At 40.4% G+C, this 72,089-nt stretch overlaps 1 protein-coding gene across 3 annotated transcripts; it reads left to right on the forward strand.

Annotated features, from left to right (window-relative positions):
* The first annotated feature begins 21,668 nt into the window (after nucleotides 1-21,668).
* Nucleotides 21,669-59,378, forward strand: PKP2 (plakophilin 2). Of its 3 annotated transcripts, none has more exons than XM_041487522.1 (13): nucleotides 21,669-21,954; nucleotides 28,943-29,055; nucleotides 31,481-32,172; nucleotides 36,527-36,665; nucleotides 39,236-39,443; nucleotides 43,614-43,791; nucleotides 50,316-50,433; nucleotides 51,964-52,125; nucleotides 52,535-52,708; nucleotides 53,283-53,436; nucleotides 54,943-55,132; nucleotides 56,459-56,546; nucleotides 58,109-59,378. In XM_041487522.1, the coding sequence occupies exons 1-13, from the start codon at nucleotides 21,747-21,749 to the stop codon at nucleotides 58,175-58,177; spliced, it is 2,493 nt and encodes an 830-aa protein (XP_041343456.1). In that variant the 5' UTR covers nucleotides 21,669-21,746; the 3' UTR covers nucleotides 58,178-59,378. The 3 variants fall into 3 exon arrangements, with proteins under 3 accessions (XP_041343456.1, XP_041343457.1, XP_041343458.1); XM_041487523.1 differs by lacking the exon at nucleotides 58,109-59,378 and adding an exon at nucleotides 57,992-58,102; XM_041487524.1 differs by having other exon boundaries at nucleotides 21,905-21,954; nucleotides 28,947-29,055.
* Nucleotides 59,379-72,089: the final 12,711 nt, after the last annotated feature.

Raw genomic sequence — 72,089 nt, forward strand, 5'->3', positions numbered from 1 at the left:
GTAAGCTGTGCTTAATTTAGTTATAAATAAGTTAAATTTTGAAGGCAATCAGGAAAATAAGGCATTTAGACAAAAAGCTGTTATCAAATTTTTTGAGATTAAAATATTTGGGCATTAAACTCTCAGTGAAATCTCAGCAGCATTTCTTGCTGAATTTATCTCCATGGAGCTGAATTTTTTTTATTTGACAAGCTTGGTCTGGAACTCTTACTAAAACTTGCTGCTTTCAAATTTCCTAAGAGAAGGTTAAGCAGATTAGAAAAAACTAACGAAAAAACCAGAGTGATGCAGGAATTTCCGTTTAAGAAGAGCACCATTCAATAGTTAAGAGGCAAAATAACTCAAGAAGAATGTCAGAAAGCTCCCCTGATGGCATCGTCTCTTTATCCTTTTCTGTTTAAAGAAAAGAAATATGTAGACTTTGTGTATTTGAAGATCTGAAAAAATGATTTGCAGATGGATTATGCAGACTTAAGTTATAATTTTCCCTTCTTTTCGGGGAAAGGGACTTTTGTTTAAATAAGGAATATTTCCTAAGTATACACCTAAATAACTATATTAAGGGTTTTTTTAACTTATTATAAAAATTTTATAGATTAAAATGCTTATTCATCATCATCTCTCTCTTAATTTTCTTCTTTTATCCTTACATACTTGAAAAATGCTTGGAGCATTTTTAAGGCAGTAGGACATTCATTGAAGAAAAGGAAATTATGCTGGAATAACACCATTAAATAATGAATTTTAAATACATTTTGCTTTTGGGTTCTTTTTTGGTGCTTTTTAATGAATGGTACACATGTGATATCACTGCTGCATTTCCAGTGCTCCATTTATTAAAGTGCATCACATTTTTACAGAGCCTAGTGTGTTCAGGTTACATAAAATAATCAGAAAATTCAATCAAGGAGAAATACTGTCTGAGTGTTTGATTAGTGTCATTAGAATTTTTTTTATGTGTGTGTTTCAGTTCAGTATTACCTAGGCATCAGAATAAAAAAAAAAAAAAAAAACAAAAACAAAAAAAAAACAACCTACAACCCAACCCAACGAATAAACAAGGTGGCACATCCCTTATATTGTTTCAATTCTTAACAACATATTCCAGCTTACACAAGCAAATTTCTGTGCATTTTATCTTAGATAAATAGGAGCTACCACAATGAAGATAAACAAAACACTCTCAGCAGCAATAGTTTATCAATAATTGTAGACAATGGGTATTTTGGTTACAGAAGGCTTGTAAAGAACTTGTTTAGCAATTTTAAATAAGTAAACTACAGTGGATCTTGCTTCTGAAGGTTAATTGCTTTCATTCTCAGGCCAGTTGCTGCTTCTGAATACGTTGGCTGTGTTCAGGTGTTATTGGTTTATCGGGCAAACACCCCCCAGGATAGTAAGTTCAGTTTCTATTCTCAGTGGCTATGTTCCATTAATTTCATCACTGGTGCACAGTAGGCACTGGCCAATTAATTCTTTATTCTTTGAGAATTACTTCTTAATAAAGTAATCATACTTTATCTTTGCATGTTGCCTCTCAGCCAGAATGAGTAGGAAATGTGCATGGGGGGAGAATGGAGCCTCCACTCCATCCTTCCCCTGAGCTTTGCTGGGCTGCACTCGAGCAGCTCATCCAACACTTCCTTCATTCTTTTCCTTTCTGTTGGAGCCCTGGGTGCCAAGAATTTTAAACTTTCTGTGCTGAAAGGCCCAGACTCGCAAAAGAGCACTGCAATTGACCAGAGGCTGTGGAGAAGACTTCCAAAATTGATTGATAGTGCTGGGATTATAAATTTGTAGTTGGTTAGAAGTGTGTAATATCACAGGGTGGAAAACTTAGAGTTTGGGGTTTTAGAATATAGCAATAAATATGAACCAAGATGGAGGTTTTAGGGCGGAGGCAGGTTGTTCTTCTTTACCTTCTTCTTCATGGGTCTGAGTGATGTTTCATAATTGGACAGAAAAGTCCGCATTGCAGGCTTCCAGGGATCAGTTATTGGGTTAAAAGGGAAAATAATCTAGGTGTCATTTCGTAATTGGATAGTTTAGTCTTAAAAGACCTTGTAACAAGAGATTGTTAGCCATTTTGTGCCTTCTAATGAAAGGCTGCACAACTCATGGTTGTGAGGCTGTTTCACTAATTAGAAATAATAAACACCTAAATCTGAGCATCAACTGCCATTTCAAGTGCCTTCAATCCCAACCACAAGAAATCGATACCTTTCCACCACCACAATTTTATCAAAACACATCTCCATCACTGGGGTGTCAGTCTCATCCTGCAAGTTGAGGCTGATGTGTAAATTAGAAGACTTTCTTATCATTTTTCAGAGCTTTTAATTTCTATTTATCACCATTGATTGTAAGAAAATTTATATTTTATTGAGATAGAAAAATCTTTTTTTGCCTTCCAGATAAAGTGCTGAACCTGCTTCATTTAGGCAAACCACATCTTATTTTTAAACCATTAAGACTTGTCATGAAATATATGCAGTGCATTTAGAAATAGACATAAACAAACTGTTGTATTAGTAGGAGCACACCACTTCCTTGCTTGAAACATGATGAAGCCATCCCCTCTGATTTCAATCTTCTTGCAGTTTCTAAATGTCCTTTTTTTAAACCGAACAGTTATTTCTCTATTTGCCCAGCATAAGCCAGTGGCACACATATATGTTCATAAAATGACTATTCTATTTCTATCCAGAGAAAGGACAGTAACTTAACTAAGTATGTATTTCCAACACAGCAATCTCCTCAGCCTAAATTCCATCTTTCCATGGTAAAGTGGAAAATTATCCCACTCTCAACCAAAATGACTCTTGAAAGTCTCAGTAATCACACATGACATAAGTAATTTCATTTTAGAAACTGCAAGAAGATGAGCATCCACATATTAAAATCTGATACTGCAAAATCAGATACAGCTGTAAAATTAGAACTCAAGTAAATAATCTGCTCAGTGTAGCAATCTGACTGCAAGCATAATTACTCCTCTTGTAATTAATTTTAATTAGATGAGATGAAAATAGGTAGATCAGTTTAGTAAACAAATCTTAATAAACATAATCAAGAATGGCATTGCATCAAAATCTCCTAATAGCACTTTCTTTTCTGCTACTAGTCCTTACAGTCATTTATTTTTCTTAACGTACATATATTTAATCGAGTTTCTGCAAAAATAAGAGTATTTGTAAAATGTGATTTGTGTTACAGACCTAAATTTTTTCAATTACAATTGCAATATGAATTTGCCCATGCCTTAAACAGGTGGATCAGAAATTAAATTACATAGGCTGGTTACCTCTAGAAATTAGACAATATTATTTCAATTCCATTTTGGAGTTTGACCTGGACAGTCTCACAGAACAGTTGAGCTGGGAAGGGATCTTGGGAGCCCATCTAGTCCAAGCCCTTGTTCATGTCAAGGTCAGCCAGGGCAGGTTGCTCACAGGGCTGTGTCAAGCCAGATTTTGTGTATCCCTAAGGATGGATGCCCAACAAGACCTCTGGGCAACCTGTTCCAGTGGATGACCCCCTTTTTCCCCTAAATTAGCCCATGTTCCCTTTCCTTTTCCCTTTAAATTAGGAAAATTAATATCTTATTCATGGAGCAGGTGATTATCTGTGCTCACACAGTAGATCACTCTTGGAAATACAATCCATAGTGAAATGATGGACAGGAGTAGCTCACAAATATGATGAAAGACCATATTCCAGCTGGGTTGGCACAAATCAAAGGCAGTCTTGATAGAAATGGAAGGAAAATGTCTGTCCAGACTGTACTCATTTATGTACAAATGAATACTAAGCCAATTTGGAAGTTGCATTTTTTGAGCCCTAGGGAGCTCTGCTTTTCTTACTCAGGTGAGGATAAATGCATTTGAGAAAATATATCAATCCTGGTATCAGCTTTGAGGCAATGTAAAGCTGGATTTATCTGATCATTGAAATCTTGTGTTTTTCATTTTTCCCAGTACTCATGGCAGTGATGAGAAGTCTGGTTCCAAAGGAAAAAAGTGTAAATAGAACTGCAATGGTTCATTGTATTTTGTGTGTGCTGAGGCTGAAAGTAAAGCTCACTTAAAATGATTTGTGAAAATCGTTCTTCAATTAAAAACTGGCCTCGGCCTCATCTTATCTCACACAAACAGCCCAATACAACAGAGTGATAAATTCCAGTCCATGAGAGTCATCCGGCACTGGGATTTTAACAAGGGCTATAAATTCCTTAAATTGTTGGCCCAGACAGCTTTGGTTTCCCCCTTCTCTTGCCTCATGAAAGTCACCACAGTTTGGAGGACACATGAAATGTCTCCAACTCTTGACTCAGCATCTATAACAGCAAAAATGAAAGTCCTGTCCTCAGCCTTGGCCACCTCCTTGCTTCACCTCAGATATAAGGTGAAACATCTGGGGTGCCCTTTTTGGAAAGTCTATGGTAGTAGAACTGTGACTGACTTCTGAGCCTCAAAAATATCTATATCATCTTTGTTACTATACCCTTGAACAGCAAATTACAATATTTAACTGATCTTAAGCCTTTCATGGAAAAAAGGATTAAAAAGGCTTGCACAGAGGAATCTTGACAACCATCTAACCCCTTCTTCCAGAGTACATTTCGTGTCATGCTCACCGTATAGACCAGTATTGATTAAAAAAGCTGTTTTCCTTTGCTCAGGAGTACAGTGTGTTTGTTTTTTTTGTTTGTTTTTTTTTTTTTTTTTTACTGCAGTTTTGTTAACAACCACAGCACTGCATGTGTTGACCAAATTCTCTGACAGCTAATTGAGATTTTTTTATTAGCATGTTTTGGATTGTATGCTTCAGTTCTTTTTTACTTGAAATGTATGAAGTTAATTAAATAACTCTGAATACAATTAAAAATTCTAACTTGACAACTTATTAATTGAAATTAGCTTGTACATCCCACATAATATTTGCAAAATGTCTAATAATTTTTTATCTGCATGGAAGTTAGAGTACTTTGATGATAGTTTAATAAACTTTGAGCATGAGAAAAATTGCTGTTCAAATCAGTCATATTTTGGTTTGGTTTTTTAAAACAGTGCCATTTATCTTTCTCAACAAAATCTTTCCTGTGTAGGTTTGAAACACAAATCAATTTTAAAAAATAGTATAAAGATGGCTTCAGAAAGATCTAATTGAACATAGGCTATGATATTTAATTACACACAAAAAGTATATGGTAGGAAAAGCCTATTTTTATAAGATACCTGGTTTTCTGCCTTCTCAAGATTCTTTATGCTCATCACTTAGGTATGTGATTCAGCTCTGGGACAAAAAATATTCCCTGCTTTACAAGCATAAAAGTTTTGTCAGAATAAACACCACTGCTCATATTGAATGCAGCTGTAGGTAGGTAGGTAGGTAGGTAGGAAGGAAGGAAGGAAGAATATATGGCTGCAACAGTCCCTTAATTTTCTAATTCATCCCCACCAAGATCTTACCTATGCCTTTACCAGCAAAATTAATCTGAAAGAGAGATAATGTATTACTCTTGTTGTCTTTAAAAGACCACAGGATTCAACTATCATTCAAAACTACAGAGCATTCTATTGGAAGAATGAGAAAACAATCATTTGTTTGATATCAAAAGAAAGCCCTAAGTTATCAATGTTTAAGCACTTTGAATCTTCTGAAATTAAAGAAACCTGCATGTTTTTATGCTGCAAATCAGAACATGAAGGCACAGCTGACAACAGAAGATTGGCTGGAGTTGAGAAGTCTTATTTCAGCTAATATCACAATCCAACCAAAGCAGAACTACGTAGAACAGACAAATTAAAGAGTTATACTAAGAATGCTGATAGAAGGTATTGAGAAAGAATATAGTAGAATGACCTCCTTTTAGCACTGCTCCTAGTAAATGTACATACAATACGGAACACTGGATAGAAATGAACTGCACACTGTATAGAAATGTCTCCTTTAGGGTTTCACACATGTAAGAACACAGAATTGTGTATCCATTTTACATTTCATTCCCAAAACAACGCCTTGAGATTACAAAGAACTACTACAGGTCAGTTTTTACCCATAGGAATAATTTTGTGGTTTATAATTTCTACTTGATGGCCAAGGCACATTCTGAGAAAAGCCCCTTGGGCAATCTGTTACCTCCAGATGACATGGAAAGTATACACAGAATGTTCATACTCAGCATTTTTTGGCAAAGTCATTTAATTCTTCAGTTCCAACTTCTTCATATTGTAGTTTCTTTTTCTTCTTTCTAGTTTTGTTTGGGGAATAAAAATATGCTTGCACGATTAATATCACAGCATTAAAGTCTTATTTCCAAAAGAAGCTGGAGGTTATTGCTAAAATTGGCCTATCCTTTATTGGAGTAATTTTGAAAATTCAGTTTAATGCAGACAGGTTCATATAAAGTTCCTTCAGTGTATTTACTGATCAAAATCCAAAGTTCTTATCATATCAAAAGACATTTAAACAACAGATGACTCATTTTCCATTTGTTTACTGTGACCCTTTCCACTGTAAATTTTCCTGTAATTTATTTATTGCCAGATTTGTGCTGGCCAGGCTAGAACTGTAAATATTCCATGTATGTGTAAACTCTCACAATTATTAACTCAAAATCCTTGAATTCTTAACCTTGGTTTTCTCTTCTTGAGGTTCTCTTAATTAAAGCTGCAAGCTTTAATTTATATTGTGTGTCAGCGGTTTGAGGGCTTTTGTGCCAGGTATACTCATTTCCAGGGAAAGAATACTCATTCCAGACAGTTATATTCATTTCCAGATACTTACCAGTGATGGTAACTATCTTATGTGATAAGATACAGGGATTTCAGGTGCTCTCTCCCTGAAAGATTCACAGAAAAGTCTCTACAGAGGGAGAAGCAAAATCCACTCAGTGTGGTTATTCTTCTGTTGCTTTTCCTTCAGGAGATGGCATCTGCACAGCTGATAAACAGCAACACACGTGCCCAACCAGCCATTCCTCACAGTCCCTGCCACTCTGCTGCTCCCTTGGATGCTTCTCATCCTTGCTGCTCTTCTGTGGTATTCACATTCTCTGAACAGAGAGAGGCATAATTCTCTCTCCCAAGATTTTTCCTGGGGAAGGCAGTGAGAAGCTGAGAGAAAAAGAGAAAAAACAATTCTTATCTCTACTTGCTGTGCCTGCTGTTTGGTACATGTGAAATGTGTTATGGAGATTGTTTACCGAAAGTGATTTGTTAATTGGACACCTGTGAGGGTTGTTTGGATTGATTGACCAGCTGGGTAAAAGCTGTGTTGTGACTGTCTGGAAAGGGTCATGGGTTTTTCTTTAGTATCTTTTTAGTATAGTATCTCTTTAATATAGTATAGTATTAGTGGAATATAACCTAGCTTAATAAAGCAATTGTTCAGCCTTCTGAAATCATGAAGTCAGAGCACATTATTCCCTACATTGGGGTCGTCCTGCATTGATACTCTTCCTTCAACAAAATAAAGCCACTGAAATCACTGCATCCTGACCTCCTGGTTTCATACAGACTTTCAGAGATGGACGAGTCATATGCAAGCTACGTAATATTCTTTTGAACTGCACTGTACACACAAAGAAAACAAATATTCAACAGCCTGTAAGAACTTGCTTTCCTGCATTGCTTTTCTGGGAAGCAGAACATCATCCTGTGGTTGACTTTGTACAGACTGGAGAGGGGTAAAATCTGACAAAAGATAGCTGGTCAACAACTCCCAGGGAAGAAATCTCATTTTTCGTGAAGATCCAACACGGTGGGGAAAATCACTCAGGCACTGTGCAGCAGTACAGGAACAACAAAAAGCAGCAGAGCAGAAGGTCCTGGGGGGCATCTGTGTATACAACACTACTATCCCAGAACTGAAATATTTCTGTGATGGTTTAGCCTGTTTCTTCTTAAATGTGCTTGACAATAATGCAGTAGTTCTCTGGTTTCCAAGACAGGACTCTGAGCAATCAGATCGAGCTGAAGATGTCCCAGTTCATTGCAGGGCACTTGGACTAGGTGATCTTTAAAGTTCATTTCCAACACAAATTATTCAATGATTTTTTTTTTTTTTCAGGATTTATTCAATTATCTGAAATGGGGTCTTCCATATTTTCCATCGATATCCCACAAAAGGCAGCACCTTCCAATCTTGAAAGATATCACTGACTTAGCTTTATTTAGATTGCCTCTACAGGCACAGAACAGGTTATTTCTGTGAACTGAAGCCTCTCTGACAGATGAATGCCCAAAGTGATCCTTTCATTTTTTCTCTGTAGGAGATTTTTGAACTCTTAATGATTATCACATCTCAGATGCATCTCATAGAGGCTAAATTTAAAGCTAAAAGCTCTCCTGATGGTCACAGTAAAAGTTCACACCTTTCAATATATCATTTTGTTTGACATGCAAGAAATGTCTTTATTCAAGCCATGATTTATCATTGCTATTTCAATGTAAAATTTAAAACACCAAAAAACAAAGATGACTTTGTTGCTCAAAATAAGTCTTTCTACCTTCAGTGACCTCTAGGTTGCACAAACAAATTATTTTATAGCCATCATACTTTATCCTTGTTTCTCCTAAAGTGTTGTTCTTGTGCAAATATCCCTTTCTAGAGCTGTAAGGTCCTGGATGGGTTATAATACCCTTGAGTGGAATTGTCTCCTTTAACTTCCATGACATTTCAAAAGGTTACTATATTCTATCTATTTTTCAGACCTCAACCCATAGTGTATCAACAGGTAAACCTGCAATTCCTTATGGACATCATGTCAGTTTGGTCCCAACAGAGAGAATATCTCACAATGTGACCTTCACTTTCTACAGAATATAATATGATGGGTATGAAACATGCAGACTCATTAGTACTTTATGAATCCCCATTTCGGTTTATAGTGTGATAAATCAAACCCACCCTTCCTTCTCTCTTACATAAAATAACTTTCTTAAAACTTTTACTGGCCTGTGTGACTAAAGAGAAATTGTCATTTTTCTTTATTATTTGTCTCACTAAAAAGTTTAGAAAATAAATCATCCAAATTTTTAATGAGACATTTTATGATATCACAACATATTCTGCTTTCAGAAACTTGTTTTACATTTTCAGATATATGGTTATTACAATAATTTAGTATATTTATAGTCTCATTACTATGCTTATTGTACCATGTAACTTGCCTATATTTCCAATCTTTTATTATTTTCTATTAAAAAGACACTAACAATACAGAGACACAATTCAAAGTTCATTAAAATTTGGAGTAGATTGATTCAACTCCAAGTCTAAATACTTTCTTGCTATTATTACTGAATTCATGAAGGCTCTATTCTCAGCGTGAATAAATCTAACACCATTTCCCATCTCTTTTTATTATTCTTTCTTCATCATTTCCTACTTATTTCCTCTTGATGAAAACAGAAAATGTGGCTCTTTCCCCATCTCTGTGCTGGAAGCAAATTTCACCTTGCTCAAGGTAAGCCATAGTCTTTACCTCCTCATCTTTGCTCTTGCCTGCAACACTTCCTGCAAAGTCTGCACTTAAAGAAACCAAAGAGTTCAGTGAGTCTCAGAGAACTTAATTGCAATGTTTTCATGTGACTTTGAAGTCAAGTATTATATAAGCACATTTTCTTATAACTCCTTCAAAATTGTCATTAGCTATATTCCAAGTAACCTTTTACTAAGTTTGAAGAAGTAAAATAAAAAACACTTTAAGCAATTGTAACTTTAATTGCAGATTTGAGGACTAAATCTCTGTGTTTTTTAGTTATTTGTCAATAGGCTACAAGATTACATAATTTCTGAAAAGGAGTAACTGTGTAGGGAAAAGTGGCTGACAAGTGCAGTCACAGTCTTCTTCTATGTACAGTAACCAAGAAACAATGTCAGTAATTAAAAATCAGCTTGTGAAGAACACAGAGAAGACTTTATGTTTGACAAATGTAGTTAAGTTTAAGCAAAACAGCCCATGTTTGATACACAGACTCTTTATTTTTCTTAATCATTTTTATTTCACACTGAAGCCAATAATATATAGTTATGTTTTATAAGATGGAATACAAATATAAAATTTGTCTTTTTGAGTACTTCTCCTTCTGGAAGAGATAAAAATACGGATAGAAGGCTCTTAACTACCTGAACAGCATTATTGCCATTTGATGATTAATACAAGAGAAATGGCTCAAAGGACCATTAAATTCATGCTTAGAACAAACAAATTGCCAGCAGAAGGGTCGAAGTCCTGGACTGGATCTCAGGATTCAAGACCTGTATGACTTTAGGCAAAGTGAAGTAGGAGATCTCCTGGGGGATTCTACTGTCTCCATTTTCCATCTGGCAAGCTTGGATTTGTCATGCAGCCTTTTGCTGCCCTGTCTGTTAGCCTGACTTACTGAGGTTATTTTTTAAAAGATAGATTCAGAGTGCTCCTGAAGCGGACACAGGCTGTGCCATGGACAAATCCCAGCTCATACAAGGATGCAAGGATCACTCTTTTGTTTTGGTTTTTTTTTCACTCCCCCTTGTCACACCTTGGCTTTTAGAGGAAAGAAGTGTGGCTACATGAAGCCAAACATTATATAGTGCAACCATGTTATTTTATTTATATAGCCAAATTCCAGTATTCTTTTATTTTATAAGGCCAAATTCCCATGAATATGATCACGACACAAGGCAGAAGCCCAAGACATTTTTGCCCCCCACTTCTATTGCAGACAGCATGAAAAGATACAATGAGCTCTTTACTGATATGGCTTGGGGAATGTGTTGATGGAAAAGGGTCAAACTTCTACTCTGGTTTGGATGAACCATGCATTCCTTGGTCCCACAAACAACCACTGAATGCACAGACCTCTGCTCTTCATGTTGTAAGTTATTTATTCTTGGATATTTTTGTCCATGTGGAATTGCAACTGATTAAAACTCGACATCCCTACGCAGTCCTCTTTCATAGCTATGAGAGGACAAGAAATCCAGAGTTTCTTCCTCTCCAGTGAACTCCCCTGGATGGAAGAATGATAGCATTAGTCTGTGCTTGTCTGTGCATTCCTCTGTGTGCTCATACACAAAAAATGAAAAGCTACATCACCCATTACTAATAGACTGCCAAACCCCAGAGCAGAGCACAGCCCAGCACTGAACAGGGGTTCAAAAAGCTCACAGCAGCTTTCACAATGAGGAAGGAGAGGAAGCTGAGGGAAAAAAAAGCAATCCTGGAAAGCTGATAGAACACAAAGAGATGTATATTTACAGTATTCAATTTTCTTGATTTGAGCTGTTGCCAGGATGTTTTTTCAGAGCTATGGAATGCAGCATAGAAGACAGAGACTTTCTTCAACCATGTCCCTGTGATGGAGAAAAGAGGAGCTAAATTACTCAGTCCAGGAGGAAATAAACAAACTGATGGCTCCCAGTAGTGAGAGGAAAGCTAATGGAAAGTAGCTCATGCATGTTTTCCAACTGACTGCAATTCCTACAGACACAAATTTTCATCTGCTTTTCCATCTAAAATGCATAAAATTGGATGTATGCATTTTACATGTATGTTTGCCCATATATTTTTGATGAAACAACTTAATTTCCTTTCCATACTGTGGATTTTTTTTTATTTTTGGCATCTTGCAAGAGAGTACAATCTCATCTGGGCCTCTGCACTCTAAGTTATACTGAACTCTTTAGAGAGAGGGAGAAAGGAGAAAAAGGCATAAAGCAGTGACAGGAGAGACCCCCAAGAGAAGTGAGGGGCAGCCTGCAAGAGAGAACAAACCTGTTCAACCTGAGTTGAGCTACTGCCAGAAGATTTGGTGCTGCTCCTTCACCTGCCAACCTCACAGAAAACCAACCCAGTAAAACTGAAATTTCTAGTTTTGCAGCAGCTGCAGCAAAGCAAGCCTGGAATCTCACCCTGTGACAAAGCTGCAGCTACACCCACCACAAAGGAAAGAACAAAAGCATTTAATTGAAGGTGCAAAAAAAAAAGTAGTGGAACTTATCATTTTGGCAGCAAACTATGTGAAAGTTGGCATTGCACAGTACCCTGAGACAGACACCTCCTTAGCAAACCAGAAGTGGCTGTAGGAGCTTCTGCCATGTCCTCTTGATGGGCAAGGGGAAACAAACAGACCTGCAAGGATCAGAGTGGTCAAGAAGGAGATTTATTATAGTTCATCCATTTTAACTGTAAAAATGTCCTAAAACAACTGTGATGCCCTAATTGATTAATTTACATTCTAAATGAAACAGTGTTTTAACAACTGGAGGCCTTTGGTGTTCTTTCCTTGTTAAAAAGCCAGTGTTTTGGGAAGAAATTCTGATCTTTCTCTGCACGTGATTTCAGGTCTAGTGGGGGAAACTTTCAGCAGGGCTTTCAGAGAGGCTGGAAAGGAACCTGTCAGTAACAGAAGATGTCCACAGTGATTTTCCAGTTAAATCACTGGTCACTGTGTATTGTGCAGTCCTTTCTTCCAAATAAGATCTAGACAAAAAAGAAATGTCCTTGTCTGCTTAGACTGCTTTTGGGTTGGATATTCCAGTTTAAATGACCTGTTGAGATAAGGGCTTTTTGCAGCTGTGGGAAATAAATTAGCATCAACAGCATGTCTAGGGATCAATTAATTTTCATCAATGTCAAGAAAAAAGTACAGCTTGAACAAGATCAGCCAGACTGGATTCAGATTGTGGAGAGACTGACAGATTCATATTAAAAAAATCTCAAGTTTGTTGCCAAAACCAAATGAAACAGATTCACTGGAGGCCAAGACAATATTCATCCGTGCTGTATCTGCATTACTGACAGTGGCTTCACATCAGGGATGTATTTGGAAGCTTTACTTCAGATTTTCAGGAAGCACTTTATCCCATTCTCCCATTTGGAATGATTGCCTGGAGTTGCCAAAGGGGAGTGAAATAGAGTGTCTGCTGGCACAGAGAAGGAAATTCCTAGTTACAGTCTTCATGAATCTAAAAATGAAACAGGATACTACAGAGAGCACAATGGGTCTGCACATATTTCTATAATTTATCTAAAAGATTCCACAAACTGGCAAAAAAAAAAAGCAGCAGCATCCAAATCTCCTGCTAATATGAAAATGATAGCTGACTTCAGGAGAAGTAACACATAGCAAGGAACAATTGACTGGCACAGAGAACTTCCACTGTCCAGATTTAACATCTGGATCAACAGATGGCAGGTGCTGTGATACAGGTAAGTGTACACGAATTTATTATGCAACAGGGGAGCAAAGGGGAGGCATGAGAGTGCTCGAGTATATTGATCAAGCCACAGCTAGAGAATGTTTGTAAGAACCCCCACCAAGATTTCATCTCATTTTGCAGATGGCTGGAAGGCCCTTGGTGCCAAATTGTCTGTTTGGGTGATGCTGTCAAGTTTGGTTCATGAAAACACATGAAACATTTTGAAGTCTTTGGAACAAAGCAAGCAATTTAAATTTGGAATTCATCCATTGCTTACTCTCTACAGGTTAGAAATATGTTTCTAACAAATATTTGGTTTACTCCTTTAGACCTTCACAATTTTAAACTGTATTTACACACTTGACCTTCATCATTAAAGCTGATGTGTATTTTAAAGCTCCATGGACAACTTGCAAGACCACCAAAACTACAGCAGTGGTTTGATGTCCAACTGCAAATCTCAAACCTCATACAGATGTGTCAGGCAAAATATTTAAAAGCAACTCTCAAAGCAAAGTCTACACATTAGCACTAATCCAGGTCAAGATCAGGACAGTTAACCACAGCGACAAACTAAGAAAAAAATCCCTTTCAGAGAGTCTGCCAGGACTGGAAATACCATAATAATAGTAGAACTTAATTACTCCTATGTACATTTAAATGTCACTGTGGTATTTTTAGACACTCTACAGGAATGTTTCATGGATAAACTAGTCAGGGAACACAAGGGGGAGCATCTGGTTTTGTCTCTCTTCCCAGTGACATTTTTGGCTCGTATCACGATGTTACTATCAAGGACTATCTCTGTAATAACCAGTAAAATGTGTTTATATTCAACATTCTTCAAGGAATGTGAAGGTCAAAAAAAAAAAATCCTCTGCACTAGTGTTTGACTTCAAAATGTCAGTTTAGAAGCAGCCAAAAATGCTAACTGAACATAAAGGAATTATTAGGTGCAGAATAGAAAGAAAATAGGAAAAGAAAGGAAATAATGACTGTATCACTGTGTAAGTTCAAGGTGTCTTGGCACCTTAAATACTGTGTGCAGTTCTGGCATCCTATCTTAAAAATTGTAGAGTTGAGCAAGAAAAATGAAGGCTGATAAAGGTGACCTACAATCTGAAACCATTTGCATAGAAAGAGAGATGAAAAGGTTAGAGGACTTTTCAGCCTGGAAAACCAATTTCAGAGGAACATAACAGTGAACTGTATAATCAGTAGCACAGACAGGATGAATAAGAAACTCTTATTCCTTTTTTTTTCCTTTCATAATATCAAAAATAGATTACATCAAATGAAATTATCATCCAGCATTTTGGAACAACACAAAAGGGAATGTGTTTTCATACCCTGTAATTAAGCTGTATAACCTATTACAGAGGGGCAATAGTCATGCAAAAAGGCATCATTCAAACGAATGGGGGAAAATCATTAAATACAATTAAACACAAAGGTACTGCCTCTGGCTGGAGATATCCCTGAGCTGCACATTGCTGGAAGCTGCAGAAGGATACTCAGGGAGTACTGTTCCACCTTTGTGCTAGTTTTATACCAGACATCCACCGCTGCTCACCATGACAGCATGGCAGGCTTCCTTAGGGTAGCCATGGTCCTTGTCCACTCTCTAAACCATGCTGGAAATGCCTAGGAAATTAACTTTTTCCTTGTATTATACGCACCACTCATTGTGCTAACAGCAAAACCTAAAAAGAGTTATAAACCTTAAAAAGTTTAGGAAACCAGGCACCTTTTTACTGCAAACCTGTTTGCATTTATTTTGAGCCAGGATCAGATTGGACTGTACTTTTCCTGACCTGACTTACAAAAAATGTGTCTATAAAATGTGGATCAACCTGATTGATCAAAAAAACCCACCCCCAAAAAACCCTTCTTAAACTGTTGGGAAGTCATTGTGTCATGGAGCAGCTCTTGATAGCAGTCCAGATGGATCTGCTGGGCTTACACACAGATTGCTCATAAACTCTTCTGGCAACTGGAGTCTAAGTGAGATTTTCCTCCCCCAAGAACAGAGGCCAGCCAGCTCTGTGACTGCTTTGTGCAGTTAGGAATTCCAAAATGAACAGGCATGTACACTTCAGTTTCCTTCCAGCTTCTTCTCCTGTAAGTTTTAGTGCATTCTGTCATTCTTTCATGGTGACTGGGTAGGATGCATTACCTGGTATTTTGCAGATGAGTGTCTGTTATAACAGATCTTCCATGTGTGCATCCTCAGGCTGTGGATCAACAGAATGATACACAAATAGTCTCCCATCATGCATCAAATATATTAAAAGCAGATTAGGAAGATATCTGTGCTATTTTAGATACAGTTAATCCTGTTTTACAGCAGAAAATGAGTAGATATACTCCTCAAGCCCCTTTAGCAGTGATTTCTATAACTTAGCTAAATATAATAAGAAAATAAATTAGGATATTTTAATGAAAATACGAGTTTTCATTTTGCCTGAAGGACAGCTGTTGACAGTTCTTATTTTTAAAAAAATGTTGTTTTATCTCCAAGTTTTATAATTTTTTGATGGGGGAAATATGACCAATGGAAACTCTTTTACTAACACTAGGAAACAAAAGTGTTTTAAATGTTACTCTAATACCTTCCTCAATAACCCCATCTCATACATTTCAAAATTAGGAGCCAAAAAATAAGAGATGGTTTTCGGTCTCTGGGATACCACATTTCTTAAGGAAAAACATTTAATTTCTCTATCCCTGCCTTGTATATAAAGATGTCATTTGGATGGTGTTGTTTCCTTGTAGCACTAGGCGAAGCCAAAAAACTCTCATACATGCAGCACTCAATGAAAGAGGGCCTTGGTAAAATTCAGAGCCTCTAGGTGCTACTGCATGCAATAACAGCTCAAACAAACACAAATAAACCCGTGTCCTCACTCTCATAATATTTATACCTCCACCTACGTATACAGCACATTATTTTACTACAGTGACCAAAATGTTAATGCCTGGGAAAGCATCCACACCTGAGAAAACAGAATAAGTGTGTTACCCAAAGCAGTGATTGCAGCTTCCTGGAATTAGCCCCACTTCATTCCTTTCATTCCAAGCCCTGCAGACAGTCACACTGCATTGCTGCTCTTTACAGCACAGTATCTGATACCACCATTTGAATGTGTCTTCCCAGATCATTCCTGGCTGTCTTCCCAGCTCCCAGATGACTCAAGAACTGACAGATGCAGGGCATAACCTTTGTTCCAAAAACTGCTTATGTGCATCTCCGAGGCTGAAAAAGGAGAAAGAAAAAGAAAACACACTCTTTTAAAGTATTACACTTGATTGCTAAAGTGAGAGTCTAAAAATGATAGGATGAAACAGAGCGCAGGGATTTGGAATGGAAAGAAATGAGGACAAGAGAACAAGTCTTAGGCACAGGCAATTGCTTGCGTCAGCAGGACAACAGTCCAACACATGGACAGGGCCATGCTGTTACTTTATTGATGCTTAAATGCAGCATTACCAGCTTTGCCCATATTTCCCTGCTGCTCAGTTTTGTTTGCTTTGCCAGCAAGCCTTGAGCCTGCTGTGATAAACTGGGCAAGAAGAGCACAGTCAGGGGAAAGTTATCCACAAGATATTGACTGGCTGGGACAGAAGGGGCTTTGCCACCTTTCCCCAGAACTTGCTGACCACCCCACCTCCAGATCACAGCGTGCGGGTGTTCCTGCCAAACACAAAGGATCAGCTGGGAGACAGAAAATTTAGATTAATGCTATCTCCTCCACTCTTAATCTCTGAAAAATATCTTCCCAATGGAGCTGTGCAGACAGACTGTCCCCTACCCACAGTGCAGAGGAGCCTACTATCAAGTAAAACATTCCCCAGGATATATCTGGGGAAGCTCCACAGGGATTATTCACAGTCAGGCATGTTAAAAACTTTGTCTCAGTTCCCTCTGCTCCTGCTGCCTCCTTCACTGTGACAAAACCCTTTTACAGCACCACAGAGGACAGATGTCACTGTACACAAGGGCAGCCACCCTTTCTCTTGGAGGTTGCTCTGCTGTAGCAGAGCACAATCTAACCCCACAACTTGTTCTGGGCACAGCCTTCAAAAACATCCCTTGGTTGAATGCAGCCCAGCAAAGGTCTCTAGCAGACCTCTGGCAGTACCACCCCATCAGGACTGTCACTGTGTGGCAGTGACACCACACAGAGCTGCTCCTCAGACTGTGGCTCAGGCAGAGGTTTTACCTGAGGGCCGCAGCAGTGGCCAGCACCAGCTGCCCCCTGCTCTAGGTGGGACAGACACTAACACCTCCAGCTGCAGGGAGAAACAAATGAGGTCTGAGTGATCAAATGAATAGGGTTTTGTTAATGAGGGCAGGATGCAGGCAAGTCCTGTCCTACTGCACAATAAAAAAAGAGAAGCCTGAGGAGCCACTGTTATCTGCAGTCCTTGGCTCTCTTGAGACACAAAGCAAAGCTCACGGCCATGCAGCAGGCTTGGTATGACATTGCTCAAGTCACAGCTCTGGGCTATGGCCTGGAATTTCAAAACCAGCAGTTCCACACCCACCTCATGGAATAGAGTGAAGGTTCGTGACGTCTCAATGAGAATAATTTTCATAATGTGTGTGTGACTGTGGTTTTCCTTTCCTCAGGAAATTTGCTGCTCCCTTGAACTCTGTCTAGGTCAGGGAGAGAGTCTCAATCACAGCCCTTACTTCGTTTATTGCAATATCTCTTACAGCCAGAGAACTGCTATCACACTCATTTTACCAATCTAAAAATAACACTTTTCCTCTAGGTGTCTCAGGAAAAAAAAAAAAAAAAAATATATATATATATATATATATTTACTTTACATTATCCTACAGGACCAAATAGATCATCATCTGCTTCTCTGCTTCCAAAAATTATGCTAGAGTGAAAAAAAAAAAAAAAATTCTACTGGAAGAAGACACAAACAAAATTGCAATGCAATAGGGCTCTCGGGTTTGAAAGCCCCCAGTGAACTCCCCCGTGCGTCCCCAAGGCCCGGCGGGCCCGGCCGTGCCGTTCCAGCGAGGGGACACGCGGTGGCACTGTGGCCTCTCGCTCCTCCAAGGGCTCCTCCTGGCCGGGAGGAGTTCGTTCCCTTTCCCTCGGCGGGATCACGCAAATCCAGCCAGAGGGAAGAGGACACGTGCAGAAAAAAAATTCCTGCTCTTCCTGACTAGCCGGCACTTAGACACAACACTTTCAGCCACGGGATCCGAAACAAAAACGGGGGAAAACCAAACCTTGAGTGAATCCGTTTTCTGTGCGGTCCTCGAGATTTACACGCATTGTTTCTGGGCGTATTGAAGATGCTGTTTCACATTTAAATGAACACATCAGTGTTCATATTTACACCCGTTTTTCCTGCAGCTGAAAATCATCTGTTTCCAGGGCACAAACCCGGCTGGATCCATAAGTCCTAATAGAGAGAGAGGGGGACTGGGAAGGAAAGAAAGAGTGAAAAGAACGAATCACCACAACTTTCATATAAATATCACTTGTGGGAACCTCCTGATGGAGAAAGGTTTTGTGGTTTAGGCCAAGCACATCTGGTAAGAATAAGAAATATGTCTTATAAAAAAAAAGTCTGTTTCCTGATCTGCTTGACTGCATCAGACACAGGGCTAAAAGCAAATGTTTTTGTATGGTGTTTCACATTCTTCAATCGGCACTTGCATTGTAATTAACTCTCTTTTTCAAAAATCTAATGAGCAAACATGCATCACAATCTTTTAGGAATAATCCCAGCTATGTTGTTTTCTGCCTGCAAATGACACTGCTAAAGTATTTCGCTATCAAAAGAATTGGGGCTTTTTTTTTTCAATTCAGTTGACATGGGAGATTAATCCAAAATAAATCAACTTCAAGGAATTGCTATTGATGGGGCAATCAGTTACATGATGTTTGTTTATCTTCTTCAGTGAAGAAAAAACCTTAATTCATTTCTATTTCAGATCTTGGCTAAGCATTTTCTGAATTGCTGTGCAGGCAAAATTCTTTCTTTCTCCTCTCTCCCCCTGCCCCCAACTTTCCAGTCAGCACTCCTAGTTACAAGGAGAGAAATCTATCTCAGTAATCTAATTAAAGGTTTTAAAGCCCAGAGCAAACTGCTATTTCTTTTGCCACTGATCTGACAAGCACAAATAAATATGCATACTTGCTAAATAAAGTTAATAACAATTCAACAGAGGCGATGCCACTGTGCCAAGAGCTTGTAAACCTCTCTGTGGTTCAGTGGCATCTGAGGACACCCTCTGCAAGGGTATTTTCTAAATATTAAATCCATTTCAAGTGCATTAGTTTGTGTTAAACCAAATTGGTTTTGACTATAAAAACTATCTAGAATTCGTGTTTGTGCTGGAGTTCAGGAATGGAGAAGAGGGCAGGGAAAAGGAGGAGGGGAGGAAATGTTTCACATTTTTTAGACTATTTCTAATCTCCTCACTCATACTGCCTGAGAATGAAGTATCTATTGTTTACTGGAAATGCTTTTGTGACTGTCTGCATGTCAGCAAAAGGGTCTAACATAGCTTCTGACATAGTTCACATTCCTTTCTAGCTGTGATGTGTCTTCCCCATTGTTTTTCCTACCCTATCCTGTCCATTCTTTCTTTTTTCTACCCTTGCACTTTTCTGTTACAATTATTTCTTGGCCGTCCCAGTTCTGCCCATATTCATCAGGAGTGTAGGATTGAATGATGACATGAACACAGCTTTATTAACAGGTCAGGGTGCAAGTTAGTCCTGTCCTACTGCACAACAAAAAGAGCTGTATGCACGAGGACCCACTGTTATCTGCTGTTCTGCCACATTTCCTCCTCTCCACAAATTCCTGCTCCTCTTTCCCAGCTGGTTCCCCCCTCCACCCCACCATCTCCAAACTTTCTGCTCCAATATATAATTTTTCCCCGTTTATAAGGAAAGGAGTGTATCACCCATTTTCCCTCAACCAGTGAAACTATTCTCATGTATCACTGCCATGACCTCACCTGTGGGTGCCACATTAGAACAAAGGGGAGTGACTTTAATTCAGAAAAGGTCCAGAGCTCCCTCCCCCTTTTTGTGAAAAAACAGAAGAGAGACAAAGAGTAAAAATCAGGAGTAAAAGGATTCTGGACTCGGAAGTGCAGACCCACTTCTTCCTCCCCATCCTGATTTTTGTGAGAAGGTGCCCAGTTTCTTAGGTTGCAGTGTACCCTCAGACAAAGATCACCCCAGCTCCTCCCCAGCCATGTGTACCCCCACTGCTGTCTGAAATTTGGTAAAAATCAAGCTTCAATAGCTCATTTTGAGTCCCAGCATGTCTCTGAAATAGCAATACATGAAGTTGAAAGCCACATTAGTTATCATTTGCTTTTAAGAATCAGCGGGTTTATATACCTACATCTAGTTAGATGAAATTTAGGGGTTTTTTTGTTTTTTGGGGTTGTTTTTTTTTTTTTAATTGTGCAACCCTGGATAGCCTAGTTCTTTTTCTAAAGCCTGCATTTTCCTTTCCCCAAAGCACTGTACGTTCCCTTGTTCCTCCTCCTTTGAACCCACCGTGAGTAGAGTACTTGAACACTAAATCCAAGCTGTGTTCTGAGATCGTATGAGAATATCAGCCTTCCCCCAGCAGTACTTCGGGGGGCAAAACCCACTCATGACAGCAGGGGCAGAGCCAGTCGGGGCTTTTCCAAGCTTTAACTGAGCAATTCCCTCATCACCTCCTTACAACCAAACTGAGAGAAGGCGGCTGTAACTCATCTCTCTGCAATCCCTTAGGGCAGCCTGGAAAAAACCCAGACAGCGGGAAAACCAGCAGCCCTATAACCACTCCCGCCTGAAAGTTTGGTCTTCGCAGCACGGACCACCGCGCTTACAACATCTTCTATTTCCAGGCTGAAACTTACACACAGAATGTGTAAACATAGAATTACCTTATATATACCGTGATGCCAAGCATCTATGAGGGACGGCACATGAGGACAGCGCATATTTATACGTTTAAAATGGGTTCGTGTGCCTGTTCACGGGGGGGTGTGTGTGCCACGGGAACCCCGTGTCCCGGCGGGTGCGACACAAACACAAACAGAAACACACACACAAACACACACATAAACACAGACACACACAAACACACACAAACACACACAAACACACACACAAACGCACGATCGCGGCCCCGGGAGCTCAGCCCCGGCCGCTCCGGGACTGCCCCTGCGGGAGGACGGGGACAGGCGGCGCTTCCCGGAGGCGGCGGTCGCTCCCCGCTGCCGAGGGCTGGGCTGGGCTGGGCTGTGCCGGGCTGTGCCGTGCCGGGCTGTGCCGTGCCGGGCAACCCCGCTGGACCCTTTCCCCCGGCGGGCAGGGCAGGGGAGCGGAATAGCGGCGAGGGGCCGAGCAGGGGAGGGGAGAACCGGTCGGGCGGGGCGGGGCGGGGCGGGGGCCGTGCCTGGCACCTGTGCGGCGGGCGGGGCGCGCTGGGCGCGGCTCGGCCCCGGCGCTGGGGAAGCGGCGGAGCCGCAACAGGTCCGCGGAGTCGAGCTCAGTCCGGCCGTGCCCATGGCCGGCCGCGGGCCCGAGCAGGGCTACATCCGCACCGTGCTGGGCCAGCAGATCCTGGGCGAGCTGGACAGCTCCAGCCTGGCGCTGCCCTCCGAGGACCGGCTGAAGCTGTCGGGAGATCGCGCCGGGGAGGAGAAGGCGCTGCGGATCCACCGGCAGGTCCAGCAGACGCTAGCCAGGAAGAGCCGGGGCTCGCTGTACAATGGTGAGTGCCCGCCCCACGATGCTCTCCGGAGATGGGATGGGAGCCGGGACACGGCTCCGGGAGGGGACCCGGGACATGGCTCTGGGAAGCGACCCCAGCTGGCCACGTGTCCGCGGCTTCCCGGCCCTAGGGCGTGCGGACTGCCCGGGCAGGAAATCTAACTCGTGGCTCTGTCGCCTCTTCTTTTACTGTTTTCCCACCGCCGCGAGTCAGGAGTTTCTCCCTCCCAAGCCCCGCCGTGACTCGGTGTGTGCCCGCTGCCCGAGACGGGAACCGAGCTGAAATTCTCCTAATCCAGCAGCCGCTTTGTGTGCTTATTTAATGCCTTTAGCTTTACCCACTGCTCCTGTTTGCGAAGTAAAATGGGACGAATCGTAGCAAAAGGTTTGCCTTGTTTAACCGTGCAATTAAAAAAAAAAAAAAAAGTTTGGAAAAGTAACTCTAGGAAAGGCATGAATGGGAAGCACAGAACGATAATGCTATCAGACATTATTTACCCAGTTCTTTGACATGCGTGATTGAAATTGACGTCAATCATCCCTCGCTTCCCAGATCTTGTAGCCAGAAGGCCAAACCCTTCAGGAAATCTGCAGCCACACCTTGTGCCCCAAGCAGAGCACGACCACAGCGCCAGGCACCCACAGGGTGACTGCCAGGTGCTGAGGGTTAAAGGCAAAATACTCGAGGGGTTTAGTCTTAACCACTCATGAAAACTTTATGTACCATGGAACTTTAATTTTGTTTTTAAATGGGAAGATATGACTGACCCGCAGGCTCCATGCCCTGTTGCTCCGTTGTCCTTAAAGAAGTTGTCACCTTTCATTTGCTAAAAGCTGTGAGACGAAAGTTTTTATAACCATACTTCACTCATCTGTCTTAAGAGTCAGGCAGACGAATATTTTTGTGTTCATTGTCTGGCCTCTATTTTAAAAAACAGCCCATGGCAAAAATGGACATATTCTGCTCATAGAAATCAGTTGTACAAATCACATAAACAGGTGTGCAATGTGCAGATAAACATGCAAGTCCTTAGTTTGGTCATTTAAATACAGATTCTAAACACTTTTGCGTTGCTTAATTTCTTTTTCTCTCAGCAAAGAGCCTACAAAAAGCTTTTTAAGGATAGTTTATAAATGATACTGTGTCATGAACCTGAGCTCATGTCTCCAAACCATGCATAAAACACTACAAAAACAGAGTTCCCCTGCTCTCAAGGCATCCTGGCTTCTCTGGAGTACATTAACAGACCTGACATATTTGGGGATAGTTATCTTGGTTTGCTTTGTTTTGCTAAAGGTCAAGTATTTGAAGCCCTTGCATTTCTGAGACACCAAAACTTTTAAACTTCGGGATAAGGGGTGGAAAATGGCATGTCTGTAACATGTCTTGTTCGTGCAAAAAATGAACTTTTTTTCTTTCAAACGTATTTTTATGGACAAGTTGCTGTACAATTTTTAGTCCCATTGTAAAACTCAGAAAAAAATAATGAAAACTGAAATGCATTCCATTAATTTATACATGTGTATAATACATGTATATCTGTCTAGATCTTATATATATATAATGTGAATCTTAGCCAGTCTTGCATTTAACCTGTTGACTTTCCTGAAAAATATACATAAACTTGCATGTGTGTCCCAATGTGCTTTCTATATAGACTTGCTCAAAAATGGACCATGCTTTCAGAAACATTAGAATTCTGATGTGTAGGGAACTTTTAAAAAATATGCCCTTTTTTACATGCAAAAGCATCCCTTTCTGTGAATTACAGCCCTTTTCTGGCTACATTCAAGGTTCTGACATTGTTTGCAGTTTCAGAGGAGGATTACAAAGATTTAGAGGAAGCAGGAGCAGTCCCCTGTGACATAACTGTCCTGTCTGTAGGAGTATTTCAGACTCTGCTCAACAAGGTACTTAGTGCATACCGAGCCACAGTGTTCACATGCATGCCTAAAATTAGCCAAGCACATAACCACTGGGTGTGAAAAATCAGTGGTAGGAAAAGTTCTTGCCCAGTGTCATCAGTGCACACCCATTTTCTACTGAAACTATATTTTATTTTATATAGTATTTTCTACTATACTCTGACTATACTATACTCTACTGAAACTTTGAAGCCACAAGAAGCAATTTGTCAGCCAACATAATTTCTCTCTAGAGTTTCAAATTAGAGGTGTCTGCTTAGCCTTCAGCACTACTTTTATATGGATTTTTTTTTCCTCCTACCCCCGTACTGTTTGTTGTTTCATGCCCTTTTCCCCCTTTTGGAAGGTGTGTTTCTTTCTGATAATAGAAATTCAGTAACCTTCAGATTTGAGGATTCCACCTGCTGCCAAAGGAATGAAGTTACATATGTGCTCAACTCTTTTCAAGATGTTGTAAAGCATTGTTAATAGCTTTTCAAGCAGTTCAACAACAGCTGCAGCTTGTCCAGTTTACCCACTGCTGAGCCTTTATAAATTAAAGATTGCGCTGCCCTTAAATGTTTTGAACAACTAAAGCAGTCATATCAAATTTCTGGATGCTATTTAGGAATAGAAATACAAAGGTAGGTAGTTTCACCTTATCAAAGTAAAAGTGGCATTTGGAATCAGAGATTTTAATGACTCGTGTTTTGTTGCACATGCTGTTTTTATTTCATGTACATTTTAGGAATCTTTTAAGCTTCATTCTGTTTATGAGTCCACTTGCCTCTCCTCTTGTTCCTTTTGGATTTTGATTGGCTCTTTAAGGCATCCTTATCAGATCCTGACTGTAAAAAATGAGGGCAGAATTGAGTAATGTATCACACAAAACCAAATGGCCTGATGAACTGCTGTCTGTGTACTGATTCTTTTTCTAACAAGTTTTATAAACACAGTGTGTTTATTAAAAAAAAAACAATCAAACAAAAAGTAAAAGCAGAATTCAATCTTATGTGATTTCCAAATAAACAGCATCAGATATAAGACAATAGAAATCAGAGTATTATTTATTCCTCACATTTAATCATTTCTAAAATTCATAGTATTTTCTTGTTACAATTGTTTTTAGGGACTCAGGGCCCTTTTTTCTCCTTGGCTTTCTATTTGGCAGAATGTTGACTGTTCCATAGTAATTTTCTATGTTTCTGGGATAAGGAAGTAGAAAACATATCTGTGTTGACTTTCAATTTTTGTTGGTGTTGTTACATTCCTCTGCTTTCTGAGCCAGAAGAAATCTTTTTCTTAAATTTGAACCCTTGTGTAAATGTCCTAACCAACACAAAATGTTAGAAAAACTCCTCTGGGACCGGGCACATGATGGCAGAGTGATGAAGGAGCACAATCAAAAGGAAGGCTCTTTGATCTGGAGATGAAGGGATTCAGTGATGGTTTTGATATGCCATTATTAAATGTCATCATCTGAGTCCATCCTGAGTGCTGAAGTATAACAAGGGATGGAAGGGTGCCAGCCCAGGAGTGCTGAGGAGTCCCCGAGGGGGAGGTGACCACCCAGGTGCCCTGAGCAGGAGTGGGCAATGAGCACTGGCCAGGGGGGCACTCCGGGTGTGTGACAGTCCCTCAGGTCCTGTTACACTCATGTGTACAGGTACAGCCACATTGATGACTGCACTGAGAAGTTCAAAGCCAAAATTTAGCTTTCATGGTATCCATTCAAATATGAAAGTGCTGAAGAAGACACATCAGAGAGTTACCCCTGTCCGTGATTTAAGAGGGATTTGACACACCCAGCTCCTTAGTGGAGATAATTGGCTTTTTCATCTCCCAGATATCTTAGAGATGCCTCTTGTCACTGTTGTTTCTGAAAGCAAAGCAAACATTAGGGTGGTCTGTCTGCAGCCATAGGCAGTGATTGCTGGGGAGAAATTTCCAAGGCCTTGGGAGGTGTTGGGCTTGTTACCTCCAGGGGAGCAAAGGGGCCTTGAGAAAAGCCTCTCTGGAGACAGATGGGATTTCTACTCAGTCATCTGTACAGGCTGTTGCCTCCTGACACTGGAATTATTTTTTCCGGTCTCAAAATTTTCTTGTAACTGTTGCAATATCAGGTGACTTCTGCACAGCTCTTATTTTAGGCGTGGAGAAGAGCAGAGGGGCTCGGTTTGCCTCCTCCAGTGACCATATCCAAGGTGTTCCTCGGCTGTTTTAGTTCATACTGACAGCAGAGAGGGAACTGATAAGCAGTTCCACTCAGTTGCCCACACATGGGTGTCTGATGCTGTCTGAGATGCCTGAGTTGTCCAAAATACCCTTATGGGTTGACAGACATGATGCAGGGCCTGCAGCAGACCCATTTTTTCCTGACTGGCTGCTGGAAATCAAGTGTGGTGTCCTATGGCCTCTCAAATAGTGTTTTTCCCCTGTGGATGACTAAGTGGATCGTGTGCTTATTTCCTGAGGAGAGAGTTTTTGTGAGACTTAAAACACTGAGAACCACAGTCAGACAGTATTAGTCCTAACAGTAAATAAGAACATAACGTAGATTTTAAAAATAATAATTCTTGGCTTTTTAAAATCAAACAACAAAACATGGCACTGGGTGTGTAAGGTTTTTGTAGTACAGTGAAAATAGACTGAGGGAAGCCTCACTGGCCAGGCAAATTTTGATGAGGTCATCTATTCTGCATCTATAACTGTTGGAAAGGCACAGCACTTCAGTTCCCACTTTTTCCTTTACCACACAGACTTTTGGCACAAGTAACCAGCACACAGTAAAAACCATGCCTTTTATGTCCGCCTAATAAATCTACAGGTAAAAGGCCAGCAAAGTAATTTACTGATGTGGTAAGAGCAAGCAAGACATAACTGCAAGTGAAATTCCATAGGTTGACAAGTACTGTGTTTGTCTCTGAAAGAGAAAAAATTTTACTGATGGATAATTTCACAAGGTAGAAAAAAGGGAATGACTGAAAGATAACTGCATGGTACAATTTTTGATTTACTGTATTTTGTTTTTCTAAGAGGGAACTGTTAGATATGTAGTTCATCCTCAGCCACTTAATGGACAGCCTTGTTATTTTTAACTTGTCCTCTTTTTTGTATTTTTATTTTTAATAAAGACAAGCTTAGAGTTATCTAAAATATACAAAAGTTATTTGCTGAAAGGGCTTTTATGCCCTAAGGACATAACTGAGAACATTTTCTCACTAAGTACAGTAAACAGGAAAAAAAAATACAAACTGTAAAGAAACAGAAATTTATGGGTAATTATATTTCATTATTTATTGTATGAAAGTCCTTCAATATGCAGCAATGAAGAAAGTGAATCTTTAAAAAGCCAGCACTTAGCTGAGAGGGACTCTTACTGGGCACCTGAAATAGTACATTGCTGTGGGACTTATATGACACAAATGTGACATCCATATCAATCTGTAGATTTGGGATGTTGGTGCACATTTCTGTGAAATATTTGCAGTATAAGAGAACAATTTACTCCTGCCTCTTTCTCATGTGCTCAGGTAACCCTTGGGCTATGGTAACCTTGTAATGTCAGGAAGGAATTATTACAATCCAAATCATGAGTTTGACCAAGCTGCACCATTCCACTCTCATGACACAAAGTAACTGTGAATGTGTCCTAACAAATCACCTCATACATGTTTAAATCTGCCACAATGAGAGAATTGGAAAGTATGATTATACAAGCAAGATAATTGCAACTTATGTTTGAATTAGGCCTCAAATTATCACATTCTGCCATTATATTTTATTGCATTTTACTGTATTATGGGATCCACAAATTTGATCTTCCGCAGTTTGGGCAAGTCAGCATTCTTTAGATTTCTTCTCTGTAGTATCTCAGGTAATATTTGCTGTTTTGAAAATTGATGGCCAGTTAGCTTCTTTATTGACCAGTATTACCTGTTCAGCCTAGTAGGCCCATTTATGACTGATTTGAGGTCTTGCTTTCAACTTCTATTTCACCTCTTTAAACCTGTGTTAGTTACATTCCTATGTGCAGATTCTTATAGTAACATGGGAATCTCATAAATAATTATTTCATTAATATCTGTTGCTTTAAGAAGTTTCATTAATAGAAGCACTCACTCTTTGAAAATGAAAAGAGTGAAAAAAAGGAACAGCCCGAAGGTTTTGTGGGCCTGTTTGGGGTTTTACAGGAAGAAATAATCACAATGTGCTGCTCTATTTTCAGAGCTGGGTCATGGAAAAAAAAGAGAGCACATAACCAAATAAGATGTGGATCTTTGATATTATTTGTAGGATTAGTGTACCTTTCAGGTGCAGATTTGAAGTGCCTGTGCACAACCCAGCTTTACAGTGCCATGAGCCATGGAGTTTGTTCACAGACTCTTTGTGCCGCTTGGGTGGAGCACTGAGAAGAATGAAGCATTATTTGCTCCAATGCACTGCCATTAAATTAGCACCTGAGGGAGAAGAAAAAGCAGCAGCTGAGGCAGACAGCTGTGAAATAAAGAGTGTGTGCTGAAATACTCAGTGTGTGCTGTTTGTTTACAAACAGTTTACAAACTGTTTACATGGTGAAATCTGCATCTCTAGCGTGCAGAGATACGGACACCAACCCGTGTTTCTCAGCTCCAATCTACAGCTGCAATTTTTTCATCTCTTGAGTACTTTGCATGTCATAGTCAACCAGGGTAAACCATGCATTTATATATTTGCATGTACATTCAGAGTGGTTACAGTGAAAAATAAATGTTCTTAGTTCAGTGATACTGTTTCTCAGCACTTAATCAGTTCGTTATCTGGGATATTTAAAATATCAGCTTGCTTTGTTAAAACAATTTTCATAGCGGCAGGAGTCACTGGACTCCTAAAAGCTAAAAATAACTCTTAAGCAAAGTACATAGGGAACTGAAAAAAAAATGGCTTGTACCCTCAGGAAAATACAAATATCCCTCCATTATTTCCCTGTTCAATTTTCAGCTTACATAAATGTCAGTGCTGACTGCTATTACGTATTACGTATCATCCTTTATGAGAATGCCACGTTTTGGTACGACCTTACTAATGTTAATCTTTGGTTCCAGGCAGCCTGCACCGTGCATCCAGTGTACCAGAGCGTGTCTATAACATGGGGATCACTGAGAATGATTTTGCACCAAGGTCTCCCTACAGTTTCTCATACTACCAGGCAAACCAGGTGAGGAAAGCACGACAATGAGTAGAAATGAAAATAGTATCACACACATAGTTTATTCATTTTGTTGCTACAAATAATACCATTTAGATGGTGTTACGAGGTTTGTTTGCTTGTTCATTTTCTTCTTAAAACCTGATTTTTAGAAAATGAGGGTTTTACAATGAAATCTCTGTGTGTTCTCTCTTCCTTCCAATGACTTCAGAGCCCAGTAGCCAAATTCAAGCCAATCATACAGATGGGCTGTTTGCAGTCCTGTTGGGCTTGTGAGAATTGGCATCAGGGTAGAAAAAGAAAAATCATATTTACACTCCACTGAGGCAAAGGCTGTGACAAGTCAGATCTTCATCCCTCCCACCAGACAGCAGCTCAGTCAGCACATCTGTACCTCAGGGTGGCCAGAGGCCAGGCTGCCCAGGCAAACAGAATTAAGCATCCAAAACCAAAGCAAAACTTTAGTTTTTACAATGTAGAGTGGTTCCTTATAATTTCAAATACTCCTGTTGTAACCTGTTTTATCATGATAAGAATTCCAGCAGTACAGTCCTTGCAATACAGTGGTGTTTCTAAACCATCTAATCATAAATTCTCTTGTTATTTTGACCAGCTTTTCTTGGGGTTATGGCCTGAAGGCTGAGATAAATAATTGGTTTTCTGCAGGGTTTTTGACACAGCTCATAATTGGTTTTGGACCTATTTGAAGGACCAACTGGGAAATTAACACAGCTCGATAGCAATGCTCCTGCACAATCAGTTTAGTAAACTGAAAGCATTTTGGCTTGAGTACAGAAACATTTATTTGGTAAATAACTGTGCATGAAGGGGGCAATTCTTTCCTAATTTTAGACTACTCGAGAATGGCGTTTTGTCATTAAAAGTAATAGCCCAGCCTTTGAGCAGTCAATGAAGCAGCTCTAGCTCTGCCTAGGGAGAGACAGAAGCATTTACCTAAACACATTTCATTCTCTGTTCTCCCATCCTCTATACTCAGTGGTCCTGCAGTCCATAATATTTCATCTGAATTCATTCCTTCCAGAAGACAGCAACAAGAGGAAAAGTGGAGGTGACATAGGAATCACAAGAAAATAATACAGTTTACCTTGCAGGGCGTGGGGAGAAAAGAGAAAAAAGTGTAAAAGCTGGGAAAAGCCACAAGGTCTAGTACTTCACAAAAAATGTTAATTATCCCCAAACAACAGGTAAAGATATCCTTGCATAACTTCTGTAGAATAAACAGATATATCCAATGACCTTTGCCTGAGCCTGCTGGTTTCTATAATCTTTACTCCTTTTGTGAGTCAACTATCACCCTCAGGATCTCCTCAACAGTGAAATTAAGGGAATTCAGTCTGGCATCTATCTGCTGAGCACTGTTTCTTCACTTAAAAGCTTGTGTAAACTTCTCCGTTTGCCTTAAAAAATGTCTTTAATATGTCTAAACTTTAACACAATGTGGAGATATGGAGCTTTCTTTTATGGCTGTATGCCCCTATGATTACTGATTTTTTAAGAAATTGCTCCACGACTCCTCTATTTCAAGGCCAGATAGTGTCCCAAGTGGATTTATTTCTGGAAAGTTTTGAATGGAGTATGCAGTCCAATACAGAGTACAAGAAAAAAGTGTAAGAATCAAGAGGCCTCAAACAGAACCTAAAACTAAGAATCTTGAAGATAGATTCTACAAAGAAAGGTTGACTGCAGTGGATTTGTTTGGTTTAGAAAAGAGAAAATTGTAAAGCCAGATTATGATCTAATGCAGTCTCCCCATTAGGTATAGGAAGAAAAAGCAATCTAAAATTGTAACTGTAGAATTGGGGAAGTCATTGAGATGGTGAAATAGTCATTTTCATTTTCTTGGAATGTTATACAGTTTCCTTAATTTTTAAGAGGCTAAATAAACAGAGAAGGGACTATCTCTTTTTACTGGATCCTACCACAAATGAACTCAAGTGCTAAATAACTTTATATTAATAAGGTTATTATCAATATCAAAACACTTCAGTATAAAATTTTTTATACCTGATTAATTTTCTTCTATTAGACAGCCTTGAATTTAGCTTTAGTAGTAGATGTTGGTGCTAATCCCCAAGGAGTTGCAACAGAAGAATCTCCATTATTAATAATTCTGTTCATTACCTGGCTTAATTGACTTATGCAACTGTTTTGAGTTCTGCTCAGCCTTTGTCTCCTGATCTTTAGACTGTACTTCTTTCTGCCTTCATGAGGGAATTACCAAGAAGTGTGGCAGAATCCCATTTGATGCACAATTTTGGCAACGTTCACGTATTTTTTTGTGATTGAGAGCAGACTGTAGAATTTGTGCCTTTACCTTGTTTGGTTTGGTTTCTCTTGGTTTGGTTTCTCTGCTGCTAATCCTAAGCACTGTCACCTTACTGTGGCTCCTGTTGTTTCGTGCCCCCCGGAGCAGGTTGCCTCCCCATCCTCTTACACCAATGGCTGGGGGACAAGGATTGCTTACAGGACGATGGAAGAGAGAGCTCTGAGGCAGCCTCTGAAGAGACTGGAGGTTTCTCCCCAGCGAAATCCGGAAAGGCTGGCGTATGTGTCCAACGATTTTCACTACGACGGAGGGATTTCAGCTGGGTTCTCCATGAGGCACGGAGATGGCCTGAGATCCAGCGGGACTGTGCCGCCGAGATACGCTCGCTCCGAGATCGTTGGGTACACCCTTCGCGACTCCGTGCACAGGGGACGCTCCTTCAAGAGACAGTCGCGCACGGGGGCTGCCAGCGATGCTGTCCTTGATGGTGCCTACCCCAGCCCCGCTGTCCCTCTGTACCACCATCCTGGCAACAGCCGCAGCATGAGCAATCTCCTGGAGAAGGAAAATTACCTGGCCTCGGAGAGCGCCATGGGACAAGTGAGGTCCCCCACCGCATCCCGCTTGTCTCAGAACAGGCAGTCTGTGAGATCCAGCTTCTACCAAACCACCTTCAGAAATACCCAGAGCAGGAGGGAGGTGTCCCAGCCAGCTTCCATAGCCAGTGTCACTGCAGAAACAGATGGGAAGAGGATGCCAGTGACAGCTGCTGTGGCCGCAGCGGGGAGAAATGGTTTCCTGCAGAGCGAGCAAGCGACCCTCAATGGATCTCAGCTGGGGTAAGCACAGTGCAGGACCTGCTTTGGCTCTGGGCTCTCACAGCTGACAAGAACGTGCTTGTTAGAAAGTTAACTGATAGCCTTTGGTTCAGCAGCCAGCACCATGCATGAAATATCAGTGCAGAGAAGGCAGAAAGTAGATTGACTTTTAAAAAGCCACATTCAGTGCAACGGAGGAAAGGGGACAAAAAATGAATGTGTATGTACAGTGCAAGATATATACCTCCTGCTGAAGTTTGGGACCCCATTTTGCCAAGAGTTAACTTTATCAGGAGACATAGAACAGTCACTGAGTAATTCACAACCTAAGTCACAACACACAAAATTGTATTGGCAAATTTTGTGCTCACAAAAGCCCATACCATATCAGCACTGGTTCTCACAGGAACAGGTCAGAAAAGTACCCGTGGGACAGCTTTTGGCAGATTGACAATTTCCAGTTAAAAATCCTCCATGGTTTCAAGGACACCTCTTAGTTTTTATAAACTTCAGGTAAAACACGGGCAGAAATTTTTCTTAGCTCTGTAGCACCATCCCTCCCTAGAACAAATACAAACTGCTCTGAATCCCAAGACCCCAGAGCTTCCCACTACCATGAGATCCTACATGCTGTGAGGGAGTTATCTTAATTTGAAACTCTGTTAGGTACATGCCAAAAAGTCCTAAATCTGCCCCCAGACTTCATGAAAATTGTTTAAAATACTGGAAAGGGTTGTTTGGGGTTTTTTTCCCCAAAATTACTTCCGCCACAAAAATTCCTTTCCAGGCAAGATTTCAGAATGTTTTAAATCTGTTCCATTTTCAAAAGAGAAATTTTATTATTTCTGAATTTCCCCTCAGGCGTGAATATATTTTCATTTTAGAATAATTCTTAGTGTTTCTAGAGCTGTTACTTTTCAGTGGACAGAACAAGCCACTTAGTATACAGGAGAAGGTTGCATGTTTATTCTGGTTTTTGCTGTTGTTTCAGAATTCAAATAAGGATCCTAAAATTTCTGTTTAAGTTAATCGTAGTGTAATTTACAACAGTATTATTAAGAAATTGCTTTTTTCCCATAACTGTGCAGCTGTTAAGTTCATTTTTTCTGAAGACCTATCTTTCTTCTTTTTCTGAATTTCTTGCTTTGTGAGAAAAGGCATCACCTGATATCACTGCTATGTGCAGATCAGGTATTTTTTGTTGTCAACTACATGTTGTGTGTTATGATTATATTTGCAAACATATATGGTATTATGCTCACTTCTGCTCTCAATAGAAATTTTCATCTCTGGGTGATGCAGGAGTTTGGAGATCTGACATTGATTATGTTGACTTATAAGTATACAGACTTATAAGTAGTAATGGAGTAGTAATACTGAAAATAGGTGCTGGGCTTTGTTTTTCAGTAGGGAGGACTTTGTTTTTCAGTAAGACAATTTACAAACATGTATCCCTTTGATTTAATAATCTGCTAAACTTTTCGCACATTCTAGAATGCATTTCTGAGCCACAACCAACAATTTTTATCTTGAATTACATGTAGGAGCAATTTTGGCTTTTCTTTTGCAGGTGCACACACTGGAGTCCGGTTGTCTGTCTGTACAAGCATCAACCAAAATATTTTAATACCTTCAGATGTAAAAATCATCTTGAATCATTGTGGAAGTGGCTTTAATGTGACCATGTTAACTCAGATGGCAGATTTGTGATCTGCTGAAAATCTTTGTGATGGCATAATTCCTTAAGTGCCAGTTTTTAGGTTCAATGTTTGCCAGAAGTTCTCTCAGTTCAAGGAATTTGTAGGCACTGTCAGTTTTCTTGTTATTTCTCATTCTCTTATTTGAAGGTTGCATTTATCTGACATATTGCTACCTTACTTCTTGCTCCCTTAGTAATGTAAAGGGGAGAAAAAAGATAAGCTTGTTTTGGAGTAATATAATTTTTCCAGAAACCTGTGGTTTTTTTTTTAATGCAGGCCACAATTTAAGTCTTTCCAAGTGAATTAAGAGAATGTAAAATGGTTGTGTACGTTTAAAGCTGTGTACAGCATTTGAAACATATCACAAATGCATTTTCAAACTTCCTGTCAAAGAATTAGCTCATGCTATGAAAGCAAAGTAGGAAAAAATCAAAGTACAGAGATGCTATCTCTGTATCTTCTGGTGAAGTGAATCAGTTAAGAGCATCCTAATGATTAAGAGCTTAGAAAAGAGAGAGGCTCAACCTGAAGCTGTCTGAGAAATGGCTGCTTGCAAAATCTGACCTCTAAATGTTCTGAAAGCTACCACAAAATGTATTTGTCTCAAAACTGGTATTCTTCGGCAATTAAGCTGAAGTCAGAATCTGTCAAATCGGTGTTCTGTTGAACAACCTCTGCCTGGCTGGCCATTTGTTTGGTGTCTCTTCATGTGTCAGTCAGCCACAGAGCTAATTAAGTTTGCCTGTAAATACTTCAAGGGTGGGAATGGAATCTTTGCATCAAATTCTATTTATTTTGACAAGAGTTAGGGTGCTGCAGCTTCATGAATACCATCGAGGGTCAGAGATGGTACTGCATCCCTTATTGCTGCCAGATAAAACATTAGGGAATGTTATTTTTATCCAGTGGAGAGCAATCCAAGTATGGCAGTGCACAACAGGAGAGAAATCCTCTGCCTGCTGCATGAAGGGGAAACTGGGACTGGAGAGCTGCTGTCACTCTCAGGGCAGAGCTACACCCCAGCACCTAGAAATGCACTGTCCGCCTGTCCACGTGTCCATCTCAGCCTGGCAGTGGCTCCTGGTGGACTTTTACTCCTCTGGGACACCAAAGGAGGTTGAGTTCCCACATAAATTCTCTGGTGTGCCCTGAGGAATCAGCTCATGCTTGACCTTGGGAAGCCCGTGGTTCTCTTCCCCTTCAGCCGCTGGTCAGTGAAATGCCACGATTTAGTACATGGGGGATGTCTGCTGCTCACAGAAGGTGACTGAATTTGGTCACAACGCTTCAAAATTATTGCTGTGTCCAACAGGTAGGCATGGTCACATGTGCAGGTTTGTAACCTGCTCTCAAAGCTTTTGCTGATTTAAGACATGTAACTAAAACCAAAGTTTGAAAAGGCTGTTTTTCAGTTCCACTACAAAGTAAAAAGAAGGAATATGATCTGGCTAATTTTCCATATTCCACTTTTCTGAGCATTATTAATTATTATTTAATATTTCTGCTTAGTTTAAAGAAAAAAATGTAAAGTTTCAACTTTAGTTAATCTACTTCCCAGGTGCTAATTTTAATGTAAAAAGCAGCTGAGTTAAAATGTCTAACTACAGATTCAATTACTGAGATAATTATCAAGTAAACCATTCTGATTCTGCAGTAGGGAATTATTGCCAATTACTGCTTGTTTCGCTGTGGGTCACAGACTGCCTCTCATCCCTTTCTGGCTGGTGGCACATCTGCTACTACAAAATGACCTGGATTAAAAAACCCGGAATAAAAAAAAAAAAAAAAAAAAAAAAAAGGAACGCTCACATTCTTGTCAACTTTTCTCTCCCCATTTTTTTTATCTGGGTGCAGCATATTTGAAACCAAAAGTAAATAAAAAGTCTGGGGAGCATAACCACCTGTCCTAGAGCTAATGCACCTGATTGAGCCATTAATTGTTTAATGTTCCATTTACTGGGGAAAAAATGTGTTTGGTGACCTCTCTTTCCATTTTTTTTATATGGTTATCTAACACAATCACCATTTAAGCAAACATGTTGGAAGCTGGAAGGGAAGTGGTGGCACATATTTTTGATATTCTCTACCACAGAATCTCTGCATACTCAGTTTAATGAGTGGTATTCTTATTTTTCCCACCTGAAAAATAGCTTTGCCCATCTATTTCAAACAAGAACAACTTTCTTCTTTGAAAAAATGAGGTTCTGAACCCTGCATAGATGTAGTCTGGGAACTAAGACACTGATGAAAGACATAAGGACAAATAAAAAAAACAATCCTCCACTATTGAGGAAAACATCAGAGTATCTTCATGGCCAGTAATAGTCACTCTGACATGGTTATGGCCTTCTTTTGATCCTCATCCACTTCTTCATCCTTCCTTTCACATTCTTCATTCATCCACTGGATGGAAACACTGATACAAACATCTACTGGTATTTCCATTTTGTTATTATAACTTGCTTTCTCCAGAACCACACTTCTATTTCTGACTTTCTCTTCCCCCTGAATGTCAGTATCTCTTAAAGCCATTATGATATTTCTGCTACTGGAAAGGGAAAAAAAAATCCAATAAAAGTTAAAGTTACATGAAAAACACAAAAATCTTAGTTTTACAAGACTGATAATTTTTCTGTAGTCTTTCTTCACTAGATCTCTCTGTGTGTACTTTTAAGGAGCCCAGAAGTGGAGATGACCCTGGAGCGTGCAGTGAACATTCTGAAGAGTGAAAATACACAGTCCACCCCCAGGATCCTTGCTGCAGTGACTTTCATACAGCATGAGTGCTTCCAAAAAGCAGATGCCAGGAAAAAAGTAAGTAATTATTCTTTTGTCAGTTACAATCAGGCAGAGAAAACAAGATTCTATACTTTATAGCACTATGTGCCAACATGAAAAGAAAGAAGGCAGTCTGAGTAATCTTATAGGATACTGATGTTAGATATTTTCTCTAAAATGCATGTGTTTTGCTGCAGGTTGTTTTGAACCCACTCATTGTATACCCACTCAGTTTGCCCTTTTTCAGCTGAACCAACTTAATTCTTTCAGCCTTTACAAATCATGGAGTCTGAACTTTTTGTCAGTATAGTTGCTCCTGTCTCCCATTTTTGACTCGCATGCAAAAATATCCCAAAAAAAAAAATTCTGAGTACAGTGCAAACTTATCCAAGCTTCAGGGTTTGTTAGGACTGTACAAATGCATTAAAAAAGTACATGGATTAGCAAAAATGTTAAGGGCTCATTGGAACTGTGCATATGCATTAGTACATTGTTTAGATTTACCAAATTTTCAAGATTTGAAATTTTCTCTTACAAGAAACTTGTAAGAGTTAAGTCTCTTAGAAGTTTTTTGAAAGGGTCTATTAAAAATATTCTCTTTTCCTTTTCTTTAAATGTCACCACTGAACACAAATATCTGTCTCCTGCTGAACAGTTATGTACAATAAAGTGTAAGGTGATTGTTTATTTTAACCATTAAAAGACATTATTACACCTGCTTTGGTTTGTAATATGCTGAGTAATCCCAGCCTTACTTCCATAATTATGTGCATGCAGTCCACTTCAGTGACAGCCAAATGTCTCTCTGTCCTTTTTACTTGCTTTAGGGTATGTCAGAGTCAGTCTTGGGAGAAAATAATAGTATGGGTGTCAACCTTAACTTCAAACTGAGGACAGAGGTTCAGAACTGATTGTTTGAAAGTGGGTTATTACACAGGCCTCTCTCAGGCATCTTCCCAGAAAAACAGTGGCTGAGCAGTATTCAGGTTGGAGCAGTCAGCCTGAAGCTGCCTTACAATTTCCTGTCCATCCCACATATCCTGTAACAAGCTTTTCTGTTTGGCGCCCGTCAGACTTATTCACGTTGGCATGGTCTTGTGTCCCCTTTTTAGCCTTTCAGCCTGCATTCTTCGTCTATTTTTCCCTGATATTTGAGAGTTTGTGTGTCTAGTGGTTTTTCTGTTTCTGTGAACTTCTCGGTATTTTGGTGAATTTTATCTACTAATGAAAATTTAGAAGGACCAGTCAATAGCTGTTGTAAATTCTCAGCAAATTAGGTTGAAATAGCACTCCTTTTACAAGAGCTATAAATGCCTTAAAATCACTGACAGAAAGTCTGCAGAAATACTTTAAAAAACCAAACTACAGTATTGGTGTCAAAAGGGCAGATCTACTACAATGAAACAGGTTGATGTGCCTTCAGCATGCACCTCTATGCACCACTGCCCTCACCATGCATATTTCCTGTGTTCCACTCAGCTGGCATTTAGGTGATTGCTGAGTGATTGCAGGGCAAATCAGCTCAGCAGAGCAGGATAAAGAAACTGTGCCCTTTGTACAGGTGGATGAGAGGAGAGGCTGCCAGGCTGTGTAGTTTGCTCCATGAAGGACAAAAGGCTTTGTTGCATTCCATTTCTTCGTGTTGCCAACACCTGCTGGTTGTGTTGAATTATTTCTATCATTAAACTCTGGACTGTTTAAGACACTTGTATCGGATTTCTGAGTCTTTCATGTGCTGATGATTCTGCACAAGGGTGAGTTTGTCCACAAAACCATATGGCATTTTGAGATGCTGGAGGAGACTGATGACAATGGTACATTAATGTAAGGTACTTTCCATAGCAAATTCATTCCTGAGTCAGCTCAGGCTTGCTTGTGTCATATCACAGTTTGTATGGGATTCTTCATTCACCACACAAACTATTTGTTTCCATACAGCTACTGTAAAATAACATCTTTTAAGTCCTTCATTCATTTGAGGCCAAAAGCTCATTTTCTGAAGATTTAAACACTGAAAAGCAGTCTGTGCTAAATGTGGGTAGTTCGGTAGATAGCTGGCTAACAATGCTTAATGCTCTACATTTTGATGCTTGCTTTTACTATTCTTCCTCTGTGTGGCATAGTTAAGAAGTATTAATTATAATGTATTGGGTGTTAATACACTTTCAATACATGCATTGGGAAGAACACTGTCTTTTCAGCAGGCTTGTTGCTGAGGAAAAAAAAAATCTGTTTATAAATGTTCCAGAATTAAATCTCAAATATTCATTTCACCAACATGGAAGCTAAAAAGCAGAGTGATTAAATGTCTTGTCAGAGAGTGACAATCTGTGGCAAAGCTGGAAGAGATTTAGTATCATTCTCTGATATTAATTATGAAAACATGTTGCCTCTCCTTGTTGTGGATTTTAAGTATTAGTCATACAAAAGCCCAGAGGTTAATAGTCACGTCCAAATGATTAATGATCTGTGCTTCAAGTCTCTCAAATAGGAGCAAATGAAAGGAGTCCCTATAACTATTTACACGTTTGCTGGGGCAGGGGGAAAGGGGACTTCATCATCTACAGCATCTGACTATTCTCTGCTGTGCTCTGTTTTCCTCACAGGTTTTCTCACTTGGCGGTATCCCCAAACTTTTACAGCTGCTTGAGGTTCAGAATGAGGACATTCAGCGGGCAGCGTGTGGTGCTCTGAGAAACTTGGTGTTTGAGGACAATGACAACAAACTGGAGGTGTCAGAGCAGAAAGGGATCCCACTCCTGCTCCGCCTGCTCCGCCACACCAGGGACATAGAGACTAAGAAGCAAATCACAGGTAGTGTTTTCTCTGCAGTCAAGCTTGAAGTGCTTTAAGTAGCGCAAAAGCTTTCAGGGAGAGGTACATGATTGTTTAGTGACTAAATACAAAAACCTTGTCACCTACTCTAAGCAATTCCCGGAGGGTAAAATTCCGAGGTCCTTACTCAAGACCAGTCTTCCAGTCAATAACAAGAGATGGGGACTGCAACTTCCCCTCTTAAAGCTTCTTCAGAGATGAAGTGAGTGTGCTTGCAGGAAGCTTTAAATCCTTGATATTCCAGAAAAGAAAGTCAGGCTCCCTAGGGGTGCCTGGGACCATAATTAATGCCTGCTTACTTATACAGCAGCTCAGCCTTCATTTTTTGACTCTGTGCTGACAGCACCTACAGGAAGTTCCTTGTTGAAGCCTGTCACCCAGATCTGTCCTGTGTCAAGGACAGAAAAGTGCTTGTTTTATTCCCCACCAAGCCCACTGCCCCAGATTCCTGCTTCACCCCTTCATCCCTGTGGTCCCATGTGTCCATAGTCTCTTGGAATTCCACTGCTTGTGACCCACATTCTTTCTAATTAGCATGCAAAGGAAGAGCAGGCTTATATTTTATAAATGGAAAACATGAATAAATGAATGGGGATTTATTTCAAGTGAGTTTTAAAGACACCAGGAACAAAATCTCTTAAGAGAGCAGTACGTGAAAAGGTACTGAAATTGTCAAGCAGCCCTGTCCTGAAGCAAAGATATGTTGAGACTTTCTGTATTTCTGCATTCTTTAAAGTATTTGAAATACTCTGCTCCCTAAGCTTGAGAACAAAGCTTTGTATTGTTGGCTCTTTTTTAGCTCAGTTCTGCAGCTCTGCAATGTTAAAATGTTTTGAAGTTTTTCACACTCATCCGTTTCAGAATTGGGTCACACGGTAATTTACTGTATAGTGCCTTAACTCAGTGCTGTTACACACCAGTGAGGGAGGCAGTAAAAGTGGTGGCACAGTGGCCAGAAAGCCAATGCTCTTTCCTTGCTAGCAGTTCCACAATTTCTGACAAAATTGTTGAATGTGTGAATAATTCACATGTATATTGTGAGTATTACTGTCTTTCCCTTCACCAATATGGAAATGGATAAAGGAACATCTTCTTTCAGCAATTACTGCTGCCACTGAATGTGAATATTTACTCACAAAACAAAGAAGACACCAAAAAATATTTATGCCAAGCAGGATGATGTAGTTTGTGTAAAGCAAAATATTATTATGTGCTTTCATGCCTATCAGTTGCTAAGGACAGCTTTAAAAATACATCAAGAGAGAAGTGTTTTTTGCTTTGTTCAAGACCAGATGTGCAGCCAGGAGGAAATGCACTAGGTACCTTACTGAAAACTAGGTCATACTTTTTGCCACCGCTTGGACAGTTCTTCCAGCTCCCTAACAAGCTGCAAGGAGCCTACAAGAGCAAAGGGTAGTCTGGATGAATGAATTTCACCTCTTGCATTCCTTTGACTTCATACAGGACTAGTGGAATATCATGTCTATGCATGCAATCTCTCTGAAGTGTGCACTTCCAGGAAAAGGTTAATGTGAAAGATTTGGTTTTACACCAGTCAGCACCAGAAGTCCATTTGTCTTTCCTCATCATACGTATTACTTACCTGCTTTGACTGTAAATTAGGGACTTCCAAATGTATGGCATCATATTCAGCTAAATGTCTTTGCCCATAAAGGATTAGTAAAATCATCTTGGTACCTGATAATACCTCACTGAACTCCTGGCCAAGGATCCTGGCCAAGGATTGAAAGCATGCCATAGATAATAAAGATACCTAAGCTCAGCAGAGGGAAGTTTTTTGTTTCTGCTGCTGTGTGGGAAGCATGGTACCAAAGCACTCCACCTGACAAAAGTAAATGAAATAAGGAAGTTGTAGGAGAGAAGGAAATTAAAACTCTGAGATGGAAGTTTTCTGATACTGTACTTCATTACCTGTCAGAAATACAGTACTAGTGCACTTGAGATAAGTAAATCTCAGCTTTAGAAGCTTATCTTTAAAGGTCACTGGTTTATGAGGACCATCAGTGTTAACATAGACAAGCACTTGCCTAACATTAATCCATATTTTATCATGTTCTCAAAGAATACTTGGATGGCCTGTATTTTCTTCAGGACCCAGGCTTAGGAATACAGAGTGAGCCACTGTGCCTTGTACTGTGCTGTGAAAAGACTGAGAGCAACCGAAGTGTGTGGAGATAAATGCTGATTACAGCATGTGCCTCACAGTCTGTGAACGCACAAAAACCACCAAACCACTGCCCCACCAAAGCAGCTTTGTGCTGATGACAGGGGTTTGAAAGCTGCTGTGGGCCAGCCTGCCTAATGTCCCCCTGCAGAAAAGAGCTGCCCAGTTTCTCTGCAACTTCTGTGCTCATATGATCTCTTCACAGGGGGAGTCAGACCTGCCCAAGATCACTGAATTTGACTGAATTTGGTAGCTTCACAAAAGCATTGGTACAGATAAAGTAAACAGAGGCTCTGTCTTTTCTTTGGCATAAAAGCTACTTAAAAATCTCTTAGGAAAGGAGTGAGGTTCCTCCTGAACTGTAGGAAAGGATTTCATTTGCAGCACCTAAGACAGGACTGGAGTTTTGTAGTATTTGGAGAGCATACTGAGGAACAGAAAATATAATGGCTGTGGCATGAAAGAACCAAAAGATATTAGCTTTTAAAATAAGCCAGATGAGCCTCCAGGAAGTAGCTAACCTCCTGATCTTGTTATCATGCAGCATAAATATAAGAAATGAAAGAAAATTTTTCCTGCGGGTAAGATTACAGCATGAGCAGAACTGTCATTAAAAAAAATGTAAATTTTAAAGCAGACCCCACCCATATTTCCAAATAACCATCTAAGGGAAAACTATGCTCCTAAGAATATAGCATGGGTGCAAGGAAACAATCCACTCCTAAAGACATTTTCTAACGTGCACAAATTCATCCACACCCAGAATACCACTGAGAGAGTCCAGAGAGACAGTGCCTGTGGGTAAAGGTAGGGTTTTTGTTGGGAAATTTACAGTGAGAGCACTATCTCAAATTCCCTTGTGACAATTCTAAGTATCTGCCTGTAATGTCAAATGTGATTTTTTTTTTAAATATATTTTGTCCTTGTACCATTCCTTGCATTTGTACCCTTCTGTCTTAACCTGCTTTGCTTAGCAATGCCCTTTGGACTGCTTGTCTGTTTTCCTGTAAGCCTCACCTATCCTTCAGAAAAGTACATTCTTCCTTTCATCCCCTGATTCAGAAGCTGAAGAGTTGATCCCAGAAGAAGGAATGGGCTGCTTCTGGCTGGCTTTTGTTTTGATTTTACTCTTGCTCACAATAACTGAAATTAAATTCAAAGTGTAAGGAGATACAAAAGAAACATTTTTTGTTGTTCTTGTTGTGACCTGATGAAAGGAACATTCACTAATACTCTGCCAGTGTGTGGAGGAGGAGGTCTGTGAAACTCAGAGCAGCAAGCTGGAGGAACAATGAATGTCTTTGTAGTGAAAAGCAGAAATACGTGTTGTTTTCCAAGGGAAGAGGACCTTAAAAAGAATTGTCTGTTGGACTAGAACATAATGGAACCTGTTAAGTTCAACAAGATTATATTTGAAATTAGTCTTGGAGATTGTGAGTAGCCAAGGTTTGTAGCATTACTTAATGATTTGTTTAGTGACTAATGTCTGGACAGTAGCAGCCAACCAGTGTTAACAGCTTTCCCTCTTATGAGAAATTTTGCTATCAAGTGTTAGAGAAACTTGGTAATGGGCATTTCCTGTCTTCCAGCAGATCTCCTGTAAACTCTCTGCACCTCCCACCTATCCCTTTTGTAAGTTTGTTTTCCCTTGGCTTGTGCTGCTTTGCTAATGGAGAAGGTGATGGACAATGCAGAGCCATGGAAAGCTGCACTTCTTGGCTGGGCATTGGACTCACTGTGTAGAGATTTTACTTTATTCACATGGATAACTGTGCCCCCTTTTTTGCCCTATTCCATGTCCCTGGGTCAGAGTTGGTAAGCATTTACCAATCCTTTCTGCTTCTCTTCAGATTATCAGTGCCAGGCAGGCTCTTCACTCATTAACATCAAGGGCTGTGAGATTAAAAGTGCAGAGGAGTCTTTTTAACACAATCTCCTCTCTGATTTTCTTGTGGCTGTTGCAGGTTTGCTGTGGAATCTGTCCTCCAATGACCAGCTGAAGCACCTCTTGGTTAGAGAAGCCCTGCAGACACTGACTGAAGCTGTCCTCATCCCCTACTCAGGCTGGCCAGACAGAGATTACCCAAAATCAAGTGTTCTACCTGACCCTGATATCTTCTACAATGCCACAGGATGCCTGAGGTGAGCACTATGTCTGCAACTACCCAAAGCAACAGTGATGACAGGTCTGCTCAGTTATTTTTGGATAAATACACAGAGTCCATCTCACATCATTTCTCATGTAAACAGATGACTTAGAAAGGGGACATGGTACCTACAAGCACATAAACATATTTTGTTTCCAGCTGCTACCAAAGATGCTTATTTGAAGATATCATAATCTGTGCCTAAACTGATTAGAAAGTGATTCAACTTAAATTATGGGACAGCCATTTTTTAAACCAGAGTAAGCCCTGTCCAGTCTTTTGCACAAGTTCAAACAAGTTGCAGCCATGGGGTGGAGGAATAGATTTATAGTTGTGTATTTAGTACTGCAATCTGTTAATGGACTTGTGGACACAGTAGCAGTTACTATAGACAAACACCCAAGGCCTCAGTGAACACAACCCTAAGTGGCTGAAGTATAAAACTCCCATCTTCAATAAAAACACCTTAAACAGTCTATAAATTGGGGGCCCTTTGTGAGTTCAAAGTCATTGCACATTAAGTTTACACGTTTAAAAATGCACAAAAGGATGCAGTTTGAACTGCCTAAGGAGTAATGTACAACTGCAAAGGCATGATCTGAGGTTTAAACTCCTTCTAGTAGAGTACTAGGAATTAAGTTTGGAATTTGGAGGCTGGAAAGGTGCCCATTGTCCCTCAGACATACCTGCTATGCTGACATGTCCTATAGCAGAGCAGCTGGATGCATCTGTATCACACAGATACAGATATCTATGTGTGTCACAGGTATCTATGCGATACAGAGTCGCTCTCTCACAGGCATTGATTTTTCCTGTGCAACAGCTCTGTATCTGACTCTGTGGTTTCAGAAGACAAATGAATTGTAAGCTACACAAAATACTCAACAACAATACACCTTTTTCTGCAGGAACTCCTGTCAGCCCACTAACTACTAATTAACTTCATCTCTAAGTAATTATTACCTTTTATTTACTCTGACGACTCAAAAACAAATACAAAGAAACGTTAACCACCCATAATAAAACCTCTCTAGCTAACGCTTAGTGCTGTTTCTAGGAAATTAAGGAGGTTGTCTTTTTTCATATTAATTAGCCCAAGCTGCATTTGTGCAGAAACCAGTCTGGCTGCTCCTCTCTTGGTGCTTGGACTCTGGAATTGTCTCTTCCCTACGAGGCAGCTGATGGGGGCACAGATCATTCTCAGGTTTAGCTTGGTGTTGCTCTTCCCGAGCTTGTTTCAGCAGATTGACAGAACTTGTCATGTGACAAATAAGGTACCTGAGTACCTTAGTTATTTTAAATGAAAGTGGATTCCTGGGTTAATCTTGCTCTGGACACAAAGCCAGTGCTTGGGGCTGCTCCAGAAGGGCTGTGAGCCCTCCAGCCTTAATTAAAAGTCTCTAAAACTGCCCTTATGTAGGTGCTTAAGGATACTTTACCTATTTTTAAAATATTATATCTACATTCTAGTTCTCATTTTTATGAGCTTCAACACTGAAAATTAGAAATAGAAAAGAAGGGCTTGAAAACTCCCAGGTAAAGATGATCTGTAGGGTTGCCACATACTTTCTAGTACAGAATAGTTTTCAATGAGGCTTACCTATTTGTACAGGCTAAATAGCTGAGATCTTTAAGATTAATCAGTTTGCATCTCTTCTCTGGAAATTTACTCAATTCCCAGATTAGGTCACTAAAAGTATTCCTTCCTTATGTATTAGGGAAACAAAAAATCTTTGCATCAATAAAAAGAAGAGCACACCATGGAGTAATGAAGGTGCACACTGAGGGAATGATGTTACTTATGAATATGTTTAAAGAGTCTACTTATTTGCCAGAATATAAATCTGTAATTAGTCTTCCCTTTTGTGATGCTAACATGTTTGTTGGGCGTGATGATAAAGTCTATAGCCTGCAGCTCCTATTAGAGGGTAAAAATAGTACTTTGAAGTGCAATACATTATGCATAGTACTGTGCTTAGTTACAGGAGAATGCCAGAATTTCTTTTCAAAAATTTCCATACAACTGTTGACTGAAAGGGACAGCCACAGCCCAAACCTATCCCTAGCACCTGGGGGGGGGCGGTATGTGCACTGCACCACGCCATTACCAGATTATAAATTAAAGCTTCCTTCATCCTTTTTGAGAAAACAGCAGCAGGAGAAGTGAATCCGCGTCTAGCAGATAATATTGCAGGTACTTCCAAGCCCTGGAATGAGAGCATGACCAGACCAGTCCCCAGCTGTTGCCAGAAGTACTGTGGGGTCCTGAATCTCGGCGCCTGTGCCGGTGCATGCAGTCACTGATAAGGAAGTCTGATGTTAGAAGGATTTGTTAATCCCATTCTCTAGGTCTGCATTTTGTCTTAAGACCCTGTGAGAAGCAGAGCTTTACAGAAACCACAGGTCACAAGCTTTATGTAGTAAAAAGAAGCTGTGTAAACCACGGAATTCTGAATTGGCAGTTAAAATAAGTAATAGTGTTGTTTGGTTGTGAAATATGATAAAATGAACTCTGCTTGGACCCATGGAGTAAGCCAAATCAACAGACTTCACTGGATGCCTGACAATAAGCTGAACAAGTAAAACTGGTGTATTAAACTATCTAGAGGAGTGTTACAGACATTTGTAGACAAGTCCTGTAGGATTTTAAAGGTAAAGTCACTTTTTCTTGGCCTGAAAGTCTTACACATAAAAGTTCTGCTTCTAGTTCCAATACAAAGGATAAAAATCTTCAAGATATTTCCCCACACTCCTCTGAGTCTGAGAGGATAAGATCCCAGCAGCATGTAGAATGCATGGTTTTGAATATTATCTATATGTAGAAGTGAACCTCTGGCATGACTTTTCCTCTGCAAGGAAGGCTTAGTGGAAGGCTGTTGGATCACACCTTGAAAGACGATAATTAACTGGTTCCATTTTTGTCTTGAAATACCTTTTCCCAGAACTTCTGCAATGCTGAACTTTCCCGAATTTATACACAGTTATCACATTTTCCCCTGCAAAACATTTAATTAAGCTGCTGTGCTTCACTACAGACCCTTCCTTTTTAACTGCCCTGTAACTGAAGCATCCTGTGCCCCTGTGTATTCTAGTTTTTCAAAACTTTCTAGACAACTATTTCCAGGATAGTCAGCTAACCTCTCTCTTCTCACCCAGTAAAATTAAAGTCATCCTTCCTTTTCCATTATTATTTTTCACAGTTTGTCTGTCCCAGCTCCTGTCTGAGCTCCTTGTGAATTACACAGTGACCCACAAGAACAGTGGGAAGCTGTGTTTGGAGGAAATTGTGTCATTGCAACCCAGGAGGCTGCAGAAACATCTGCTTCCATTTACTCTGGAGAGAAGTTAAGCCAAAGCTCTCCCCATGTGTTGAAAAGCTTGGACTCACAGTGGCAGCTTCTAAGAGAGAATGTAAAACAAGTGACTGGTGATAATAAGTCTTTGAACCAAGGCCTCTTGCACAGCATTGCCATTCCTTTAAGTTTATTTCCATCCATTCTTATCTCCTCTTGCCTCCTCTTCAGTTTATCTGCTCCCCCAATTCCTGAAAGGAATTTTTTGCTTCCAACAAGCAGCTTGAAGCCTGGCACACCTAGTTATCAAGTGGATCCCAGATACCTTTACCTCCCTGGCGAATTTTTGAACTGTGCAAGGCATGAAGGGAATAGAATTTCCCAAAATGCTGTCTGGTAATTGCATTAAATTCATATTACCAGTTTTAGCAGAATGAGTCCCAGGAGCAAAATCCTCCTTATCAGTTACGTGGACCATTCACAGCAGTTCAAGAGCCTTTTCCAACAGTCAGTGTATGACTCAGTGTTGGCTTAGAGGGAGTATCCCTTTCATTTGCTGCCATTTATCAGCTAATTGAACATTTATTATCATCATTCTGTTTCCTTCAAAGTCACCCTTGGTTTAACTGCATCGAATGTCTTTGTATTTACCTCACAACTCTGGATCAAAATAACATTTCCCAACAGGAAATTAGCTATCATCACCCCAGGACCGTGGGCAAAGAGCTACTTTGATTACAGACACAGCTGCACCACGCATGTGTGCAGGAGGGGACAGGAGCAGCAAATGCAAGATGAGATAAATGAGGTGCGCAGACAGGTCAGCAAATGGCACAGTTTGAGCGTGCCACCAGGATTGGCACAGCCAAGCATGCCCAAAGTCAGGGATTTTTCATGAGTGGGTGCTGCCAAATGGTAAGTTCTGAGTCATTTAGAGGAGAGGATCCCCACAAGTGGCAATCTCCCTAAGGCTGGGCTCTCCTCACTTTGCAAGCACTGGGTATTTCAGGGCCTCCTGGAACTCCGCGACAACAAAGCCCAGCTCCCGAGCTCAGAGGGTGGCATTTCAGTTGTCAGGAACCTCAAATCTTAGGAAGCCAAGATGAAGTCAGTTTTTAAATTCACTAAGCAAAATGTCTCCATTGTTTCAAAAAACATATATTTAAATATTTTATATAAATATATATATTTAAATTTACATTTCTGTGACACTTCTCAAATTTTTTTTTTTTTTTAACAAATCATATTATATTTTTACCTCCTGGAATTTCTCAAGCTTCAGTCAGCAAACAGATTTAAGTTGTTAGCTGAGGTTTTGCCTGAAATGCTCTTGTCTGACCCTGTTTTGAGTGAGGTGGTTACAGCAGTGTTTGGAGGAGTGGGAGAGCAGGAGCTCTTCCCTTCCCAGTCCACGATGTCATGCCAAGGAAACAGGGAAAGGGGGAGAAAGGAGTAGCCACGTGTGTACAGGTGTGCACAGGGACACACAGTGATACCTGTCTCTGGATGAGCATCAACTTCTTAATGAAACAGAGCCCGGGAATTAATTTCCCTTGCAGTACAGGCCAGTGCCCCTAATTCAGGCTCTTCTCTGCCTCCTGAGCTAGAAAAGCTCTTTACTCTGTTGATGCTGACAGCAAAGCCAGGGCATGGCCTCTCCCTGAACAAGCATTCAGCAGAATCAGTTGTAAAAAATTTAAGGGATTTTAGAATATGTGGGACAAAACCAAACACTGCATCAGCTGAAGTGTCTTTGGCAAAAGAAATTCCACACTTATCTTTAACAGTATTTTTAGTGTGTGTGCCCCAGAAACTATTTTTGCTATGTACCAGGAGGGCTGTAATGTGTACACTTCTGTCAGCATAAACATAGGAAAGGGTGACATGCCTTGAATGTGACACATATAGGTAAAATTAAATTCCAAAGGGATTTCTATAGCAGGCCATTTTGTGGGATCTGAATATTGATTCTGTGATATATAATTCCATGAGAGAATAAATGAACTCATAAATAGAGGCATCGTTAACATCATGACCTAAAGTAAAATTGTAATTACAATGCTTAGTATGTAACCTGAACATGTACTTCCCAGAGGAAAAAAAAAAATTATTAGAAATAAAATGACAGTGTATAAAATGCTACATTCATTTTACAATGCTACAATCATAACACAGGAAAGCTTAAACCTTACTGGCTTTGTCGTTAATAAAATTGTAAATATTGTAATTCTTAGTGGGCAAAGTAAGCATGGGAAATAAGCAACCTGAAACTATCTAAAGGAACATGTCCCTCTGTGTTTTGATGGATGCTAAGATTGGCATTGGCTAATATTTAATGTTATTTCAAACAAAGAAGCTTGAATGTGCAGTCCTTTGTCCAGCAGAGCTGCAGGAGTAAAAAAAAAGTAAGACCTGGATTTATAATTCTAGTATTCCATAATTCAGACTTTGCTGAGTTGTAAAGATAATTATACCCCAAACGTGTAAGTGTTGTTTCTTCCATGGAAATCAGGAGCTTGTTTAGAGCCAAGCGGCTTCAAGCATCAAGTGTATGTTTGGTTTTTCAAGAGTTTTTAAATCAGTTTTGTAATTCACTTGTAAGTTGTACTTGGTTTACTACAAAGCCCAGCAAATGTTACTTGAAAGGCAGGCAAAGGGTGGGTCTTTGCATGTGGGTGTGGAGGTGCTGCTGAAACTCTCAGACCATGTGTCTGTTGATAGGTCATCTTGGAACAAGAACCAGCCTGGTGTAAGTAAATTCATTCTAAAGGACATCTGTGTGCATGGAAATTTTTACAGGCATCTCTCCTCTGATATTTTCACCATCCTAAATATTAAAATTATAGCTGAAAATTGAATAGGGAAAACAAGTCCAAGTTTTGGTTTTGGGGGTTTTTTGGGGGGTTTTTTGGTTGGGTTTTTTTGTTTTTTTTTTTTTTTTTTTGACTGCTTAAAAACGATTGACTCAACTTTGAAATGAAAATTTGAGTCAGATCTCACCCTACCCATCCAAACACAGTGGTTTGTTTCCCTGGAGTATTTGTTTTTCTCTGGGAGTGAGAGTTTTATCTAGACGAGGCTCAGATTGTCTTACACCTCTGAAGAAAAGAAGCAGTCAACCTGAACTTCAGTATCTCTAAGTTTTGGCTGGAAAAGTTTGTCAGAGGAGCACAAGAAAATACCTTTGGCTAAATCTCTTCTCCCCAACATATTCTCTTCTGCACAGAAACATGAGCTCTGCTGGCCCAGAAGGAAGGAAGAAGATGAGAGAATGTGAGGGCTTGATTGATTCTCTTGTGTATTATATCCAAGGAGCTATTGCAGACCATGAGCCCAATGACAAGGTACTCTTTGAGATGAAAAGTGTTTTCCTAGGGGAAATTTTCAAGTGAACATTTTCCTGTTGTTGTTTAGAAATCAATGTCCAGAAACAGCTATGATGCAATTGCAAAACTTATTTCCAGGGCTTTTAAAACTGCCACCAAAGGTGAAAGTCCAGTAAGAAGCTTTTTGAAGTATTTTTATCCTGCAACCTAAAATAATAATATAACTCAGCACTGGGAAAACATTTTTAGAATCTCTAGAGAGAAAGGCAGAACCTTCTGTGTTTTTTTTTTTTTTTTTAAGTGAGATAAAATCAGTTTTCAGAAATGCTGGAACATGAAAGAGTCAGATGTTGCCTTTTTGGTTGTCTCAGGATGCTAGCTAGCTAGAAGCTTAGAAAATTAATCTGGTTACTCTCCTGTATATTCACTGCTACTCTCCTATGTATTTAATGCTACATACCCCTTAGGAAATGAAGAACCTAAATCCCTTTGGGTGGCAGTGTGATTAAGGAGCTTGCATAATTTAGAATAGAACTAATTTTCCTAGGTTTTTTTTAGGGAAAAAAAAAAAAACCCTGCGCTTTTTTTCCTTGCTGCCTAAGCCTAAACCAGTAACTACAAGGACATGGACACCTCCAGGTGCTAGTTTCTCTCACTCTTCCTCCCCCCACTGAGTGCAGGTGAACCCTGAAAACAGATTCTTGGAGCAGAGGCTTGTCTTTCAGCTGGGTGCACTGGGTGGGAAGAGCAGCTGTCACTGACATTAGCTGCAGCCTGTAAGGCACTTCTGGTGGGCCTGCCATAACCTGTGCTGTGCAGTGGTAATTACTGCACATTTATAGCTCTGTTCTAGGATTAGCTACTTGAGCCTCCCCATCTCCCTGTATCCAGTGCCATTAGCTTCAGGGAGAATCCAGCACATTACACGTGTGCCAGTAGCTCCCTGCTGCATTTTGTCTTGAAACCACTCATTCCTTTGATTTTCAAAAGAGGAGCAACTGGTAACAAAGCTCTTTGCCACTAGACTCATCACTCAGAAATTGCAGACCTGACCTTAGCCACGTTCAGGAAGGAATGTCTTCTTTTAAAAAGCATTCCACCACAGAAAAATGCTTCCTCCTTGGGAAGATAAAAAGCTTTCCTCTTGCTGATGCTATGGTGAGGTGTGTACATGATCATCTTTACTCCTAAGCCCTTAAACATTTCTTGGCACATTTCTGTGTCAAGCAGCGCTTGCCCAAACAATTCCCAGGCGCAGTTCAAGAATTCTGAAATCCCAGGACCATTTCCAACAGGCACGGACCCCTCTCCCAATGCAGCCCCGTGTGCCAGCTGCCCGCTGGGCTCGGGAACATCCCAGGGCATGTTTCATTTCTCACTGTAAAGGCAGTGTGGTGGATCACTGGCATGAAGCCTGGCTCTTCCATGAGGCATTAGAAACTCTGCAGTCAGTTACTGAAGATCCAAAAATGAAATCTCTTCCCGTGTCTGTACATCTCCCTTCAACACATGCCAAAGCTTTCAATTTCTATTCTTTTGTTATTTTAGGCCACAGAGAATTGTGTGTGCATTCTTCACAATCTTTCCTACCAGCTAGAGATAGAGCTCCCTGAGAGCTATGCCCAGAGTATATATGTACAAAGAAGAAATATTTCTAACAATGATAAAACACCAGGCTGTTTTGGAACACGGAGCAGAAAAGTAAAAGAGGTAAAGTACATGATTAGTTACATCTCATTTGGTTAATAACTTGTAGCAAACTCTGAAGAATAAGGCTGTAATCTAATTAACAGTCTGTTATTGATCTGTCTGGTAGGGTGACACATTCTTGCCCCAAAAATGCAAAGTTATTGATAGTCCTTCTTGACACCAATTCTCTCATTTAGCTGCTGCTGATGGCAATGACAGAGCAAATGTTTTATTAGTTGAGGAATACTCCACTGGATGGACTAGCTACTATCATTAAATTCTGACATTTTGTACATTATTATTTGAGCTCAGAACTTGACAGTCTCCAAATAACCTGGTCATGCAGAGTTACAAAATGGCTAGTTCAGCTTGTGGTGCATTAAGCTATAGAATGACTGTTTCTAAAGGCTTGATGTGTTGACATGTTTAGAAGCAGCAAGACACCCCGCTTCCTGAGGAAAAGAGCAATCCCAAAGGTGTTGAATCACTCTGGCATTCTACACTGATTAGGATATACCTCTCCTTAATAGCAAAGAGTACCAGAAACTACACCCAGGAAGCATCCCTGGGAGCTCTCCAGAACCTCACAGCTGGCACCGGACCAGTAAGTCAGCTTTTTTCCTTTTCTTTTAATTTAGTTCTTGATGTGAACGCGTAGAGTTCAGGGCTGCCTGAGCTCAAATAAGCACTGACAAGTCACTCACTGACATGGTGAAGGAAAATGAGGAACACTGAATGGAAAGTCATAACCAGCAGTGCAGCTTTTCCTTGCTTGGCAGATAATGGGGTCTGCTTCTGCTCCCTCTGTGTACAGCTCCATGGGTGGAGTTTGCTAATTCATCACACTCTGAGGGATGAGCAGATGTTAAAAGCACTAAAACAGTCCTTTTGTGGAAGACAGTCCTGTGGAGAGAGGAGGGCTCTGACACAACAGCAGATCACTTTTGTGTTGAAGAAATTAATGATATCTGTCTGAGGAACTAGCCAAAGAGCACCTGGCAGAAAGAGGACTTGCAACTTCTCTTTTATCACCTCCCTTTCCTGTTGCAACTCATATGTAACTTTGGCTTAAAACTATTTGAAATATGCATAAACTGGTGCAGAGAGCTGGCAGTGTGTGGCTTTCTCTGAGGCTCTGCATTGGTGGCAGTGACACAGAAGGGCCTCTCTCTGCACAGATGCCGTTCGCAGTGGCCCGCACTGTCATTCAGAAGGCAAACGGGCTCCCGAGCGTCCGCGCCATGCTGCACGTCAGCCACCCCGCGGTGAAGAGGACAGCGGTGTCCCTGCTCAGGAACCTGTCCCGAAACACCTCCCTGCAAAATGACATAGGTGAGCAAACACTGAGAGCTTGCTCTGCTCTCTTCACATCAAACTTTCCTGCTTTGAAAGAAAGACATGCTCGAAAAAGCCCTGATCTGTGAGTTTAGTAGATTTTTCACCAGATACTTGCAGTCACTGTACAGGGCTTAAAATAAAGAGTTTTCCTAAACAAACTTTCACTCTATTGGGTATTTCTCTTCAGATACTTTGGTGTTACTTTCAAAAATACATAATTGAAGTAAATTCTACACAGATTTGGAGAGGGAGTTTTTCTTCTGCTTAAAATGGGGTAAAGGAAGGTGATTGCCGAGTTCTGTGCTGCCACAGCTGCATAATGCTTTTGAAGAAATCACAGAACATCTCTAATTCTTCTAGCAAAGATCAGACTCTCTCTTATTAGACACAAAGCTTTAGAAGTTTGCAGCCCACACAGTTTTCCTGCAAAATTTTTTTAATAATGGAAGCTATAAGATGCTATAGGAAAATAGTTAATTCATTTAAATGATCTCATTTCTAAATAAAGCCATTTCTATTCTGAGTATTCTCATTTCAATTTATTGTGTATTTAAGACTTTTTCCTACTGACAGGATAAAATGTGTTCATATAATTTGTTGTCATTTTTTTGTGTTCCTACCAAGGGTGAAAGGGGAAATTCCCTTCAAGGTATAAAGATAGCTCATGGGACAGATTACCCTCCAGAATTCTGCAGAACATTCTCCTGGGCCTTGTTGAACCTTAGAGAACATTCCCTATCAATGCAAATCCTATAACATGTTGTTAGGCTTATTTCAAAGGGATAATCCATATGGTGTTAACAATTACAGGTGGTGAATCCCCCTGAAAGAGAAGAAATTAAACTGATAAGAAGTTGGGATGTCATCAGGGAAAAATAATTTATGAGACTATGGGAAAGACAAAATAGCACAAAGCTTTGGGGGCAGGTGCTTCATCTTGCACATTCACAATTGTTCTTGTTTTACCCACAATAGAGAGGACTGGGGGAATTTCAGGTGAACCTTTTCTCTGTCAAAAGATTTTCTTTTTGATTGACTGAAAGCATGTGTGAATTCATGTCAAATTCCAAAAAGTACAACTTTGGCCAAAGGAAAACATTTGAGAGGGCACACTCTTTTCTAGATTATAAGGGCCTAAATTTATCAAACAAAATGAACCTACATTTATCCAAATTTATCAAGCAAAATGAACCTCTATATCAAATGGAGATAAATTTAATATAAAACATGTCTAGCAGGAAAGTGGCAGCCTGCAGCTGGCACATGCCTGGTGAGTTCAGTCCAGCACATGAGCTATTAATGGACTGTGCATGAGGCAAGGTACAGGCTGTCCAGTGTAGTGTGGGTGCAGCTTCACCTGAATTGTGGGGATGTAATGCAGGTAGGAAGCCGTGAGTGTGTGGTGGGAGCACACAGCTCCCTGCTGAGGGAGAACAGGAGGAATAAGGTAAACCTGCTCCTGTTAGTAATGGAACTGCTTGTCTCTCTCCCACCTTGCAGCCAGAGAAGTCCTGCCTGACCTGGTGTCAGTGCTGCCCGAGAGTGTGCCAGGCTCTGAGGTGGCCTGTGAAACCACAGCATCCATCTGCTACACCCTGTTCAACCTGACCCAGGGCAGCTCACACAACGCCCGGCTGCTCCTCAGCACCCACGGCCTGCCCAAGCTCATTGCCATCAGCATCAATGACAGGTAAGCTGTGGCACTCACATTCTCTGAACTTGAGAGAAGCAGTGAAAGAAGCAGAGAAAAGAATGAACAAAAGAATTCTTGTTTCATTTGCTGCTCTTGTGTTGTGCTAAGGTAGAATGCAATACGGAGATTGTTTACCCAGAGTTGATGGTGTTTTGTTTCCTTGGCATATCTGGGCCAAGCACATGTCCAGACTGTTGGCCAAGAGACAGTCACAAGATTTTATTCAGTTGAGTGCTTGTACAGTTTTAGTTTAGATGTAGTGTGATATAGTATAGAATAATACAGTATAATAAAGTAATTAATTAGCATTCTGATATCATGGAGTCCTCTTCATCATTCTCTCTGCCCAGGGGCACCTTGCAAATCCGATAGTAAGGGACTCCACATGCCTCACTCTGTCCCCAGGTAAAAGAGAAACTGCAGCCTCTGCCTCTCAGGAGGAAAAAAACATTTCATCTCAAGGTGCAGGACAGCCCAAACAAGGGATGTGAATAGAATTGCACTGATTGGGAAATACAGCAAGATCTCTTAGCACAGCTCTCCCATCCATAGCTAAACTCACCAGGTTCCAGCATTTTAAATAATTCCTCAGAAGATAACTGCACCATATTATCTGTATTCTGATATATAAGTAGTGACTGATCATCAGATCTCATCTGTACCCAAAATGTCTTTCCTGTTCATTGTAACACAACCCTGATTAATTTTAGCAATAAAGTGCAGGGATACATTTTATGGAACCTATAGATCTGCAGTTAAAAATAACATATTGGCATTTTAGAGAACAGATTCAAAATTTAATCATTCTTTAATACGTAAAAAAATTCAATCAATATTTACTCCAAAGATAATTAATGTTTTAAAAATATGAGTAATTATTCCATTTGCCTTGCTCTCTCTTTGAAAAATGAAAGAGGAAATCAATCTCAGTAAAGGAGGCCTCATGAGGACCTGAATAATTTAAATCCCATCTAACTAACAAGAGATTTTACCTACTGGAAAGATTCTTTCAAATGGTTGTTGTGCTGAGGTTATTTTACTCAGCTGAGAATGCACAATATGATAGCTACTGTAAGATGTAGGCTACAGAGCACTTGATTTCTCCCTAAATTTGAAGAATAGGTGGAACAGGGAGACATGTTTCATGTGTTTCAGTAATAAGGACAGCCTGAAACGTTACAATACCTAAAGGGTGGCAAACCAGCACTTAGAAGTAAAGAGAGATAAAACAAATGCTATGAGATTATGTTTGCTGAGGTCTGTACATGCACCATGATTATGATGTGAGAATTTAAATTTATCATTCTTTTTGCAAAATGGCAGCAATATGTTCAGCAAAGCCAGCAGGGCTGCTTCAGTCCTCCTCTATTCCCTGTGGTTACACACCGATCTCCACAGTGCCTACAAAAAGGTAAGAAAAACAATCTTTCCTTCAGACCTAGAACCCTTTCATATGTCCTCTGGGGCCCTTACCACTCCTGTACATTTAAGAATCAACCTATGATAGGATTCAAGTGGTCCCTGAATTTGGTTTTCTCATTTACTTGTACATAAGCCTGTGTAAGTAATGCATGGCCTCCATTTTTTGCTCCCCTGTGTTCACGTTCTCTCCCTCTGTGGTTTTACATCCACTGGCAAAGCTTATGAAAAGCGTTGTTGCTGCTGCCTGCCAGGAGTGTCAGCGGGTGGGAGGTGACGCAGAGTAGGTGCCCATCCACACTGGCTGAACAGCCTGGCACAGAGAACCATGGTGGCAGCAAAACCAAGGGCAGGGCGAGGCAGCTTCCTGCTCTAAAAGCAGGGCTGCTCTGTTCTCCTTGTTTGCACAGCCTGCCAGCCCAGGAGTCAGGTACAGTCATACAAAACCCAGCCCCTGGGAAAGGTGTTGGCAAACATTTACTGCCATAGTCAGATCAAACAAAAAATGGCCAGCATGGCTCTGCCACAAACCAGTCTGGTTTTTTTAAAGCTCTGTACCTGCTTTTTCAACCCTCAGCTGAGTTAACTTCCACCTACCTACCTTCACCCTGCATCTCAAACTGATTTCAGTCCTTGTGTGTTTGCTGTTCAGAATTTGTCACTTCAAATTCCCTATAAACTAAAACTGTTCCAAGTTCTCAAGCAAGCTGTTAGCATTTGTTATTCAGCTGTTTCTCTTTGTATTTTTTTTTTTGTTGAAATTTGCTCCAAAAATCTTTCTTAGCATAAACTTTAACAGTGTTGCATCACACTTAACAGGTACGGCCCCACAAATCAGAAATCTGTGTTCCAGAATAAGGCTATTGCACCATATCAATTCTTAACTAGTTGTCTCTGGCTTTTTACAACTACATTCCTGAATTTACCATATAATAAATTTACCAAACTGTCAGCAATATCCCTGATGGCATGAATTTTATAATTTACTGGTAGTTCAGGAAAGTCTATAGCACACATTTGTCAGCATTTTCAAAAATGCTGATTATTTGCTCTTCCTATGCAAATCAGGCCCCCTAGAGACACCAGGTATGGCACTGAAAACTTCAGAACCACCTAATGGCCAGACAGTTTTGAAACTTTAGTTTCAGTTTTGAAACTTTAGTCTAATAAGCCATATAAATCACTTGATCAAATAAAATTTATAAAATCCTGAGTAATTTTGGCATTGCCCTGTGTTTTTTGTTCTGACAGGGTTAATTTCAACTAGGTTAATCTCAGTTAGGTTCATCTCAGCTATTAGTTAGTCACCTAAAAGTTAGGAGTCTGTAGAGCTGAGGAGGAAGAACAGGCAGTGGAGGGAGTTCAGCAATTCCAATTATCCTCCCATCTCTCCTGGACTAATCGAGTGCTGCCTGTTCTGTCTCTGTGAATGCTCAGGACCCTGCCTAGACCCCTGCCATGGCTCCTTATCCGGCTTTTAGGCACTGGACCCACCCTTCCCTTGCAGAACCAGCACTGAAGATAATGAACTGTTCTGTTTCTTCCATTCCAAAGGCTGACTTCAAGAAGGCAGATTTCATCAACAGCCGGACCACAAAAGCCTACAACTCACTGAGAGATTGAACCAGAGCATTACACCAGGGAAAACAAGATCATACAGCAGCCAGTGTAACCATCTTCACAGGGCTGGTGTCACCATCATGACCCACAAAGTAACTCAGAAAAAAAAGAGCTGATTTTCTATAAAGACTTGAGTGGCCAGAGAGTAGCTTTTTGAGTTTTTAATCCTAATCACCTCGTTGTCACTGACAACATCAATACAAGTATATCAACAGCAATACCAGTATATCAACATCAATACCAATATATCAACATCAATACAAATGTCAATACAAGAATAATCAAAGATGGATTCTCCAGGATGTCTGAGGTCAAGTTTCGTCCAGGTTTACCATGAGTCAAAGCTCCAGATGACTGCCTTTGTTCTATACAGAGGAGTTTGAAATGCTGGTGGGCAGCAAATTCTTTTCAGACTGTTTTATACCAAAAGTTTTCTACAGTAGGTAAGCATCAAGTGCACTGCTCAGAATTTAGTAATTTTTCACTCTTTTGTTTCTTCACACAGCTGAATAAGAATCTCCAGACTCTATGAGTATGCACAAGAAGCTGTTTCACTACATGAATTATAAAAGCACCAATGAAGTTAAAATTACTATTTTTGTATTTCTTGTTTTCATGGGCCCACTGGTTCTTAAGCCTCTTTCCTCTGAGATTTCATCAGCAACAGCAGCAAAACTGATTCTACATAGATCTCACCATCCCTTGCTCCTCTCATCCTCCCTCACGTGGCTGTTGCATTTTACAACCGTGACCAGAAAGTAATTTAACTAGAACCACTAGGTTTAAGGCACTGTGTTTCAGACACTTTGAGCTGAACTTAAGCTCATCATTCTTTGCTAGTTGGTGGAGAAATTATTTTTGGGTGTTTCAGTGATTATTTTAAGAAAATTGCAATTTCAAAACAATTCTGTTGATAATCTATATATAATAAAAGGAGTGGAGTCTTGCCTTTATTTTTGAAGTAACAGACACACACAAGAGGCTGGGCTCTGTGCTGATTCAGGAATTCACCTGATCCTGCTTCATATTCTCACTTGAAATGATCATCCTCCCTACAGCAATTACATGCAATGTGATAACTTTGGGCCTGTGCCTGCACAAGTGGGACTAGGTAATAGGAGGGAAAAAAATTCCTGAGGACCTGAAGGCTCAGGTTTTCATTATGTGATGCTCAAGATGGTAAAGAAGCACTTAAAAAAAACCCATCTGCTACATTTAGTAAGTCAGATTTTTCTCAAAAAAACCCACAAACCCAGGGGTTAGACTGTCCATTAAACCAGCAAGAAACTCTTATATAAATACGGGGTTATCAGCAGATGTGAGCTGGCATTATTTCTCTGAAATCAGGGGAAGTGAGCTACCTTTATGGCAATGGATATTTTGCCATGTGTATTTACAAGCCCTGCTACTCCAACAGAGCCCATCCTGTGCCCTCACTGCTGAACAGCTGCTCTTGTCCAGAAGGGGATGCAAAATCCTTGGAGTAGGGACCTCACAGGGGAGGTCACCAGCCCTCTTCATTTCAACACTCCTGGCTAAAAGGTCTGGCTCCTATCAGAAATTTAGAACCAGTGGGTTGTACCACTGCACCGTGTCCAAACATATTTCTGGATATCTGGGAGCTAAATTCTCCTGGCAGATGCCCACAGTTCTCCAAGGGGTCCCAGAAAGTCCCACACGTGCACACCGGACAGAATGTGCCCCAGGGAGGGAAGCAAACAACACTGCTTTCCTGTCACTGATCATTTTCAGAGAGCTGTTAGTCCTCCACATTTGCTTTGAATAACTCAAATCAAATGCACTCCAGTAGGAGGTTTTAAAAATACTATTATTTTTTGTAGGATGTCATATTCAAAATACTGCAGGTCCAAAAACAACACCGGGAAAGGGAACTTACAGCACCGCATGTTGAGGGAATTGTTTTTATAACTTCTTCAAATATGACAGAAAACAGACAATTAAAATCCAACTTTCTCTTCTCAGTTGTTAACCCAAGTAAGTCTGCTTGTGGCATGAAAGAATGAATACCAGCAGACCTGGACAAGTCTCCTTTTATTGCCCAAAAGAAGTGGTAGGCAAAATTAACACAGAAATAGTAAACCTGAATACAGAGTAGCTTAGGAATGAAGAACTGAAATGAAAAAGATCATTTTAGAAATGCTCATGCATTTATTTTTACTAAACTCACATGCTATTTAAGAAACAAAAGAAGCAATAGTGTTGGGTACTTTTAAATATACGTGTACCTCTCAGTAAGATGTCCTTAAAAAGGAAATGCAGAATTTTTGGGTTGTTTCCATTGATGCAGTGATTTTAAAGGTTTTTTTCAACCAAAATGAATCTATGATAGTGCCCCTTTAAAATCAAAGCAGTGTTCAAAAGTCACAAAGAATTATCTCAGACCTGGCAGCAACACGAGAAACATGAGACACGCCTTACTACAACTGATCTCCTACTTGTATGCAATCAAAAACATTTCAGCAGGACTCCAAAGAAAATAAAGCAGAGAAATAATAAAGTGCTCTCTCTAATGCAAAAAATCTGTCTTTGGCCTTTTTGTTATTAGTGAACCTACTTGGCTGGGATGCAGCAAATGTATTTTTAAGCCTTAGACCTTCCTTCCAAAGAGCAAACTCATTTTTCAATTAAATCTAGGTATGGAGACTTAGACTTTCCTGCAATAGCACAGTGTTACTGAAGGCAAGCTGTGTAATGCTCCTGTTGGCATCAGAGGCCTCCTGAAAATAATTTCTTCGTCCAGTTTTGCTGACCTGTCAAACCATCCACAATCTGCTGTTTTCACTTCTCTTTAATTGGTATTTTCCAGTAAACTTCACCATGGGCCACTGGAGACCTCAAAAATAATTAAATCAGCCTCGCCATAGTCTTGGACCTGAGAAATAGAACATTCTCACTTGCTCTGTTCCTGAGAGGAGATTGGAAACCTTGAATTTAAACATGCTGAGCAGTGCTCAAAGAGTTTTTGGCTGAACAAGGAACTTACCCCAGGTCCTCTTGTCTTGTGTCCTAACCACAACCCAGTGCTACCACCTTTCACAGAATTGTTTTTGTAGAAGCTCTTAAATAGTACAGATAATTTTGGAGTAGATTATAAACATTACCAGAGAATTAGTCATGCCTTTCCTCATTTCATCCTTCTACCTTATTTTCTACTGTCACTGCTCTTAAACATTAGTGCTTTTTCTTCTCCCTTGCTTCCTAAGTAGAATTAAACTGTAAAATAATTGCATTATATTGTGCATGGGCACAGGGTTTGGGGTTTTTTTATGGGGCTTTTTCTTTAGAGAAAGTACATGCTATCTATTAAGAGAGGTTCAACCTGCCCTTCTGGGCCCATAAAAGACCTTCAGGTGAAGTGAGCTGGCACCATCAAAAGCCACACACAAGAACCCCAGTGCACCCCTGGCAATCCGTGCTCCAAAGGCAGCCCATGGAAGCTGAGGGCAGTCAGGCTGCCTGTTTGGTTGGTTTTTTGTTTGTTACCATGCTTAGCCCTTAGGTTCCAGCCTGACAGGAGCATCAACATTTTCCTAGCTTTAGTTTTCAGGGCCAAAAAGCCCAACAGAGGCTATTCAGAGCCCTCCTGGGGGATGCTTCAGGAGCTGGCCTGATGAGCAGTCACACAGTGAATCATGCACAAACCATGCAAAGGGTTGAGAACTGGTGCTTCCCAAGCTATTCCAACTCCAGCAGCTGCTCTTCCATTCCTTCACTTGAAGTGCTGCTGATTAAAACCTCAGTTTACATTCCTGACTCATGCTCCAGACCTATCCCATGGGGAAGATAAGGTGACCTTAAGGCATCATCTGATAGGAGACAAAGATCTGGAAACAGCAATCAGACTGGAGGAAATGCATATTTGAGCTCAGCATCACAGCACACCAAGGACAAGCCCTGAAACATCAGATACTGGTGCAACCATGTGAGTTATGCCTGGAATATTGGTGTAGATGTTGCACAGCCCACTAGAAACCCAGCAGAGAGATTTGCTCAAATACTCCAAAGACAAAAAGGGCTTCAGTGCAGACACTGTACACAGATCAGGGGTTTGCCTTTCTCTGCAGGCTTACTTTGGATATATTAATAGGTTTGCATATGAAGGGGAAATAAACTAATTTTGTCTTATTTCATGTGTTCAGAGCTAAAAACATCCTAAAATACATATTAGAGGCATTCTAGGCTTATCAGAAATTAGAATTTGCCTTCTTACTTCAGCTGTATCTTACAGTGTCATACCTAATGTGACTGTAAATAATTCAAGTTTAGAAACTTAACATTTCTTTAACAATCTTCCATTTATTCAACCTAAGCTCCCATTCTCTTATTTGTATCTTTTTTTAGTCCTCTCTAAGACCAGCCTAAGCATGCACAGATACAGAAAAGAGGAAGCAGGCATGTTCTTAGCAGCTACAATTCAGAGCCAATACTGCAAATTCCCCCAGGGGATCAGGGGCTTCTGAACAAGCCCATGGCCACAGAGCAGCACAGAGAAACAGGGACACACTGCAAATCCAGTGCTCACCATTAGGCATTTTTTTCCAGTGCTGACCACATATTCCCTCCGAATCTGCACAAGGCCTTCTCTTACCTATGCCTGTGTTTTGTACGCTCTAATTTGTTATCAGCTGTAGTTTGACCATGAGTCAAACTATCACCACTCACACCTTGAAAGGAGCTGGGTCCCCAAAATCCCCACCCTGCTCTTCTTTACACCACTACTACCTTGGCTGTACTTAAACATCTGGGTCCTCCTGCAACTTCAGTAAGAGACTTAAGGTCTTGAGAAATTTTAAGGCATTTTTTGGCCCTCAAAAATACTCCTTACTGTGTTTTCACCAGAAAGGGAAATAGCCATGTCTGAGCCACAGAAAAATAATAGTGATAGGCAAAGAAGGATAAAATCTTTCAAAAAGTTCAGAAAATTTCTGAAGGCCATGAAGGCCATAAGAAAATGGGTTCCAGGCAGAATATCTGTGTTTGGATTGGAATAACAACAAAATAAATCAGTAATGTTGTAGTATCACTGTTGAACTCTGCTTGGAAAGCATGTTGTGCCATAGGATACATGAGCAGGCTTGAGTTTTAACTCAAAACTCTGGGCATTGGGCTTAGCCCCATTACAAACTGTGTATGAGTTTAAACCCTGCACAGCTCCTAAAGGCTGGAGAAGCTCAGCAACCTTTGCACTGCAGTTACAACACAGCAGCACACAGGATGCTGCACTGAGAGCTGGGGAGGTATTATGTCTTTCTGAAAATTAAAATAGAGATTCTTAAGGAGTTTTTTCTTTCCAGATGCTGGGAAAAAGAAGTGCTCTAAACATGTGATACACTTAGCCTTGAAATATTCTTTTTATAATAGGATAATATTTGTTATTTTAAAAGCATATGGACAAAAGGTAGGAGTTTTTAACATGAAGGGAGGCTGGGATGAGAAGCTCAGGTCTGATGACATATATACATGATGATAAAGAGGAGAATCTACAAATCAATATTTGCACCAGCATTGTAGTGGGTTTTTGTGTTTTGTTTTGTTTTGTTTTAATGGTACTACTATTTGACCTGAAATTACGTAAAACCTGGAAGTCAAAAACTGGTGTCTTGGATAGCAGTAATATTCTTGCAGAAGTGTTATTGGAGAAGATTTGGCACAGTTGAAATGACAAAGAGATGGAGGGAAGATTGTCTTCTGGTATGAAAGACTGGAGCAGAGGCTTTTGAAAGAATTCCTCCTGAGTACACAGCATGAATTACCCATCCTCCAAGGACAGATTTCCTGATCACATCACTTATTTTCTGCTGTTTGCAGAGAAGTGGACAAATTCACCATTACCTCAGGGCTGTAATTAACTTATTGTGAGGATTATTATGGATAATAAATAGGCCACAATGAATTCTACAGTCTATATACAGCTCACCTACAAAAGAGGATCTATTTAGTTTATCCGAAAGACACTAAAATGGCACTTCATAAAACCTGTGTTTTACAAAGCAACCTCATGTTCTTCACATCCACTGTAGTGGCTACAGATATAGATTTGTTAAATAGGCATTAAAAAAAAAGAGAGAGAGAGAAAAGCCATTAAAGTGAGGAAACAGCAGTGAGCTGACTGCCAACAGGAAAGAAAACCAAGGTAATGAAGGTGTAACCCTGGACAGTGGTCCCTGATCTCTCATGTGCTCAAACCAACCACCTCTGGTAGACACATATTTTGCTCTGTCACTGTTTCCAGTCCTGCACTCAGGCAGTAAGATCTTGGGTAGGATTTTTTTTTTTTTCTCAGTAGACACAAAGTAAAAATAAAATTAAAAACCAGTGTAACATCTCAAGCCTGAAAAATATTTTACCATAATTCTAGTAAAACATGAAATTCTTGTTAAATGCTCATGACCCTGTGGTTTGGGCAAGAAGACACCCTCCAGACTGCTAACAGCATCACCAAAAGGACAGGAAATAGCCCATAGTTTACACTGGTTTATGCTGTTGTCCTTTAAGCACAGTCCCCTTTTTGGAAGGGGACAGTTTAATTTTTACATGCATGCCATTTAACGATTGCTTTCTCAGGGTAAGAAGGAGGAAAAGAAGAGGAGAGTTTCTGTGAAGATCTTGCCAACATTCTTTCTGGGCTGTAACAATAACTCTCCTCCTAAACTAAGAAAAATACGATTCTTCCCCAGCCTCTTCCAAGATAAATCAGTTACTGTTTTTTTGGGATGCCCTGTATACAAGAGGCATGCTGAAACGTGCATGCATGCTATAAAGTACAAACTGGTTTTGCTCTGCCTTAGGAGACAACCTCTGAAGGTGACAAAGCTGAGACCACAAATAATCCAGCAGTCCCCTCTCTGCTCCCACATCAAAGTCAGTTCCATCTCCTGTACATTTAGCAGTGAAGTCAGAGTAACACTTTGCTTACCTCCATAAAACCCAAAACCTCAGACACAGGAAATTCCCAACAGGGTTGAGGGAAAGGAAGGTCTCAAAACAAAGGATGTTTCAGGTGTGGCTTGAGGATTTTCTTTCCAAAACAAAGTCATATACATCACTTTGAGTCCTTCATTTCAACAGTAGCTGTGTTGATAGAGTGGCGGCTCCCAGGGCTGCACAGGATTCATCAGGAGATTCAGCCTTGCTCACTGGAACTTTTCACATGGAAAGTTCTGAAGGGACAAGAGAGCCATGCCTAAGGTCTTGTGCTCATTTATTATTCATTATTCCCTAAAGAGCTTTGATGGGAAGCATCTTCAGTAATATTATTCCAGTTGTTAGAGTCCTCTAAGTGCCCACACATATTTCTCAGAAACTGTAACCCAATGGTTGGTGGAAACAGCCCAGCTCCAGCATTTCTGAGTAAATTGGTATTTGACAGCCCTGCATGCTCTTGTTTCCTCCTGACAACAGGTCACTCACCTGCACTGGCTGTCACCCATGGCTGAATTTAGCAGACTGTTCCCAGACCGCATCATTTGCCATCTGCTCCTTCCTGCTATGACTTTTTCAAACCTTCAAAATCTCTGACCCTTGTAATTTGCAGATAAGGAGACAGATAAGCTTTCTCACACCTGTGCTGTGCAGTTCTTTGCATTTGTCTGGTTACTGTGTGCACTATAAAGTCTGTTTGGAGTATTTTTTTTTAAGTCTGCTGATATGAGACATCTGTCCCCATAAACGGCTCCTCACTCTAAGGGCTTTTGATGGTGAGGAGGATGATTTGGTGATGAGCAAGATGCATATTTTCTGTGAAAGCTGAGCTTGTAGTTTGGTATAAACAATGATGTGGTAAAACTTCAAATTGTAAAAAAAAAATATTAAATCACAACACCTTGGATTTTCAAATTCTGTTAAAGGATTTCCATGACTGAAGATATAACTCATATTCTTCCCCAGAAATAAAGCAGCACAGCATTTAGACTCTTAAAATTCTTCATGCTCATTGGATTGTACTTTTTAAGCAACCTACAAATACTTGCATCTAAGCCCCAGAGATCACAGAACCAAATTTATTCCACTATGGTGAAGCAAGGGGCAACAGGGCAACAGCACCATGCTGAGGTGTGGGAGATTCAGGTTGGGCATCAAGAAAAAACTTCTTACCAGCACAGTGATGCCTCCAAGACAGAATGCTGCAGCAATCTGCTATTCTAACAGCAGCAATAAAGTTGGAGAGGGCTTGTTCACAAGATAAATCCTGCGCTTCCTCCTTAGTTGATGTAAAAATTAAGGGTTATCTGCTAAAATCCCCAGGTCTCAGCAACTCTGCTGTACTGACCAGCCTCAGCTGAAGTTCTTTAAAAATATATAAATTAATCAGCAGTAATTACTACTAGAGGAGTTAGTCCTGTCCTTACAAACCCGAGATGCAAGCTGCCCTGAGAGCCCAGGCACTGAGTCCAGATACAAGGCACTGAGTAAGCTGAATTAAGTAGTTTAGAAACCATCAAAAACCTTGTCATAAGAGAAAACTTAAGCCTGGATTCTTCCTTTCAGGATGTCTGAAGCCTTAAGAAGCCTAGTTGCCATCACGAGTTGCATATAAAAATTGGAATTTTTATTCCTAAAGCATGCAAGCACTTTAAGAAAAAAGTTTACAATGCCACTTATGTACAGAACTCCCCTTTAATATTGCACATCTGCGCCTCTGCTTACAAAGTACAAAAGTAAAAGGAAATAACAGCCTGAACAGAGTGCTTAAACTTCATTCTCTATAAGTGCTATGGTTCAGAATGTACTGCAAAGAACAACAAGTTTTACCTGTTCTTGAGGAGTTTACTGCATTCCCACACCCAAAGGTGTTGATTGTTGCTCACCTGTCAGATCAATGAAAGCCTCTGGGCATCAGTGAAATCTCTATGAGCAGGGTGCCCTTCAAAACAAGCAGTTTGCTCTGGCATCAGCTACAAGGGGTGAGCTAACCTCACCTTTTCCACCTCAAACACATAGGGACACAGCTCCATTCCTTCAAATATCCACCTCAGATCATTTTCCAGGGACAATCCAAGCCACTTCCTCAGCAAAGCATTGATGTGGTAGTTTGTTGCTTCTTGTTGTTGTTGATGTTGCTTTTTAATGCTTTGAAAAACTTTATTGAAAAGACCATTTTTGCACCAAGGGGAGGGAAATTTCTGTGTTTCCCAGGAGCCCAAAAGTACGTGAAATGATGATGTGATGCCCTTCAAAGATGGCAAACAAGATGGCTTTTGGAAACACTGATCATATATATATACATACATATATATATATAGTGACATTAATTGAAAGCACCTGTTTCAGATAAACTGTTTTATTTTGCTGCTTCCTGGTAAATTGCTTTTGATAGCTGTTGAACAAATTTGATATCAGAAAGCATGAATGCTCTGAGCAGAACCAGCAGCGTTCACAAGCATTCAGACTGCAAAAACAGCAGGTTCGGGAGTTGGTTGGGTGTTACTTCACCTTCAAGATTCAATAACTAAAAAGATTTTTTTTTCCTTTTTTGAGATTTATTGTTTCTGACAGACAAATGTAGATTAAATATATTCATCAACTCCCACACATATTTATTTTAGCAGCTTCCTTGTACAAATATGATACCTCAAGGGCATTCTTTTGCCAAGAGAGATTTCATATCATTTAGGCTGTTTCTGGAAAGATGTGGCATCTACTCAAGCACATCAAATTCCAATGTGTCTCTCAACACACCTGCTTGTTTGCGTGTATCTGTACCAGTTTGTGCGCAAGGGTTATAATGAGAATGTCCTTGAGAATGAGGGGGAAAAAAAAGCTAAGCGTTGAAAGTTAAGAAGGACCAACAGAAAAATTACATTTTTAAGTCCGTCCTCTCATGTTTCCATCAGATGCTCTGCTTTGGAGCAGAGAGAAAGGGTCTGATCTCCAAATGAAATTACAATCTCAATGCCAGTCTAATGTCTATGTCCAGAAGAAGTCACATTACTTCAAAAGTAACTCAGCTTGCACTGGCAGCAGTAATTTTTGATCCAGCCTTAGTGCTCACAAAGACTTCATCTGGCTGAAATGCTCAGATGCCCTCAGATGCCAGCTGCACGTTGGCAACAAAGGGTAGCTCTAAAAATTATTGCACCTTTTTTCTCTTCTCAGAAGTATTAAAAACCACACAGGACAATTATAACAGTTCTGCAACCCAGGCAGAACGCTGAACCTGCCTGAGCCATTCTCTGACTTGAAAGTGACACACCAATTACAAGTTTCATTTGGCTGGGGGCTTTAATTTACTAAGTTCAGCATTCTGCTGAAGCTGTAGCTTTGTTTCCCCCTGCACAGGCCCATCTCATGCCAGGAGAGGGCCAGATGCAGAGATAACACTGAGCAGAATTTATTTGGCAGCTCATCCCCACAATCCTGGAAGGAGGTGTTCAGGTGCCAAGTTTAGACAGAAGCTTCTGCTGTATTTTGGCTGTTGCCTTTAAAGCACGTCTGCAGCGCATTTAGGAGCACAAAGTGAGACTCCACGCCAAGAACTAACTGTAGAAAAGTGAGAAAGTGGTGTATTTACAATATTAATTTTAAATGCACTCTGCATGGACAAGAGCAGCAATGATTGATCTATCAGGGGTCTCTGCAAATTCACCCTGCACCTAAAAGAATACAGAAAATGCAGAAAAGCAAGTGTTTCTCCCTCACATTGCAAAGGCGAATCAGAAGGGCAAATAGCTCAGGTAAACTAGAACAGCTGGTTTTTCTAGCCCAGTTCAGGCAAGGAACACCTTGGTAGAAACAATCCCTTCATATTTCAGAGTACCCTTCTCATAATGTTAATAATAAAAGCACAGTCTTCCAAAACATTTCTGCCAGAATCAGAAAAAAAATAAAAGAACACATGGCCCAGGAAGATCTGCCTGCCAGGGAGGACAGGATCCAACAGCTCTTTTTAAGAGCTGTTTGAAGATCCTGACTGCAAACTGTCAGCTCATACTCACAATTTATTAAGGCTTGTGTAAATGTAGTTCCTTTAACGACACTACTAAAACCATCTTCTAAGCATTAAAAAAATATACATATCTAGCTTGGCCAAAATGGAAGAAGACAGCTTAATTAGAACAACCAGGTTTTCAGACAGAGCATAACATTTGGTATTTCAGCTCTGTAGTTTTATAGCTCTGCAGAAATTACCTTGCAGAAGCTGAGATCTGCTCAGATTTCTCCTTAAGTTAATATGCTTCCTTTCACAGGGAATGCTCACCTCATGTTTATGCTAATCAAATTATTCCTCATTATTTTGCCTGTGTTGTATATTCTCTTCCATTTCTAAACTACAAAGACCAACAGAAAAAATTATTCCAGCAAGGCCTGTAGCATGTCCAGCTAAGAAACCATCAAAAGAAGTTAGAACTGTGCTAATTTCAGTGGCTGAACTGCTTTCTTGTTAATCTTGTACAGCATCAGAATTGGCCAAGTCAAAAGCATGAGACCATTTCCAACTTCTTCCATAGGCTCAGTGCTCTAAGAGGATGAAAAATCCTACATGAATGATCTCATGGATAAAGGAGATGGATGAAACAAGACAGATTGGATGGAAAATAAATTAATCACTAATCTAATAAAATATATATTGCAGTTCTTAGGGTTTGATAGAACACATTCTAGAATGTGTAAACTGCCATGATCTCTGGAAATAACCAATTATCTCTAGGAGGAAGTTCCAAAGGGCCATAGGATGGTAAGCACAGGACTTACCACTAGAGAGGCTAAAAAGCAGGACAGTAATTTAGAGATCAGTCAAACAACTTGACCTCTGGGATGATATATTAATCTCCTTTCCAACAACAAATAAGGTCAGTCTGAAAGTGCCTCATTCATTGCCTGCTAAAGATTTACTAGGTGTCACCCAGATTTGAAAAATGCTTCTCCCGTTGACATTCAGCAATGGTGCACAAGTAGATTTCCTGGTTCACCCTCACCACTGAATCTTCTCACAAACTCAACAAAAGATTCCCATCAAACAGAAAGATGGCCGGTGATTTAAGGTGAGATTTAATTGACTTTGAACTGAACTGAAAGAGAAAAAAAAAATGAATGAAACCAAAGAGTGATAGCCTCAAGGTGTTAGGAACCACCAGCTAATTGCACTTAGAACACCTTCGTAAAGAACACCTTTCCAGTCTGATACCCTTAATGACTAGTTTCCAACTAGTTGCTAATGGCCAGTACTTGCAATGCTTCTCTATTGAGGTTCATCAACACAGGATCATTCAGCACCTTTGTGGAGCTTAAGAAGCTTAAAATCTTGCAGGTTAGAAGCTCAAATCTTGCAGGTTTGTGGAGCACTTAGAAGCTCAAATCTTGCTAGAAGGTATTTACTGTGGAAAGTAAAGGCAGGCAGCCATCACAGCTGCCTTCATCATACAGGACACAGAACGCTTATTGTTCAATCTGGATGTCACTGCTGGCCCAGAGTGCGGTTTTGTATCCGTTTAAACCAACTTAAATGGTTGCTTTTCCTCCCTCATGACTATACTTTCCCTCTGCCTACCCTTGCATCAGTTCTGGCATTTATTTGACTCCTCCTCCTGTATTTTCCACCTTGGCTGAGGCTCCTTTGAGCCTGTAGCTCTACAGCCAGTTCACCTGGGTACCAGGTGTGTGTGGCATTCACCAGGGCAGGCACACAGAGCCAGGGACAGGCTGAGGCTCTGCCTGCAGACACCCCTGCACATTTTGCTTGGGCATGTCACCAGCCTTGGCCATGACTCTGACACGCATGCCCTGATGGGCACCTTACTCTTCAGAGGAGAGAGACTCTTGCTGCCATCCTCAGGAGAAATCAAGGCCACAAGGACAGTAACTGGATCTCTCAGATATCCTCTTTCTTGGTATTATTTCATGCAGTTGATTGATATCAAGTGCCTTCTGGTCAGGTGTTGAGTCCCATCACAGGTCTCCAGGCAGTCAGATCACTGTGATGCCACACCTTCAGGTCAGGGCTCTCAAGGAATGATAGAGTGAGCCAGATCCCCTGAAACCTGGTGTTACTGATCAGAAGAGAAGCACTCCAGGAAAAAAAGTCTCCAGTGTTTGCATGGTTGCTCACCACACCAGGCTGTCGTGCTCTGTTCATGCCCTGAGCCAGGAGAGTGGGTCTCAACATTTTATGTTAGTCTGGACAGAGCTTCTCCCTTCCTCTTTCCTTCAGAGCACAAGAGTCATCCTTTTCAAGTCTTCTCTTGCTCAAAGCCATTTGACTCAGGTCCCAGACCTGCAGCTCCTCCCTAGGCAGATGAGAAAAACCAGAAGCTTTGTTGCTCACATTGCTTCATGATCATGGATGATGTTAATTGCCCCCAAAGCAATTAATTTCAGGAAGCATTCTCTTGCCCACTGAGTCAGGAACACAACCACTAAACAAGACATAAAGATGCACATCACAGCCCATTATTTCACAAATCTCAGAAGAGCTGCAGTAGCATGTCTTACATGTGACTCACAAACACACATTGTTTGGATTCTACCTGGCAACTTAAAGTCTTGAAATGCTGTCCTGGGTTTCTTTTCTGGATTAGCTGAGGACTTGCATCCTGGAAAGTTGCAGCTTCAGACCTCCAAGGGGGTTCAGCATCTCAGCCAGTGATAGTCCCAAGTCAGAGCAGTCAGCCCACAAGAGGCAGCAGATTTAGGGAAGGTGCTGACTGACTGTAATGAGGCTTGGGCAAAGTGGAGATGCCCAGGTAAAAAGCTGACCTTGTAAAGGAGAGACCTCATTAGCAACTGACAGGACTCACTGATAGTTTCTGTGGAGAAACATGGGACAATGCATGGACCATTAACAAAAGGAAGTGTTCTGTGTCAGGCTGCTTTCCCCTCACCTCCACCTGCCAGCCAGGAGAAAAGCTGGAATTCTGCTGCTCAAACTGCCACTAACTAGTGCTACCACACCTCCCTG

The sequence above is a fragment of the Pyrgilauda ruficollis genome, unplaced genomic scaffold (assembly GCF_017590135.1).
Source record: "Pyrgilauda ruficollis isolate IOZ18807 unplaced genomic scaffold, ASM1759013v1 scaffold80, whole genome shotgun sequence".
Taxonomy (NCBI): Eukaryota; Metazoa; Chordata; class Aves; order Passeriformes; family Passeridae; genus Pyrgilauda; species Pyrgilauda ruficollis.

What these genes read in the sequence shown, in the direction of transcription:
- PKP2 (XM_041487522.1), top strand. Translation starts at nt 21,747, where the DNA reads ATGGCCGGCCGCGGGCCCGAGCAGGGCTACATCCGCACCGTGCTGGGC. An exon ending in AAGCAGATGCCAGGAAAAAA is followed by an intron (nt 36,666 to 39,235) that starts GTAAGTAATTAT and finishes TTTTCCTCACAG; the next exon opens with GTTTTCTCACTTGGCGGTAT. An exon ending in GGAGCAGAAAAGTAAAAGAG is followed by an intron (nt 52,126 to 52,534) that starts GTAAAGTACATG and finishes TGACATGTTTAG; the next exon opens with AAGCAGCAAGACACCCCGCT.